General features: G+C 44.0%; 3 protein-coding genes across 4 annotated transcripts; 1 reads left to right on the top strand and 2 right to left on the bottom strand.

Moving 5' to 3' along the window:
- Positions 1–3,336: 3,336 nt before the first annotated feature.
- Positions 3,337–24,625, bottom strand: UBR7 (ubiquitin protein ligase E3 component n-recognin 7). 2 transcript variants are annotated; one of them, XR_007774437.1, is made up of 12 exons: positions 24,319–24,625; positions 21,942–22,075; positions 20,806–20,866; positions 20,546–20,641; positions 15,955–16,008; positions 14,467–14,572; positions 12,038–12,225; positions 11,267–11,398; positions 10,711–10,873; positions 6,864–8,411; positions 6,077–6,138; positions 4,878–4,911 (listed from the first exon to the last, which is right to left on the bottom strand). XR_007774437.1 is itself a non-coding variant. In XM_050953313.1 (11 exons), exons 1-11 carry the CDS (start codon positions 24,481–24,483, stop codon positions 4,819–4,821), a joined length of 1,254 nt encoding a protein of 417 aa, XP_050809270.1. In that variant the 5' UTR covers positions 24,484–24,625; the 3' UTR covers positions 3,337–4,818. The 2 variants fall into 2 exon arrangements, 1 of the variants encoding a protein (XP_050809270.1); XM_050953313.1 differs by lacking the exon at positions 6,864–8,411 and having other exon boundaries at positions 3,337–4,911.
- A 122-nt stretch (positions 24,626–24,747) lies between these two features.
- Positions 24,748–29,191, top strand: GON7 (GON7 subunit of KEOPS complex). Its single transcript, XM_050953364.1, has 2 exons — positions 24,748–25,119; positions 26,602–29,191. The coding sequence occupies exons 1-2, from the start codon at positions 24,909–24,911 to the stop codon at positions 26,712–26,714; spliced, it is 324 nt and encodes a 107-aa protein (XP_050809321.1). The 5' UTR covers positions 24,748–24,908; the 3' UTR covers positions 26,715–29,191.
- A 6,425-nt stretch (positions 29,192–35,616) lies between these two features.
- LYSET (lysosomal enzyme trafficking factor) lies at positions 35,617–40,687 on the bottom strand. Its single transcript, XM_050953362.1, has 2 exons — positions 40,495–40,687; positions 35,617–36,416 (listed from the first exon to the last, which is right to left on the bottom strand). The coding sequence occupies exon 2, from the start codon at positions 36,398–36,400 to the stop codon at positions 36,005–36,007; it is 396 nt and encodes a 131-aa protein (XP_050809319.1). The 5' UTR covers positions 36,401–36,416; positions 40,495–40,687; the 3' UTR covers positions 35,617–36,004.
- Positions 40,688–63,021: the final 22,334 nt, after the last annotated feature.

The raw sequence follows: 63,021 nt of genomic DNA, 5'->3' as shown, positions 1-63,021 counted from the left end.
CCCTTTAACAAAGGGTCTTAGAGGAAGAGAGTACTGTAGATTATACTTCCTCTTAGAACAGGACATTCTTCTCAGACATTGCCTTGAATTTTAAGGCTGTGATTCACACTTATGGGAGTATGGGAATTCAAAGGTAGTGATTTTGCTCATTAAACAGTTATGTATTTTTAAAAGGTTTTATTTGGGTAAGTGAACTTTCCTGTATAGGGCTGAGTTGATCTTGCTTTATTTAGGTGAGGCAAACAAATTGTTAGTAAGGCAGCAACGACTTGGCCATTGGCCCAGAAGCCATTTATATCCTAAAGAGAACAACATTCACTGAACACACAGCATTCATTTCATGGACAATCTGCAGTTATCCAAATCAGTTAAGACGTATGAAACGAATTTCTCAAACTTACAGTATTTGATTATTTCAAAGCTTTGTTAGGTTTACATATGTGAGCCAGGCTATGTTGAACAGTTTGATTTTGAACTGCAACTGACTTAAGTTACCTGTTTAGTTTTCTTTTCTGCACGATGCCACAGGTGCATGAAAAAAACAATGTTCTCCCTTTAAGAATAGGGGGGTAACTTCCTACATTGTCAAATAAGTTAATGCCAATTGTAAAATGACTCTTCACAAGTCATGTTCTTCCAGACTGATTCTGCAGGGGAGGGGGGCAGCGTTCCAGCTTTAGGTTCTTTAGGAAAACAACTCAAGTACACTAGATGCAAATAAATTCAGACTACAGAGATAAAATAGCTAGTGCAGTGTATAAGCATCCACTGATTCTTCAATTAAACTGCTTTACTTGATGTGTTTAAAAATGCAATGTAAAAACAGTTGCTTTCAAAGTATACCTCTTCCCATGAAATTCATAAGCAAACTGGAAACTACAGTAACTTCTAACTGCAATTTTTGCATAAAAATCAGTTTCCTTGTGAAGGACTAATCTACTGTGTGTGAAATGGTGATTTCATTCTTTAAGAGCACTGTCACCTCCCTAAAATTCCCTGATAGCACTAAATACTGTTGGATGTGGGCAGAGACATGTTAGCGATCCTGAAAGCTGTCAGATTAGATAGTAACCTAGACTCTGTGCTTTTCCTGGGTACTCCCACTGATTAAAGTAGTTGCCTCTACCCTTCCTGAACTTTTTACTTTGCCTTGTCCCCCATCTCAGGCTGCCATGGCTGGAGGAATGACAGCAATTGAGTTAAATGCCAAAGGATCCAACTCAACTGATGTAATTTCCCACTGTCTTCTGGAGCCAACTTTCCTTCCTTCAAAACACACACTTCAGTTGCTTTCAAACAGCACCATTCTTTCTGCTACTCAGACCTGTAGCTTCTTTCAAACTTCACCCCTTTACTTTCAAGGTGTGTTGCCATTTGAATAGAAAGCCTTTCTTCCATTATAGTACTACACTCATGCCTCCCCACAAATCTTAAAAGTTGCCTGGCAGCAGGGTTCAGCTTCCTGGAAATCAGGAAACAGACCAAAGGTTTAGCTAGTGATAACTAACAATTGTTTCCGAAACAGATTTCAGACTCAGCAGTTATATGCTGGTGTTTGGTGATCACAGTAAGCAGTAGTGGATGACTTGTAAGAATTTCACATGAAGGCTTAAATCACCTCAGAGTAGCTTTATTACTGATTTAAGGAGGACCTTAATTGGTGTCCTGTCTCCATGGTTCACCCCTGTGCCCAGTATTATCTATTAAGCTGGCTGATTTCCTGTTACTTCTGCTAGGATTGCCAAAATTAATGCCTTTGCCCCTCCATAATTTAGTTGTTTCTTCAAGTGCTTGCTCATGTTGATTCCATTCCAGGTGTGTGCGCTCTCACATGTACAGTTGCCAGAGACTTTTGCCTTAGTGATATTGGTAGGGTCTGCTCTGGCGCCCTCTTGAGTGCTGCACTCATGCATTGGTATATTAAGTGCCACCAATCCTACACCATCTCAGTTCCTTCTTACTGCCCCTGATGGTTAGTTGGAGCACCTTGTCTTGCAGATTGCAAGAGCATTAGCACTTCTTACAGACTTTATCTTTGTTGTATAGAGTTTGTAGGTACTCAGCCATTAACTGTTGGGTTAGTTGGTAGCTGAGTCCTGGCTGGGACTTCATTCTGGAGCAGGGCCTGCCCTGCTGTCCTGGCTTCAGACCATGCTCATCATGCAGCAGGCTGATGCCTATCAGTGACTCCCATAGGAGTTTGGGGGAATCCCACAGAAAGGACAAATGTAGAATGTGTAAGAACTTTCACCCTAGAACCCAAAAGGAGTGGGATATTCGCTTGAGGGCCCTCCTCATGGAGGCTGCACTTTGTCCTGTACAGGATCCCTCCCACTTGGAGCTCACACCGAGCACTTTGGCATCAGTGAGGAGCAAGCTGCCTGCATTGGGCTCCACTCAGCACCTTTCTCCCTCGCTGGTGCTTAAGAAGCAGCAAAAGAGAAGTCTCCCAGCACCAGAAGGAAAATGGGCTTTGGGCAATGTCAGGCCATGTGCCAGCCCCAGGGCTTCACGGGCTTACTATGGAAGTCGGATCCCCCTGCCCGACCAGGGATCCACCTCAGGCTCTCATCTCCCAGGGACCTTGGTGGCTGAGGAACAAGTAGGTCGACTAGCTCCGCAGGCACCACACCAGGCAGCAGACTTGCTAAGACTCCTACATCTAAGGGCAAGCTGATTATGGGACTGCCTCATAGGGCAGCGGAGCACTCTTGGTCACCGGACTGCAGGTGCAGATCTCCATCTCCGTGGCCTCAGACCCGGGAACTGTATCCTAGGTCTCTGACTAGAAGGCCCAGGTCCTTGGTGTGCTCTCCACCTACAAGACATTGGACACTGGAGTCAAGGTGATGGTCCCTGTACCATCAGTACTGGCGAGCTTCCTGTCAGAGATTGACAGCCCAGATATCAGTCCCAGCTGGGGCAGGGCCACTCCTTGTCATGGCACGGGTCCTCTTTCTCCTTCTGCCCCCCCCGTCTCCCCTTGGTACTGTTCGGTGAGCAGGCACCATTTCTTGCTCTTGCCTCACCAGTCACCAATCCGAGTCAGTTTGAAGTTGTTATTTAAAAACCAAGTACACTTGATGCTGTTACCTTCTAAGCTTAGTGACTACTTTAATAGGATTGGATGAGGTACCTAGTTACTTTCAAATCAGCTGTTGTCCTTGCCTCTAGTTTCTTTGTACAGTGGAAGTCTCATGATTGTATACAGGAACTTGGCTAAAAACATATACACACCCACAGCCTTATTCCTGAGTTGAAAGATTTACTGTTCGGACTGGATGCACAAAGCTTAAACTGCACAACAGTAATCTAAAAGCAATCATGACATGCAGCTTGTCTGAACAGTAACTTTATTTAAATTTTACAGAATCATTTTTGGAGTAGAATGCATATCTAACTCCAGTAACAATTTCTACAAAAAGAGCATATACAGTACCCAGAAACATAGTTTTAAAAGCAACTTGTCATATCTGCATAAAACAAACCAATTAACTGAGTATCTATTTCTGCTAAAACTAGGTTTTGCTAAGTGAGGCAGTCAAACAAAATTAATGGGAGTAATAGTAAAGGACAAGTTTAAAAACAAAAAGCAATATGGTTGATGTAAAAGCAGACTCTGGGGAAAATACAAGCCCTTCAAATACTATACATATCAACTGGGAGTTTTAAGATTAACTAATGTAAAAATGTTCTCAAGCCTCTCAATTGTGGGTTTTAAACTAACATGTAAGTTCTGGTATTAAGTCAAGTTTTGTTTTAAGGACTTCAGCTGTAGATCTGAGTCTTATGTCCAGTAACTACCCCAGTAGTTCCAAAAAGGTCACAAGTGTATAGGGCAGCAAACAGGTTTTAAAATGTTACATTAACATATTCCTTTCTGAAACATTTAAAAACTAGAGCAGCTTGAGAGGTCAGTCTTTAAAACCCCCAAAAGCTTAGGTTGTAACCTACTAGTATCATTCCATTTACATTAATAGAATGGCTCAGTTTTAGCCTCTCACTAGAATGTAAGATGTTACTGTCCAATGAAACAAGAACCAAGTTTTTCTAAAAGTAGTAATGAAAATATGCCACAGGCTGTTGCTTGAAGACCAGTCCATGATTCCTTAATCTCTTCATACTCAGAAAATACACTTCCACAGCAACAACGGAGTTAGTCTGTGCAAGTACAATGCAATTTAAGTTCACATAATGACCCTACTTTTAAGCTGTGATTCTCCTCTAAGGGTTTAAACATACCTTAACATTTAGAGAATTACACCCATCAGTCTGATTAAACATTCCAGGTGAACAAGAACCCTCTACCTTTGTATTGTAAACTTATGATAGTACCACTACACTAGAAGAGTTAGTATGGAAGTATTCAGACCACCAAAGCCACACTATACCATACTACAATGTAGATTTATTCAATACAGAAGGTTGTCTGCCCCCATCTTTAATATGGTATATAGCTACAGGTACTAAAGTGAAACAGGTCAAAGGCTAAAAAAGACACAGTGGCATAAGTTGTTTTAACAAGGACCAGTTCACTCCCTCTGAAACAAAACCAACTTCTGACAACTTAAGTATACTGACACTGTCTGAAATCTGCATGATAAGTTGCTATGCAATGCACCTGTAACGAAGTTGGACATATGTATAAGCTACAAAAGTAAGAAGTATTTTATGGAACAGAGTGAATGAGCAGAGTTGGAGGAGGCCTCTGGGAAAGCAAGATTTAGGGAAAGAGGTCAATATTAGCAAAGGTGCTGCTTCTATTTACTGAAGGATGGATTTTCCATTTGTCCTTATGAAAGTCAAAGCCTTTTCAGTCTAACTGCAGTAGTACTGCATCCTGTTTGTCCGTCTTCTCTTGCGTGACTGAAATTCTTCAAAGAATTGCTGAATGTCCTCTCTTTTAACAACCTGATAATAAAATGAAACCCAGGTTGTGACAAACTAGTACAATAAAATACATATCTAGAAAAAGGACCACCTCACAGACAAGAACTACATGAGAGAAGTTTCTCAGGACAGTATTTGTAACACACACATCACCACCAGCAGTATCAAGGAATCCAACTTGTTAAGAACAATGGTCCTGACCTACCCAGTGTGAAAGCATAAATTCCACAATAAAAGCATGTGAACTCCCCCCCGCATAGCAAAAAGAGCAGCCCCAAGGGAAAGGAAGGAAAATATTAGAAAAGTAAAATGCTTGTCCAGCTCTTATGAACTATCAGGAACTCTAATTACCAAGTGAAATAAGATGAGTGAGGTGATCTTTTATTGGAACAACCTCTGTTAGTGAAACAGACAAGCTTTCACGTTTACACAGTAAGCTCAAAAGTTTCTCTTTCGCTAACAGAAGTAGGTACAATAAAAGAGATTACCTCACTCACTTTTACTCTCAAATATCCTGGGACTAACATTGTTACAGCAACACTACAAACAAAAATGAAAGCTGTCAGTAGGACTGCAGGGGGTTGAAGACTGCATAATTGCATACGCAGTGCCTCTATTTCAGCCAAGTTAGGAACAGAACCGAAAATGGTACCAAAATGTCTCCGCTGAGGTAGTGGGGGTAGAGGAGGGGGCACAACTTTGAAGGTACAAAGTTCAAGGTGCTGACTGACAATGGGATGTGAATGCCTTGAATAAAGTATGGTTGAATAGATCACGTGTGGTAGTAACCTATTCTTGCTCTTAAGAAATGTTACAGAGGCTGATAAAGGACAAAAAGATGTTTATGCAAAAAAATCAGATTATAAACAAAATAAATTAGTTGAATTTTTAACTGCACTCATCAATACTTTAATAACGGGTTGTTACAGAAAAGCCTAAAGATAAACAGACATTATGTGCACAATTACAAAGAGCCAAGCAGTCTCTCAACAAACCTTTCCTTTACTTATGGCACATGCATTTTCTCAACTTAGTCAAAAATGAAGGTGACATTTCTTCTTCTTTCCTCTGTTTTCCCCCTCCCCACTCCACTCCCTCCAAAAAACTATGGAAATTTTAACCTGTCATAAGTTTTTTAAAAGAACTTGAGTTTTTTTCTAGAAAACACTGTTTAGTTATAGCTTACTGTTCCTTCATCTGCAAATCGCCTGAGATAATCAGTCAGTTCTGTCTTTAGGTCGTTGTATTCTGGAAGAAAACAAAATGGAAAAAACCCTCAACTGTATGCTTCAATGATTGCTTGCTATCTCCTCTTGATAACTAGTAACTGACTAGACTTGCTTCAGTAAATGGATTTCAAGTTTGGATTATAAATTAATGAAGAGCTGTGGGAAGGCTTTATTCTGAGGTAGTTCTTAAATCTGCGTGTCCTCCTACTCAATAACTTCACTTTGAGCAGAAGTTGCTAACTGTTAGAGCTATGAGCGATGATGGCTTGTGACTTTGACAGGAGAAGCACAAATCACCATAGTTGTATCCACCCCCAACCACTGAATAATAATGGCTGTAAGAAGATTAAATACACCGAAAAGATCACTCAGTTAATCAGAGAGAAAAAGAAGAGTAGGGACGTTTTCATATTATTTTACACATTGGCTTCTTATTAAAGTCCTAAATATAGCTTGACATTGTTCAGCTAATCTCATCTCTCTGAGCATTTCCATGCATTCAAAGAGCCTGCAGTCACTATAATATAATCCCATCAACTAAAAAAAAAAGGCAACATTAGCACTTCAAACAACACAACTTAGACAACAGCTTTAAAAAAAGGTTTTTAATCAACTGGCAAATCAGAACCTGACAATCACATATTATTTAGTGGACTATTTGCTATAAAAATACAGTATCAAAGTCATTCAAAAAATGTCATGTCATAGCAAGAAACCAACATCCATTAAGTGACATAAGCTTACCTTATTCATATGGTGAAGATCAATCAATCAATCTTTCTTTTTTTGAAGCAAAGCATGCAATATCATCATCGTACCAGGCTGGTTGCTTCTCCAGGGAAGACAACAGTTCTTTTTCAATTAATATTGTGGCCAGTGCAGTGAGACAACCCTGATCCATTGTGCTCAAGTATGTCTCGATGTGTTTAAGGCAAGAAAAGCCGCTCTTCACACACACTGTTATTGCTGGTAAAGTGGCAACTAAGCAAAAAAAGTGGTACACTTCCTTAAGCACTTCAGAGCCCAGTTTCATTGATTAAGCGCAGCACATTGCTAACAGAACAATTCTGAAACTGCTCATCTTTGAAAATGACACCAAACTCATTCTTGAGACGATCCAAATCAAAGTAACTGCCATAAGAACTGGAGAGTGAGGTAAAAGCATCTGTAGGGAAGTGTTTCCTGAAAGCTGGAAATCTTGATGAGTCCAATAGCTCAATGAAGTGGAGGGCCTTTATGTTTACAAACCTGAGAGCCAGCTGCAGAATGATGTTATCAGTGATTTCATTGTATAGTTGCAAATACAGTTTCTGACCATCTTCAGAGAATCCATCTTCCAAATCCAGCCTACACTTCTTTGGAGGTGAAGGTAAGTCAGTGAGGGTAGTGGCTGCAGAATTAAACACTTCTTTGAACACTTCTTCTTTATGCAGATCACCAACCCTTGTGATTGTTAATTGAACTTGCAAATTGCAGTAATCTACATCAACAGCCTTTTTGTGAAGAACATCACGAGAATGGCAGTGATGCTGAAGATGTTACAGTAGGCGTATGGCAAGAAAAGAAACTGGAAGTGGTTTAGTTTTGTAAGGTATCCTATGGCTTGTCACAGAGATTCTCCATCCCAACCACTGGCACTGACAATCTCCTGAAATACTTTGCGAAGTTTCTCTCTTTCCCAGACAATAGTATGTAGGACTCTGCTGTTTGGATGTCCATCAAACTGCACAGTGGGAAGGTATCCTTTGGCCCACAATTCAATCCAGCAGTTCACTGTGTTTGCCTGAGCATGTAAAAAATGTGGAGAAGCCTTCCAAGGTTGCAAAAAAGCCACGGGTTTCTTTAATACACTGCGCCCCTTGCTGGAGAACTAAATCTAATTTGTGGGCAAAACCATGCACAAACAGAGCTTGTGGAGCCTCTTTTTTAATTAGGGCTTGCAGACCTCCCAGCTCACTAGTAAACAGTACAGCGCCATCATATGAATGAGACAAGTTTTCTTTTGTAGTTGTATTTTAACAGCACTGAATTCAGAACCTGCTTCAAAGCAACTACGGTTCGATTTGCACTGACATTTTTAAAACCCATGAACCGTTCCTTTGTTTGCCCCTTCTTGTCCACGTAGCATAACACAAGTGGAAGCTGGCTTAATTGAGAAATGTCAGTTGTTTCATCTACTTCACAAGCAAAAAAGCTGCACTCTTCAGTCTCACGGTCAATTTAGGATATTATTTCTTCAGCCACAATTTGATCAATTTGTTTTGACAGGTCAGAAAAAATGGATGCATTTTTCTGCCAATAACCATTCAATCTCTTGTCATGACAAAAAATATAAAGTTCCCTGTAATTACCCTGATTGAGAGATTGTTCCATCTCACAATAATGGAATGCATGTTATTGACAAGATAAAACAACTGAAATATCAATTAGTTGCTTCAAAATCTTTTTTGTTCCTGACTTTCTTGTTGTGCTCTAAGATAGCAAGGCACCTTTGCTCACTAAGCAACACAGCTATAGGAGTGCTTGCCTGCTCTAAGCATTTTAAGGAAACTTCATTTTTTGTGTGCTCGTGTGATGAGCTGTGTATAGATGTGCTGCGTGACACATTTTTTCCAGTCCCCGTAACCTTCATTAGCCCACATGGTTTTTTTTAGTTGAAAGAAGCAAACAGGGCCAACAATATAATGTTACTCATAGCGCTACCTGTTAGCCATTTACGAACTTTGTACCAAGATGTCTGAAATTGCTGCGTTCTTTTCCCGTCTTTCTTCAAGACCTCCACTGCTGGTGTTGTTCTGCCTTCCTTAATGACTGAACCTCTCTCTTCTTGGGATCTTAATGAAAATCCTCTTTTTCTCAGGTCAAACACAATGTCATTTTCTAGAGCAGCCATTACTGAAAATTTTAAAATCTCAAATTCCAAACATACGTCGCCAAGTTCAGAACTGTCCTGAACAGCTACAATCCTGCCATGGCCTCACCGTGGTTACCAAAGCAACACGTTTATAAACTGACTTATTGGTGTGGTAAACTGCCATGGTAACAAGGCAGCTTCTTGAAGCACTATTGGCTTTACTAAGATTCGAGCCTCATGCAGCACTACATTCTTCTAACTTTTTGGCATTGCATTCCACTACTGGACAGTGAGTTGTGACAGATTTAAATCAAATCAGAACCACTTCCTGTGGGATTATATTAACTTTTTAATATAGATGCTTAACTGTCTGTAAATCTATATTTATCAATTCGATAACCACTATGGAAAATATATTTTTCAGCTTTTAGGAATTCTTGGTTAGGCTGTGCCTCACTTGCCTGGGCTGACAAGCTAGCTGAACATGGGATACAGATTCCAGTTCTAGCACTTGACAAGTCTTCAGCTCAGTCCACTGTTTCCTTACCAGATTCACAATACACCTCCCCACAGCAAGTTACATAAAGCAAGCTGTACCTTTCTGAATGAGAATTAACTGAGCAACAATCAAGCAGTTCATTCTGTAAAATTAAAATTTTAAAACTAACACACTGATTTTTAGGAACAACCAACCATGGACACATACTCTGACAACACTCCTGCGCCTGACATCACTGACAGATGCTTCCTACATATGGGAATTCCCCTGTGCCTTGACCAACCAGCTTAAATGGGTATTTTAAGGACAAAATAAACCTGAGAATCAAGCCCTATAAATAAATTAATACGTCAGTACTAGCTGCTGTTTATATGTGAACACTTGTTTAAACCCTCAAGGGTTTATTAGCTTAAATTCACTGAAGCAAGACAGATTCTGCTCTGAGGTACAATACAGTCACACTGGCACATTGTGTTCTTTGAAAAGGGGCAAGAGCATGAGTTAATACAATTGACAAAGTCTTCCGTGTAGGAGCCCTGACTGAATACTCTGGCTTGTTGACCCAGAAATGCTCAAACATGTCAAATATAGTGCAGCCTTTTGCTGAGGGACTGCTGCACCATTTTTCAAGTACCTCCATCTTCATGTCTATAGACACTGGACCAGAATTTGGGTATACTCCACAGATAAGGGACAGAACACTGTCAGGAAATTCCATCTGCCCTGAAGCTGACAATCCCCCGCCCCACAAATAATGCATATAAGAAGCAAACTAAACTAAAATTAAGTGAGTGCTTGACTTCCTCATTCAGTCCCATACTTTTCACTGTTACCCCTCCCTACCTATTACCTACTTATAATGACAGCTGTGCAGGGCAGGGAAATTGTATTTGCACTGTTGATGCTATATACATAATGTATGAACTCAGAAAACTAAGCTAGCTAATACTAACATGTCAACTTTTGAGAAGGAATTATCACTGCCGATCTGAATTAGAAAACAAGCAGAAGTTTCTACAAAATCTGCTTCCTTAATATAAATAGTAACAATTAATAACAGGGTGAAGACAAAAACATTAAAGGTTTCCTACAGAAATTTTTCTGGAGGTTAGTTATCTTATAAGCTGCCTTTTAAAGAAACTGTTGCTATTTAAGTAGGAGGTCTATTGAATCGCTCCCTTAGATAAGCTATATATTTCACATGCTATGCTGAATTCCCAAAATAAAGTTATATTTACCACAGATGAGTTCTACTTGCTGGACTCTGTTCATGCTATTAAGCGTGTCCATTAAAGGATCTCTTCTGTCTGTTTCCTGGTCACTTGTACCTTTATTCTCATAGGCCAAGACAGTGTCACATTCATCAATCAGGAATTGGATATCCAGTTCTGAATACATTTTCTGAAGAGTAAAAGTAAGTTATTATTTTCCAGCTTACAAACTTTACAGACCATTTGCCAACCTTTTAAGACCTCTCCCAAAGAAATTAGATTTATCACATTATTTTATATCAGCAAGTATCTCAGCCACTTCTTGTGAATGCTTCCAGAACTGTGTTTACTTTAGACAGTAGGTAAATACAAAATGGTCACAGGCTATTATACTATTAATACTGAAGATGAGTCATCAGATAAGATCCACACTTGTTTCCTTAGATTAGTGGAATGTTTTCCAGTAGATATTCACAGTCAGAACAAGGAAGTTTTACAAATTGTATTATGTATTGACTTCTCTCAGCAGAGTCTTCAAGGAGCTAATGTAAACATTAGCCCAGAAAACAAAATGTATACATACTAAACAGTCTTTGCATGTGCACAATTTACTCCGCCAGTTAGATGGCCAAAAGGTGGCGGTATCCTTCTTTAGAGACTGCTTGGTCTGGAGTTCTCGCAGCTTACAGACCGGTTCATCACTTTTTGTAACTGTCTGAATTAAAATGAAACAAGTCAGTATTTTTCACTCTATTCTATTTCAAAGGGGTTTCATTTAGGTTTTTTCCCAGTTTGTCCGTTTCTTAGCTACAATACTGTCCCCTGCTTTGATCCCTGTTGTTTTTAAAAAGCTCCCTAATGTGTGTTCAGAGTAAAGTCTGAATTATAAGGACACTGCTACATACCCAGGAGAATTAGCTAAAACTGTTAAAGGCATCCATACTCTAAATTAATTGATTATCTTTCTTACAAATCAACATCAGATTCAATGCAAAAGCAATAAAGGGCTCAGAAATTAGATCTGAGCTAGCTTCATGGCACAGTTGCAGTGGGTGGTACTTCCATATTTAGATCTCAGGCTGATCAAGCACCAAAAGGGGTGACATAAGAGGAGGAATGGAAGATCTTTGCTGAGCATACTGTATTCCTGTATGCCCTGGTCTACTGGCTGATCAATTGACGCATTAATCTTTCACGTCAGTAGTTACTGGCATGTCTACTGCAGTGGAGGCTGTGCTGGGATAAATACTACTCAAAGTGGACTATATGTTTCCCATTCACAGAATCAGAAGAGGAGCTTTGCCCACACTAAGCAGAGAGGGATCAGAAGCAATAAGGAAAATGTGTAGTTTACCTCTGGACACTTAGAGCCAGAACTAGTAGATGGCTCATTATACTGCTCTACTTGCTCTTCCTCCTTGATCTTCCCTTGGTGATCTCCTCCACTTTCCTTTTTGATTTCTCTGTTCTGTTCTTCAGTTTCCTTGACATTCAGCCCAATCCTTTCATCTTCAAGTGAGGTCACTTTGGTCAGAGTAGGAACTAGAAAATGTATATTCATAATTAACACAAGCTTGCCAGTCAAAGAAAGCAGTTTCAGAATTTCTTTTGACACTGCAATGTCATACAAGTGCTCAAACGACACTGTACACGTCAATAAAAACAAGGTTATATTCTAGAGCTGTCTGGGGATCCCATGATCTCATTAAACAATAATACAACTGCTTAATCTTTTATCATAGCTTCCTCCTACCCCCCATGCCTCCTCCCGCAAAAATAGTGTTACAGAACAAGTCACACTGAGTTTATTTTTTATTAACTGAAAGACTGATTTAAACTGCTTAACTGCTTTGTGCCTTCCCACTTCCAAAACAGAAAAGAAAACCCTCATTGTTCTTTCATCCTGAAAGTCTAGAGTTTACTGGAAAACAGCAGCAAAAACGGGGGGAAATACCATGACCTCACAGGGTGCTGAACACCCCTAGGATGCTTGTCTTCCTTTGCGTATTTCAAATTCAATGGTATTTGTAAAAGTTGGATGGTAGCCAGGTACTTTCTCTAATTTTATTTTAGTATATTTTATTCCCAATATACCCTTGAAATTAATTTTTTCAGACAAACAGATGGAAGAAACCAAGAACAATATGTTTAATTTATTACAAAATACACTTTTAGAATGTTTACAGAGGTCTTAAAGACAAACAAAAGGAACAATATTCTGCGTGGAGGATGCAACAGTCTCCCAATTTTAGAGGCTTCTCAAAAAACAGACTGGTTTAAATAATAATTTCTCCATATATATATCTATAAAGTGTAATTACAAATCAGTTACAAATAAAATTAAGCAAACAAACATAAGCATGTCACTCTCAAGCCCTGGAACTCTCTGTAGCAGATGCTCTCAAAGTCATGAATTCATGAAACACGTGACTGCTGCTCCTTAAGAGCACTGCTTCTCCCTCACTCAGTTCGCTTGTCTCCAGGACAGCTGACATTGTCAACATAACTTTCTAGAGCGAGTGAATATTAACCAAAGCGATCAAACATTTCACTGAGAGCATGTGCTACAGAGTTTGCTCCTTATTTCTTAGTTATTTTACCAGGGAAAAACCTCGGTCACCTCTTTTCAAAGCAATCCTGGTGGATATAAAAATGGATAGACCTCCACCAGCTTCCTTCATGATTTAGTGAAGCAATCTCAGCACCACAGTGCAAGAGCATATTATGTAACCATGCTATGTGGCTCCCTGTATATAACAGGTTTACCTCTTTGACGTGTAATCAAGCGTATGCTCCATGCCATACCTATTCTAAGAAAAAGCACTGTCATGTATTTATACTACAAGACGATTCCATGTATGAAATCCTTTTACATCAACCCCTTAGACACATCCTGAGGAGCCAACTTTTTATGACCTAACAGGTCATAATCAGCAATTGATATAATCAACCATTTGGAAACAAGCACCTTCAGCCAGCCACCTGCTGTGCAGCAAAGCAATCTAACGTAAGAACGGCCATACTGGGTTAGACCAAAGGTCCATGTAGCTCAGTATCCTGTCTTCCAACAATGGCCAATGCTGGATGCCCCAGAGGAAATGAACAGAACAGGTAATCTTCAAGTGATCCATACCCTGTCATGCCCGAAGGGATGATTCCCTTTTTTCCTAGCTCCTACATTTTTTCTAATCCTGAAGAGAAGAATGTGCAGCAAAGAACACTAGGACTACTGTATTTATTTTGATTAGACAACTGGAGAGTTGTTTTCCCTAAGAGAGACCACGTTGCAAAGAGAGCAAAGGGGAACTCTCCATATCCATTTGATGCAGACTCACCCTTCAGGGTCCAGTCACTGTTACTCCAACATCTCTCCCTCAACCTCTGTTTCCCTATACCTCCCTGCAGTGTTGTAATGTCTTTTCAGTAGTTTTGATTTAGCGTAGAATGTAAACTCCTGGGGGCAAGTATCAAGTCTTTATGCAATACTTGCCATAAATACCTACGCTGAGAAAATACACTTAACTACTTTCAAAACTAAAATAACAAAACACCAAGATTTCATAAAATTTAACAATTAGGCCTTCTTTTTTTTTATAAAGCACAAAACCTAAAGTTGCCACATAAGCTACTTTATTGCCTGAGGATTTTGTCTAAGTAGTAACACAATTTCTTCAGCCCTGTCAGTAAATATCTTTTTCACTTGGATAGGCTTACGTAAGTTAAATCAGCTATGTTTGGGAGGTTTATAGAATAGAAATATTAGTACAGCTCTCCTAATTTTACCTGCTAACTGTGAAGTATACGCCCAAAGGAAAGAACAGCAATTCATGCAGGCCTGGCACACCATCTCATGGAAGTCCCCACTCTCAGGGGGAACTGCCCCAAGGTGCTGTCAAGAAGAAATAGGAACATATGACAGAGACATATTAGTTGCAAATTAATGGATTCTGCAGAGTGTTTTTGCTCTATGTTTAGTGGCAGAAAAACAAGCATCATGTCCACTTCTTCCCTCATGTTTTCAGTATTCCCATTAGCAGTGTATTATCCCCCCTTTGTCCTCCATACCCTGCATCCATACTGCTAGAGGATGAGAGAGGACCAATCAAATTTAAGGAATGTATCCAGATTATTAGCCTCTCCAAGTCTGGACTCTATCAGCCAAGAGAGCAGGAATACTTATGGATACTTCCAAACCTTGTCTATCCTAATAGGACAGCTACTACACACTGCAGTTTTAAGTAGCCCTCTTGTTCAGCAAGGAGAGAATCTCAGATTACTAAATAAGTTTTATAAACATTGTATCCTTCTTCAGCTTCAGTATGGGATCAATGTGAGAAGAGTTAGATACAAAATCTAAACTGTCTTCAAACAAACTGGCAAGAAACATCAAGATGATTAAAATAAATTGCCTTCATTTTCTTTTGACAACTTTGACCAATTTTTATAGTTAAAACTACAATATTCATCAAAAATACTTTATATCTAATACAAACATTTAGGAAAAAGTAATCCTATAATTTATCTGAATCAGAAAGTCTATAATTAATGCAAGGTATACTATACCAACGACATTCCTATTTCATGTCATTGTTCCAGGACTTCAACCATTCTACTTGCTTCTGTCTGGATGGAATTTCACAATCTACCCTTAGTGACATGATGAGCTGAACCCCTAAACCCTGCATAAAGCAGGTGATTTTCCTAGGCAACAATGTGACCTAGGCATCCAACTCCCATTTACTTTCAATGGTAATTGGGTGCCCTGCCCAATTGCCTTGAAAAATCTTCCCAGGGCACTGACTGTGCAGTTTGTTCCCTCCTACCCAAAATAAATATGGCTCTAAGTTAATGTCCCATCAAATGAGCTGCCATTCACCACAGATCATGATCACAGTTGATAATGGTGTGCTCAATAACTTTCCTCTCCAATTCCAATGGGAAACTCTATCATTCAGAACAGTCTTCTATAAAACATTAAAGTTTTAGATGTCTATAGTCACTTATTAGGACTAGTGTATACATTAAGAGCAACCTTGAATAAAGAAGAGGTCCTCTCCAATTTGGGTACTAGTTCATTATGACGACTGCCAGCAGGAAAGAATACAGATTATGGGTCTTTCGTACAGCCTGAAAAGAGCTAATCTGAAAACTCTTGCCCTGGTTCTCAAAAAATTCCTACCTACTTTTCCAAGTAAGATTTTCCCTAAGGAATACACTAATTTTAGCTTATTTCCAGGCAAGATGACAATTTTCTTAAATACAAATCCTTACCCTTCCATGGAACCAGTCTTCACAAACTATGCACTGGATCATTTCATCTGGGATCTACAAGAATCGTTATATAATTAGCAATAATACCAAGCTTCAAAGTTTCTCACAGGCCTTTAAGTGCTGTGTATTCTAAAGAATATACAAGTGAATTACTTTCCACAGTGAGACACTTAGGCCATGGCTACACTGGCACTTTACAGTGCTGCAACTTTCGTGCTCAGGGGTGTGAAAAAACACCCTCCTGAGCACTGCAAGATACAGCGCTGTAAAGCCTCAGTGTAATCAGCGCTGCAAGCTACACCCGTAAGGGATGTAGTTTATGTGCAGCGCTGGGAGAGCTCTCCCAGCGCTGGCGCTCCAACTACATTCACACTTCAAAGCGCTGCCACGGCAGCGCTTTGAAATTTCAAGTGTAGCCATAGCCTTAAATTGCCCGGCCATTATAAATACTTACCGCCTCACCAGCCAAAGTTTTGAAGCACTTCTGATTTGTTATAGTCTGGCTAGAGATTCCCAATTGTCTAACAAGGTTATTGTTCCATTATCACCAGAGATGTTCTCTGTGACATTCTGCACCCCAAATTTACCATTGTGATGTAATTATATGTTTTGTACAAAGTATACCTTGTGAGGTATCATTCTAAAAGTCTTGATCTGCTAAACATTAATATCTCATTGGATTGTATGTGCTATCATTGTACATGAAGTTAAGAAGTTTTGCTATTTATGTGTTACTGAAAGATGGGAAGTTAGAAACATCCACAACTAGCCTTTCAGGTACAACAATGAAGAAGCTAGACAGTGCTAATGGCTCATCAACAAAGACAATGGAAGATCTTATCCTCACCTGTGGACTCTTCAGTCAGCTATGGGCAATGGCTGCCATGACTCATCAGGATCAAGCAAGGGCTTATGACCAAATCACATGATACTGAACTCCATTTTGGTACCAGTACTTATCTATGAACTGGGTTGGGAACTTGACTTGGAACAAGAGTTTCCCGCTATAAGGAAAAGCTATATAAGAGGGAAGTGACCTCATGACTAGGGCCATGGCTACACTGGAGAGTTGCAGCGCTGGTGGTGGGTTTACAGCGCTGCAACTTAGTAACTGTCCACACCTGCAAGGCACATCCAGCACTGCAGCTCCCTGGCTGCAGCGCTGGCTGTACACCTGGTCTGCTTGGGGTATGATGATTGCAGCGCTGCTCCGCAGGTGTGGCCATCAAAAGCGCTGTAATTGGCCTCCAGGGTATTAGGAGGTATCCCAGAATGCCTGCTCACAACAAACCGGAAGACCGGGCTCCCCGAAGCTGCTTATCTAAAACACAAACACAGCTCCTGTTTGCTTGAGCAGAGGCAGGGGAATTGCTTTGGAACGTTCACAGCTGTTTGTTTGAGTAGAGAAGCTACAGGGCGGAGGGGGAGGGTGAAGTCCGTGTTGGAGCTCGGAGTGCATAATTTGCATTTAGTGAATAAGAGAGGGGTGGGGGAAGGGCTCGAAACTTTTAAAATGATTGCACGTTGGTGATGTGTATGTTCCAGTCCTTAGAACTTGCAAGGCAGGGAGCTGACAGCTCCAAAAATCCACACTCTCTCTCTCTCCCCCATGCTCTCCCTCTTTTGAAAAGCACGTTGCAGCCACTTGAACGCTGGGATAGCTGCCCACAATGCACCACTCCCAACAGCGCTGCAAATATGGCCATACTGCAGCGCTGGTAGCTGTCAGTGTGGCCACACTGCAGCGCTGTCCCTACACAGCTGTACGCAGATAGCTGTAACTCCCAGCGCTGCACACCTCCAAGTGCAGCCATACCCCAAGAATCATTCCCCTACAAGACAACACCTGGAAACACCAGAGGAACAAAGACTGAACTGAGGAAGGGGGTCCCAAGTGGGAAAGAAAGAAAACCTGCCTGTGTAAGGAAGCTAAAATCTGCTTGTATCACCAGTCAGGGTGAGATATTGCTGATTCAAATCCTATCTAGCTTTGTATGAGACTGAGATTGCAATTTTGTTTAATTTCCTAGGTAACCTGCTTTGATCTGTTTGCTATCACTTATAATAATTTAAAATCTATCCTTCTGTAATTACTAAATTTGTTTTTTGTTTTATCTTAACCAGTGTGTTTTTAAGTGAAGTGTCAGAATCTTGGCTCTGTTAGCACGGGCTGTTGCATATCTTCCCCCTATCGAGGGGGAAGCAGACTAATTTAATTATCTTGCACTATCCAGAACTCTCTGCAGTGCAAGATGGTATAATTCTGGGTTTACACTCCAGTAGGGGTGCAAGGCTGAAGAGCTGGGAAATTGGCTGGTGCCTTCACTGTCAGTCCATGAGTGGCTTAGGTAAAGCACTCAGGTGAGACAGTCAGGTGTGGCGCACTACCTGCTGTCTTGTTGGGTGATAACAGGGCCTGAAGGGACTGGCTGGATATCACCAGCAGAGGAGTGTGGGAGGCTAACCCAGCTGAAAGGTATGAGGGCACAGCAGTTCTAATGGCTTCCAGGCTTCACCCTGGGGATGACAACCAGTCACACACACCAAAAAAGACAGACAAAAATTAAATCTTCACTGCATGCACTTATGACCCGTTTCTCATAACTGGAAGTGTATAAATAATGGACACATCAATAGAAGCAGGAAGAGGTATTTATGTTAGGAGTCTCATTGGGTTTGCGGTAGGAGAGCTAGACCTGCTAATTCAACTTTAGAATTCTGTCAAACATAATACAAGACAATTTGGTTTATTATTAAAACATTATTTTTAAATAATCCATTTGCCCATTATTATAAAGTGCTAAATGCCCTAAAACTTGGCAGAGTTGATGGTGTACTGTGCTTCAAAATTATGGTGTTTGTCTTATTAATTTATACATTCAAATGGGTCTAACAAGAAACCAGATGTTTGTTTTTCTGCATTTGCTATTTTGGAATTGCCTATTCCCAAGATGCCCTCTGTGACAAGAATTCACTATTTCTTATAAATTATAGTGTAGTAATATTTCATATTATTAAAAAATTCAGAATATTTAGCAAAATATTATAAACACATTCTAACTTTCCTTATCCACTGAAGAGATGAGAGACAGACTAGTTATAATCCAATATTTTGAAGAGAAAAAAACCCTGAAATGTTATGTGCCAGTCGAGTAAAGCGGTGAATTTTAATTCAGATATGACTGCTTCATAATGTACAATACCAGTGCTGGGAACTTTGATATGGGATATGTTTTTTATCATTCACTTCTTAGAGACTGTGCTTTGTTATTTAATAATTGGAGGAGTATTTTACTATTATTTTGAATTTTCACGTAAACAAATAGAGTTGGGACATTATGATAAGAAAATAATTGGAAATCCAAGATTTCCACAAGCTGACTCACTTTATTGAGGGAACTGCCCAGCATTAATTTATCAGGATATGGGGGTAAAACGAAACATGATTTTATCTGCTGATGGGGGGCTGGCCCTTCATTTTAAGTTTTTGAATAGGGAAACAGCATTAATTTATTGCCCGTCTTCCTTGTCTATTTTCAAGGCAAAACACATTGTACTCTTAAAACACTATCTAAATGCAGACTACTATAAAAAATCATTAACAAAAGTAACACAGCAGGTAAGATATCTCTATTAAGATGGAGTCCATTCTATGGAAGAATTTGAGGATCACAGTTCTACATAAGAACAGCCATACTGGGTCAGACCAAAGATCTATCTAGCCCAGTATCCTGTCTTCTGACAGTGGCCAATGCCAGGTGCCCCAGAGGGAATGAACAGAACAGGTAATCATCAAGTGATCCATTCCCTGTCACTCATTCCCAGCTTCTGGCAAACAGAGGCTAGGGACACCCATCCCTGCCCATGCTGGCTAATAGCTATTGATGGACCTATCCTCCAGGAATTTATCTAGTTCTTTTTTGAACCCTGTTATAGTCTTGACCTTCACAACATCCTCTGGTAAAGAGTTCCACTGGTTGACTGTGTGTTGTGTGAAGAAATATTTCTTTTTGTTTGTTTTAAACCTTCTGCGTATTAATTTCATTTGGTGACCCCTAGTTCTCATGTTATGAGTAAATAACACTACCTTATTTACTTTCTTCACACCAGTCATGATTTTATAGACCTCAATAATATCCCCCTAGTCGTCTTTTCCAAGCTGAAAAGTCCCAGTCTTATTAATCGCCCCTCATATGGAAGCCGCTCCATATCCCAATCATTTTTGTTTACCTTTTTTGTACCTTTTCCAATTCCAATATATCTTTTTTGAGATGAGGCAACCGCATCTGCATGCAGTATTCAAGATGTGGGCATACCATGGATTCATACAGAGGCAATATGATATTTTCTGTCTTATCTATCCCTTTCTCAAATTCCCAACATTCTGTTCGCTTTTTTGAGTGGATGTTTTCAGAGGTATCTATAGTGACTCTTTCTTGAGTGATAATAGCTAATTTAGACCCCATAATTTTTATGTATAGTTGGGATTATGTTTTCCAATGTGCGTTACTTTGCATGTATCAACATTCTATGTAGAAAAAAGGTCTGTGCACTTTATCCACAGTATTATTACTGATTGTGCATTCCTTACCTCATCTTCAGGATCAGGATACGGTCTTTTACAAACACAGTATAATCCATAGAAGTTGTGATTATACTTATTGCCTGAATTCACTTTTCCCTTTTCCTAGAAGGGAAATAGGATATATGTGTTAATGTACAACCTGGTGAAAAACCATGAACATTATTGAGAGATTGTATAACCTGAAGACAATTCTCATCCTATTCAAACCTCCTAAGAAATGAACCACATGGTATCTTGACAATATAAAGATTAGTGCCTAAACTTACTGGAAATAGCTTGCACTGCAAATTTTTGAATTTGCTGTTTCCACAGTCACAGCGGAAGTTTCTGGAAAGAGAGAGACATATTAGTTCAGATTGTTTATGCTGTCTTAAAATAGTCTTATTCTTATAAGTGCTCCTTATTTAGAACCGTGAAATGCTCTCACAAGCTATTTAAACAAAAACATATGTGAAAATTGGCTAGACTGTCCTGAAGCCTTACCATCTCATGCTGTGGTCCTGTCAGATCTCAGCTCAGCAGTGTTGAGTTACATCAGTATTTGGTTGGGAAACCTCAATGGAAGATCTAATTGTTGTGGCTGTAACTACTCACACGCATAAAAGCAAGCACATGTTTTAGTGTTTGCAAGACTGGGACCTAAGTTAGTTGGATGTCTGTGCTACTGGAGATACTGTCTTTTGGATAAGATATGCAACTGAACTCCTTCCCACTTGCGATCATTCAATATCATACTGAAATGTTTGTATTAACAGGGGTATTAGTTGGGGTGCTCTGGGAAAATTCTCCTTTGGGCAATTCATCTGCCTACTAAAGATTCAGTTTCAATATATTCTGATGATAATCTTCACTTAATATATTCAAATATTTTTCTTCATTTAACCTATATGGTTGGGTAGTAGTGCTGTGCTTTGTTGAACAGCCATTACATTCTACACCAGAGGTGGCTGCATGCCAATGATTAGCACTGTGCACACTACGTATTTTACTTGATTCAGATGGATATGGTGGGCCTTAATATTTAGAAAGTTCTTTAAAATGAATAAAAATGCTTATAAAACATGTGAGCAAGAACACTTTATAATTAAACAGAGGAGCACAATCTGTACTTTGGAAATAAGTTTTTTGAGATCAATGTTTTTTTCTGAAATTCACTCCCTCCAAACCCATGTAGTAATTGCTTTAATGAAAGAACCCAAATGTACTGTGTACTTCTTCAGTGCCTCTGCAATCAGCAATCGTTTTCCACATCACAGATTAACATCTCTTTAAGAAGATGGGCACTTAGCATAAAGGCACAGACTACTTTTTGATGTGATGCTTTATTTCTTCACAATATGACAAAGAAAAAGAAGCATCTCAGAAATTACTCCGATATCTCCCTTCTCCAAAAAAGACTTACCTTTTTGTATATAGTTCAAATAACTTGTGCGTGCCATGACATTCATAACTGCAGGCTAAACAGATTCCTGCTGGTTCTTCTCCTGGTGGGGTGCAAGTACTGCAGGCATACAAGGCTTGTCTTTTTACAGCACCCTACAAAGACAAGATAAATGACTACAGAAATGCAGAGAGATGCAAAAATAATCGAAGGAAGATAATTTGCTGTTGAAGTGAAGTAGTAAATGCAGTGTGTGTCAGAAGAACTGGATTTAGGACATGGGTGGGAAAACCTTTTGGCCTGAGGGCCACATCGGGGTGGGGAAATTGTATGCAGGACCATGAATGTAGGGCTGGGGTGCGGGAGGCAGTGTAGGGCTTGGAAGGGGGTGCGATGTGCAGGAAGAGGCTCAGGGCAAGGGGCTGGGGTAGAGGAAGGGTGCATGAGAGGGCTCAGGAAAGGGGGTTGGGGAGCAGGAGGGGGTGCACAGTGTGGGAAGGGGTTAAGGGCAGTGGTGCAGGGAAGGGTGTGGAGTGCGGCAGGGGGTTCTGGGCACGGGTTTGAGGTGCAGGGAGTGACAGGGGCTCTGGGCAGGGGGTTGGGGTGCAGGAGGGGTGCAGAGTGTGGCAGGGGCTCTGTGCAGGGGGTCGGGGTGCAGGAGGGGAGCAGGGTGTGGCAGGGGGCTCAGGACAGGGAGTTGGGGTTTAGAAGGAGTGCGGCGGGGGCTCTGGGCAGTGGTTGGGATGCTGGAGAGGTGCGGCAGGGGGTTCAGAGCAGGGGACTGGAGTGCAGCAGAGAGCTTAGGGCTGGGGTGTGGTCGCGGGCCCGGCGCCGCTTACCTGGAGCGGCTCCGGGATGGCAGCGGCACACAGCGGTGCCAGGGCAGGCTCCCTGCCTGCCCTGGCCCCGCACCACTCCGGGAAACGGCTGGCACCATGTCCCTTGGCTCCCGGTTGGGGGGGGGGGGGGGAAGAGGGCTCAGCACACTGCCCTCGCCTGTGGGTACCTCCCCTGAAGCTCCCCCTGGCCACAATTCCCCAGTCCCGGCCAATGAGAGGTGTGGAGGGTAGTACCAGCAGGTGAGGGCAGCAGGTGAGGGCAGCACGTGGAGCCATCTGCCCCCACTCTCCCAGGGGCCTCTGTGACGTGGTGCTGGCCGATTTCAGGAGCAGTGTGCGGCCCATAGCCCCACAGGGATGGCAATCCTATGGGCTGGATCCAAAGCCCTGAGGGGCTGTATCCAGCCCACAGGCCATATCCAAAGCCTTAAGGGGCCGGATCCGGCCCAGGGGTCGTACTTTGCCCACACCTGATTTAGGAGCAAGTTGGTGTTTGGGGGGCAAGCTGGCACTGGGTGCAAAAACAACAAGGCATTTAGTGAGTGCATTCACAAAGTTGCCAAGGGCCTTTTTGTAGTACAAAATGCTGACCTACGAACAGCTCTTTAAAAGGGGATAGACTAGGATAAATGCAGTGAGGATGTGAATATGTTTCCTGGTCCTGGAAATGCAATTTTTTTTTTCCAAGACAAGGCTCTTGTAGCACGTAAGAGGCACCCTGAGCCACACCAGGATTTGCTTCTCATGAACCAAGCCCTGTACTGGAATAAATAGGAAGTGGGATAATTTGTTGAAAGAACGAGTACTTGTGGCACCTTAGAGACTAACAACTGTATTTGGGCATAAGCTTTCGTGGGCTAAAACCCACTTCATCAGATGCATGCAGGTATGGAGAGAAAACTATGGGTTAAGCATTTTCAGAGCTAGGCAGAGTGCTGTGGACACCAAGCCCTCTATTTACCCACTGAGCAGGCAGAGGTCCCAACTTTGTCTCTCACCAATGCCCATCACATAACAGTTGCCAACAACTACATTTTGTCTGATGAGGTAAACTCTTGAATTGGGATGTTGTGGGGCCTCACTATCAGCCTGCAAACCATGAGTGGGAGAGAGAAAGAGCACAGAAGGGCACCCTATCAAAGACAGGGTTTCCCAAAGTACAAGGATGTCGGACCTCTCCCTCTGCCCCAGAGGGACCATCCCCGCAGTCCAGCCTTGCCCCTGAGCTTGCCACAAAGGGGGCACCGAGTGCATGGCAGAGGGGGAGGCCAAGCACCCCTGCCCCCGAGTGGCACTCGTTGGGCTCTGGCTCAGTAAGGATCCCACCTAGGAACTCCTGAGGAGAATCAAAGACTAAACCTCTCCCCAACCCTGCCCCGCGACAGCCTCACCACATACACCCCGCTTGCTCCCTCGCCCCCTCCCACTTGCCTTGCCCCGCCCGGGGGAGCCGCTCCCAGTGCACCTGCCTTGGCTCCGAGCCCGTCCCCGCCGTTTCTACTCCGCCTGCAGGAGGCTCCCACCCCTCCGTTACCTCCCGGCCCGGCCCGGCCCCTCACCTGGGAGTAGCTGCAGCGCTCGTGATCGCTCCCACCAAGCACCGCCCGCGCCTCCTTCTCGAGCTCCTCGTTCTCCGCCAGCACGTCAGCCAGGGAGACCACGGGCTCCTCCGGGGCCGCCGCGCATCCGCCCGCGGGCTCAGCGCCCCCGGCCGCAGCCTCCATCGCGGGATCCGACAGAGGCAGACACGGCGCAAGGCGGGAAACGAGACCCAACGCTGGGGGGCGCCGCCACAACGGAAGCGGAACTGCCAACACGTCACGTGACGCGGGAGACCGCAAAACAAGGGTTCAGCGCGTGACACGGACAGACCCGGCACATAGCAACAAGTCACAAAGGGTGGGGCGGGGCTGGTCGGGACCACGTGACGGAGGAGTGGGGGGTCACATGATGGGGCAGCTGGCGGTCAGACAGTTCACACGTAGTGGCCCCGCGAGAGTTGCTGCGCGCGCGCGCGGTTCGGGTCGGCGTGCGTTTGGCGGGGCCGTTGTCCCGTGGGCGCCGAGCGCTTCCGGGTTAGGGCGCGTAGGACGGATTCCGATTGGGCAGCTGTGCTGCCGCTCTGTGCCTCTCAGGCCGGGCTGCGGGGATGGAGCTGCAGGCGCAGCTGACGGGGCGCGACGGGCAGAAGCGGCCGCTTCGCGTGCGCTGCCAGCCCGAGGCCGGCGCCGGCGGGGAGCTCCGGGGGCTGCTGCGCGGGCTGTCCCAGCTGCAGGAGCAGGTCTCGGCGCTGCTCGCGCCCCTAGTGGAGCAAGAGAGCGGGGGCCGAGCGGGGGCGGGGACCGCAGCGGGGCCGCGGGGTGAGTGAGGCGCGGGGGTCTGGGGGCGGGGCGGAGCGGAGTGGCTCTGGGCCAGGGGTGGCGAACCCATGTGGGTATGGAAATTGTGTGGCGGGCTGTGATTGCCCATGAAATTAACAGTTCGTGTTCAAACAGGGACAACACACATTGGTTTCAAAATCAGCACTATTATGATAATTCTTTTAGAAAATTACATTACTGGGCTGTTTGTGGCGCTTACCGCACAATTTTGTTCCTGTCTGAACACAAATTGAATGTTAGCCTGGATTTGTCGGACACCAGCTTTCAGTCATGGAGCTCGTTGATATTCAGCAGCCCCCTGCTCTTAATAATCTCCTCCCATGTAGCACCCAACAGCCCACAATCCAGTCACCTCTGAGTGCTAGGAAAGTCGCCTAAGCGAACAAGCAGCGGGCACCTGGGCTCGCACGTTCCAGGCTCTAATAGCTTTTGAGGTGAATTTGGGTTGTGCAGCTGGAGTACCATGCGGGTCCTTCTGCCTGGAATGCAGGAGTGCCAGGCAGCTGGAGTGGGGCAAGCCCCTGACCCTGCTCCCAGGTGAGCAGTGCGGGGCCAGCCCCTGACCCCACTCCCCGGCTGGAGTGCCGGGCAGGGGAGAGGGGGCAATTGAGCTCGAAGGGCAGATTAAAAGGTCTGACGGGCCATAGTTTACCCGTGCCCTCCCCACTCTGGGCAGTAGCTTGGCAGGGCATTGGTGCGGAGGGAAGGGGCTGCATGACACAAAGTACAAGCCCTGGTGCGGTGCGAACTGGGTGCCAGGGGCTCGTGTGTCATCCGGATCAATTGGCCATGAGCCCGCTGGAGTTGCCCAGATGAGCCCTGCCTCATAGCTCCACCATCGCCCCGAGTGTGTGCAGGGCGCACAGCAACCCCCATTTGGCTCCCTGAGGGTAGAGAAGTGGATGGGAGGCAGGTGTGTGTAACTGCACGGCATCCTTTGACTCAGACCTCAGGGACTCAGCCCACACGTTCAGGGGTTGCTACATAGGTAGGCACCTGATGTGGTGATGAGGGTGTTGATCTAGAAAGGGTGGAGAATCACTCATGTAGCTCATTCAGTTCCAATAGAAAACCCAGTAAACGTGTTGAACATTTTGCACAGGAGTCATTTCTAGAGGGTCAGAGCTGTCACAATCCCTCCGCCTTAGGGGATAGAAACATAACATTGAGACTTGTGGTGCCCTTTCCCAGTAACAAAAGCAGGTCTTGTGGGCTTTTGTCTGTACCCTACACATAGTGTCAGTGCAGAATCACACAACAAAATGGTAGGGAACAACTTCGAATGACATGGTTTCATAGGAGGTGGAAACAGCATGTTTCAGCCACAACTTTTGTTCCAGGTAGGCACCTGGAAAAAGAGAGTTTCTCTGTTCTCTAATCCATCCAGTTTTTTCCCTCAGGAAATGGATTTGTGAGTATTTTTTGTATATGTCGTATTAATTTGTATTATAATTTTAAAAGGTGATGTTGGGGAGGAAGAGGAGGAGGAGGAAGATGATGAAGAAAACAACACTGATGTCAAAACATGTGTGGATGGACCACCTTTAAAACGGACAAAAAGTCAGCACTCCTGACTATTGTTTTAAAGCTATTTAATTTTTTTTAAAAAAGACTTTTCTGCTGTTGCAAATGTTAGTGTCTATATTGCATTGTTATACCTCTGGAAGAAATTATTTTTGGAAACTAGACAACTGCATTTGTGTTCTTTTTGGTTAAGTTTTAGAAGGAAAATGCCTTTTTTTTCTGGTATTTAACATTACTGATAAAAAAAACTGACAAAAAGAGAGAGGTTATATAGTAGATTCTCTTACATGGAAAGAAATTAATTCTTAAATGTTTAGGTGGAAGAAATTATGGATTGCCAGTGTCAAGAGAAGCCTTTGTTTGCAGATGTCTCTCTACTAATCTGGCCACTAAAGTTTGTGGTTTTGAATCTTTTAAAAGTCAATATTATTTTGTACTGCTTCTGGGCTCCCTGTATGTTTCCGGCCACTCTTAAAATGGAATGTTACATTAAAAGAAAAAGCAAGTTACTCTGCTGAAATATTAAACTACAAGAAGCAAACTAGTAATTTTATATAAGGGTGTTATTGATAGGGGACTGTATAAAACAACTGGAGTATTCCAGACCTGCCTAAATACATTAGCAAGGAAGTAGTTATTTAAAAAAAAATGTTGATCAGCTTTACAAGAAGCCTAAAAGATCTGTTTATGGTGTTGGGTAGATACATTTGTGTTTAACACGTAACATTACAAAGACATACGCATAGGTATTTGGAATCAGAATAATGTGGCTTTGGGTGCCACCATAATTCAAATAACAAATAAATACAAAATGTGCCAAAATTTGAACTGGACACTAAAATACGGTGTTAAACCAATAGATACAAGAAATTGTCAGGAGAGTGGTGTCAATTATGTAACACCAACAGTGTCTTGTCTATCTTTAAAAAAAAAACCTACCTCACAACAATGTTGTAAGGATGAATTGGGTTATAAAACACCCTGGAAGTGCTAAATATTGTATAAAAATTTGTCTTAATTTGGATATGGGCATTAAGTATGGTAAGCGTTGTCAGTTCTGCGGTTCACTCGGTTGACAATGTGTCTGATCTGTTAATTAGTTTTGTGTGGTTTAGCCAGTACATCAGATATGAATATGACACAGAAATAAACTGCTTTTATAGGACCCTTATTGTGAACCATTCATTACTTCACTGTAGCCAGCACCGAAAGCTTGCATGTTCATTAGTGACAAATCTTATCTGTCTTAAGGTGTTTTAAGTGCCTTCCAGAAAAAAACAATTTGGGAGTACCAAAGTCCCTGGTGGACTTGATGTCTCTGTCTCACTTCCCTTTTTATAAAGTTATAGAGACACTGCATGAGTAGGGTTTTCTTCGCTTATTATTTTTGCTTTTTTGGTTGTTGCTGGTGTATTGTTCTGGTTATGATGGAAAAGCTTCAATCTGTTAGTATCTATAAATACTTCCATGCAATAATTAATAGTGTTTACTGTGACTACTGCTCTTAATTGGCTTATTACACATATGAAGTGTGCATGCAGTGTGTGCTAAAACAACCTGTCATTACCCCATCTTGATGTCCCACTCCCCTCCACCAGCTTGTTTTTCACTCACCTGCTAAATCTTGTGCAGTGACCTCTGTGCAGGTGGAGCTCTGCCCATGAAGTTCCTTACTCAAGTGAAAGGGGGGGCTTTGTAGGCCTAGTGGTCTCCTGCACAGAGCAGCTTTGGGTTAAGCAGTGGCCTGCTAAACCCAAGGTTGTCTGTTCAATTCTTGAGGGGGCCATTTAGTAAACTGGGGTAAAAATCTTTCTGAGCAGGCAGTTGGACTAGATGATCTCTTGAGATCCCTTCCAAACCCTGATATTCTATGACCTGGGCCTTTAGACTATAAATCCTTTTGGAACAGGGCCTAACACAATGGAGTTCTGACCTGTTGATTGTATCACCATCTAATATACATAAAATACACAACTGCAATAATCAGGTTGTAACATTAATCTTACAGAAATTAAGTTTACAATTGCATCTGCAACTCTACTTTCATATGGTGTTATTAGACATCTGCTGTAGCCTGTTCAGTTTGAATTGCACTGAGCAAGTAATGAAAGACACTTGCATTGCATGCACAAAAGAACAATGTATTTACTCCGTAAACTTGAAATTTTACTAGCACACAACTGAAAAACAATTCATCTTTTTGCATATAAATTTGTTTGGCACTCTGTTTCTGATTTTAAAAGAGAGGGGTTCATAAGTGCTGCGAGAGTGACAGAACATAATGTTCACATTCTACACATTGGATATCCTCCATGTAACAACAAGTGTCCTGCTACATGGTGTTTGACAAGGAGAATATGGTTGCAAGGTAGTGACTTTATTCAGTGAAATGCCTGGGACAAGAGATAACAAATGCAACAATGAACTCTGGTCTCATGTTATGCTGCAGCTGATTAGCACTGGGCAAGACATCAAAATATATGTATATTTAAACTGATTCTAAATAAAGTTTTAGAATAATAAGGCATTCAAGACAGTGACTATTCAAACAGTGGGGGCTTCATAGACTGTAATAGCTTACATGCTGCTTTGGGTGTTCTAATGAAAGGTGGATGATGCTAGTGTAATGAGGGATGAATGTGACATCTGGCAAGTTGGTTGATTATGCTTTGCTCTTATTCTGCATGTAATGTATGACCAGTGCCCGTCTATTCTGTAGCTGTAGAATCTGGTACCAGTATCTCAGCTTTCATTTAAAAAATTTTCTAGCCCTCATAATTGCAAGGATAACCTTGAAAAGATGAACAGAATACAAATGGATGCTTACCTGAGTTGTACGGGCCTGAACCAATAGCCCTAAGAGGTGTGAACTGCCCTGTTAATCTCACCTAGTTTGCAATAAATGCTACAATTCTGTGAACATAGAATGCGGCATTTTTCAAAGAGGCTGTGAAATTGGCCAGTTTACTGTAGCCAGGTACCTAGAAGTTTTTTTTCCCTCCATACCCAGCTACTGTGTGCCTGCAACTGAATCCTGGCTTTCTCCACAAATGATGGGTGACTGGATTAGGATATGTTTTCTGTAGTATCTCATGTACCAGATAGTAGGGAATCAGGCACCAGAGTGAGTCTAGCTGCTAGTCAGTATGTGGAGGTAGTGAGAGAGAGGCTAATTAACTGTGCTGTCTGGAAAACAACTCAGCAACCAATGATGAACTGATAAAGCTGGCTACAAGTATCCCATCCTTCTGGTGCATAAAAACAAAGTTATGAATGAGGCTGCCTGGGTAATATAAGAGCTCAGGTCTGTGAAGTCAGCCTATATGGAGAACATGAGGGAATAGCACCAGCAGCAAGATACTACACATAGCTAAAAATAGCTGTTTACATAGGGCAGGCACTGCTTGAATGTAGAGATCTGCGGTCACAGGACGGTGTGTCTTTACTTGCCTAAGAAGTTCTTTAGTGTCAAAACTGCTACTTTTACTTGTGCTAGAGGTGAGTGTAGTGTATGTACTCTATGTGCTGCTGTAAGGAGTATGCAGTGGAGGTGAACTCACTGTGTACAGTATCAGAGGGGTAGCCGTGTTAGTCTGGATCTGTAAAAGCAGCAAAGAATCCTGTGGCACCTTATAGACTAACAGACGTTTTGGAGCATGAGCTTTCGTGGGTGAATACCCACTTCCTCAGATGCATGTCACTGTGCATGTCACTGTGTACAGGACATCCTGTTGGATTACCTGATTTCTGGGGATGTTGGTTTAAAAAAAAAAAAAAAAAGCTTTAAAGTATTTTTTACTCTTTGAACCTAAATCCTCTCTCTAGGTGACAGCCACTGCTTCAGTTCAGCTCAGCCAAGGGAGCAGAAGACTGCCACATAAGCACAAGCAAAACTGGCCTTGCCCCAAACTCACTGCTCCTGATGTCTTTGTGGGCTTGTTCTCTCAGCTCAGTGTCTGCTGCTAGTGCTCTGCCATTCTGCCAATTACCTCTCCTGCATCACCACTGCTCTGGGCCTCTTTTCTGGAACCACGGGGCAATTCTGATGTAGTCTTTTCTGTCACTTGTGCAGGCTTCCTCAGTTTCTCTTTACTCAGCTGGGTCACTTTTCCTCAGCCCCTATGTAATTGCATGGCTGAACAGCTGTCTTATCACTCTCCCAACTCCCTGCCCGACATCTGTCCACTATGGCTGCTCTTGCTAGTGTTTACTCCGTTAGGACTGCTGCTGCCTTAATAGGCCTTGCTTCTTATCTGGAGCGAATAATGGAAAAGGGAAGTGTTGGTCCATAATGAAAAGTATTCCACTGTAATGTCATGAATCCACTCAAGAGGAAGTGCTGAGTAGTCTACATTTGAGGAATAGTGGAGTCTTAAGACCAAAATTAAAAAGTGAGCATCAGCAAAATAGGTAACATTGAACCATAGAATGGAGAATAGACTTATTTAGGTTAGTGTTAAATGCATCTTTTGTCCTCTGAGCGCTAACCCACTTCTTGAAAGGCAAGTACAAGATCATATGGGGGATAAGAACTCATGCACGAACTCGCTCTGTTGAGAATTTCAAACTTCTCAGTGAGAATTACAGTCTATTTGTTCCCCCAGCCAACAAAAATCCAAACCAGAAAAATTTTAAAGGTTTTATTGTTTAAAAAAGTTATTCATTCACAATGCATTTAGTCTCAAAAGACACAAAAGTTCAAGAAATGCATTCTTAAAAAATAGTAGCAATTGTAAGATGCTCAAGTTGCTAGTTTACACAATAACTCAGTCACTTGCAAGAGCTGAGCTTGCATTCTAGGGCTTAAGTAGAACCATAGCTGATGCAAACTTTTTAAAATGAAACACATGATGTAATTAATCTTTTCATGCATTAGTTTACACCATGCATGTGTGGTGAGGTCTGACTAGAGTTGGTAGTTAATATACATTCTTAAGGCTAAGAGAACACCAAACTCCACTTTTGTAAAGTTGTCAAACCAGAAATGATCAACAAGGATATAATGTTGGACAAAAGACTCAAGAACCAGCTACAACAATACATATGCCAGAAATAGCCATGGAAAAAGCCTGGCAGTGAAAGGGTTTGGTTTTGTTTTTAAAGAAGACATTTTTTTGAAACTTCAAAGTATTACGGTAGAACCTCACTGTTACAAACATCTCTTGCGTGGAGGTTGTCTGTAACTCTGAAAGGTTTGTAACTCTGAACAAAACATTGATTGTTCTTTCTAAAGTTTACAACTGAAAATTGACTTAATATAGCTTTGAAACTTTACTATGCAGAACAAAAATGATTTCCCATTATTTTTTAGTAGTTTAACACAGTACTTTATTTGCATTTTTCCCCCATCTTTGCAGCTGCCTGATGGTGTTCTTCTGGGTCCAAGTGAGGTGTGAGGTTGACTGGTCAGTTTCTAACTCTTGAGGTTACTGTACTGTACCCATTACTAAAGGTAAGATATTGGACTTCACAGATCTCTCGTGCTCTTTTACAGCAGTTCATATTTTCTAGTGCAAGTTGAAGAACTGTAGTCTTATTCCCATGATCTTATTGTATTCTTCATAGGATTTGTTCTCTGATGAACAGTGTGACCAAAAAGAAGCTTTTGCACCATAATTATGAACTTGGAAACTTAACAATAATTCATTTATTTTCCACCTCTTAGAAAATTTTCAGGATTTAAAGCCCAATGATAAAATTCCGATACAAACTAAGATTTTTTTAAAAGTCTAAAGTTATGCAATTTATAGAGGAAAGAAGCTGTGATTCTACATGAATGTGAGAATCTCACTAGCGAATATCTAAAAAGCCTTTAGGATAGTTAAACTACTTTTTAAAGATGATTCTATAATTAAATTAGTTGTTTAGACAATTTGATATTCATTTTGGTTTCTTAAGGAAATCTCCCAGTGACACAGCTCCCTTGGTGCTAGAAATGGTGATGACTGACTTCCTGCATTTCTTCCACCCTCTTCTCTAATCCTGTGCAAAGCAGGTCTAGACAGTAGAGTGGTAAAAATATTGGTGAGCAGTCTCTGCACTAGCCCTCTTAGTATCAAATCTTTCATAAGTAGCCCCAATTATGTTACAGCTCATGCATTTCTCTGCATAGCTATTTCCACAGCAAATGCTCTCAATCTCCTAGTATAAACAAAGTGATTCTACCTTCTTCCATGAACATCAACTGCTGAAATCATTACTGTATGCTGTCCCCATCCAAAAAGGCTCAGCCTGTTACATAGAAGAGCTGACTAATCTGTGAAAGGCCACTCAATTGCTTGACATTGAATCAGACTGCCTTTTTTGTTACTCCTTGAAACTTCCTCCCTCATAGGCCATTCTTCTGCAAAGGCGCCTACCACAGAGGCACAGATCTAGTTTCTTCTTTGTATCTGGCAACTTTAAATTCATATTCTAGATGTACTTTTTAAAAAAAATTACACCATTGCAGCCAGACCTATCTGCACAGTAAGGTAGAGAGTTTAAGATTAAAGGATTCAGACTTACTGAACCAGTTTGAATTTTCTTAGTTGAAGGCAGAGGTGGCATGAGCCATGTACCCTGCTTGACATTGTTAGCTTATGTTGCCCAGAAGTGTAGACAAAGGGATGTTCTAGGAAACATAGCCTGACAAAGCTGGCTATTGAGATTGCTACCAGCCAATGCTTAGAAAAAGCTCCACTGATAAGCTAACTAGGAAACAATCAAAAGGAATTTTTCAAGGCAATATTAGAAACATTTCAATGAATGGAACTATTGTCTCAGTAGTATCTGCATGGTCTCTCTGTAATGATAGAAAGTAGGGAAGATACTCTAGTTTTAGAAACATGGAAAATAAGTTTATATAGATTTAAACTGATTGAAAAAAATTAAGGAAACTGTATCACAGTAATAAAACTCTGCCTTCTGAAGGTTGATTCTTCCATTCCTGCTTAACACTTTTGCAGGACTCCTTCTTTAGGAATTATACTTTGCCATTAGAACTTTCTTACACTTGCTTTCTTGTAAAGGGTAGATTGTATGTTCAGGTGTTAGCACCAATGCTGGCATTTAAAACCACAAACAGAATTGCTCTAAATGCAAATGAAAGATTAGGAATGTTTTAGCTGCTGTGTTTAAACACGATAACACTGAAAGCAGAGCTAGAGGGAGAAGTGATTGTAGTCTCCCCAAGATCCAGTCAATCTCAGAACAGGTGGATATTTCGGCTCCAGCCGTACAGTAGAATATTAACATTTATTATCATTATAGTGGAATTCACATAACTGACACAAGAAGGGGTATAAACTATCTTGGCTTGGGCCTACTGCTTCTGCCTCTTGGAAGACTCAGTCCTGCACTGGTTTAACATTCAGAAGGTTATCTCCACAAGGGCTAGAATCTTTATTTAGCCTTTCTGTGTTTGCTGAGCCAAGCAATGACATTCTCAGGGGCCAAGTGGAACTCTCAGAGCCTGCTGCTGAATTTGGTTAGCGGATGCTCCTTGACAATGTGTAGCAACAATAGAAACTTAACGAGTTCCACTAAAATCAAAGGGATAACCAAGTAAACGCCTATAAGCCATACTAAAACAGGATAGTTCAATCTGATGAGGAATCATCATCGTTCAGGCATTGGTTCTTGCTCTATGGTATTTAACATCACTGACCTGGAAGAAAATACAATCATCACTGATAAAGTTTGTAGATGACACAAATTGGGGGAGTGGTAAATAATTAAGACAGGTTACTGATTCAGAGCTGATGATGAGCTGATGCTTGACAAACTGGGCACAAGCAACTAATAAGTGTTTTACAATAGCTAAATATATACATCTAGAAACAAAGAATGTAGGCCATACTTAGAAGATAGGGAACTCTATCCTAGGAAGCAATAACTAGAGCACAATCCATTTACCTTACCAAAGAGAAGATTAAGAAGTGATTTGATTAGTCTAAGTACCTGCATGGGGAAAAATATTTAATAATGGGCTCTTCAATCTAGCAGAGAATGCTGTAATATGAGCCAGTGGGTGGAAGCTGAAGCTAGACAAATTCAAAGTGGAAATAAGGTGTACATTTTTAATAGTAAGTAATTAACCTTTGGAACAATTTATCAAGGCTCATGATGGATTCTCCATCACTGTTTTTAAATCAAGATTGGATGTTTTTCTAAAAGATCTTTAAGAATTATTTTTGGGACGTTCTGTGGCCTGTTTTATACAGGTCAGACTAGATGATCACAATAATCCCTTCTAGCCTTAGAATCTATGCTTCTAAATTAATAGCATGGTAACCCAATTGTCAGAATTACGTGCTATGCCAAAAAGGTCACTGAAAATGGAGAGTGAAATTAAGATATACGACAACCACTTGTAATACTTCTACATTTTTTTGGAAAATACGAAATCTGGTACTCATTGTATTAGTGGGATTATTTAGCTCACTTGTTTAGTATTTGGGAGAAAGATTGGATATCCTTGTAGCCTTTTTTTTTGTTTCCATCTCACTGGTTTTCCAGTCAGAGTTGATGGACACATCTTATTATCCCATTTTTATATTTTTATAGTAGTTCCCCAATGCAGAGTTCATTCACCAAAAGCTGTTCTAGTTCCATTCACGCAATGAAGCACTCAGTTACCATTCAGCAAGTGAACTCAGTTACCATTAAGAGAAAAGTAGGGAGAAGAAAAAGAAAAATGAGTTTTGCAGAACCTCTAGTCCACTGCCAGTTACCAGCCTCTCTTTGGCATCAGTGAAAAGTTGTTAAAGGCATCACACCTCCGGGCCTCGACCACTCCCCAACTTCTGCCTAATAAAATATGGTATTGTGTGGCCTGTAACTCAGTGACTGAGAGAAAAGGACTATCCTCACTAAAAAGCTGTTCAGCCATACTTCATTCTCATCTTTTTAAAAGTATAATTCAGAATTGTAAGCGTGCAATAGTATTTAAAAAAGGAGAAAGCAAAGTAATTTGTTAAATGCAGCTTTTATCAGCATGTTCTAATCTTTTACATTTACCACAAAAGTGTCCATTTTCATTGATTCATAGGGAAAGCCTGCATGTAATCTTTTTTGCACAGTGGAGTAAGAAGCATACTTCCCCAAGATACTTCAGAGGGATAGTGGAAATTTTGCATCATAAGGCATCAAGTCTCTCACAGGGCTCTGCTATTCTGGCTAGTATGATGGGTCCATGCTTTAAAAAAAGCTCTCTTTTTTAAATAGAAAGCAACTACTGTTTAGTATTTAGCCGTTTGAAATGAAAGGCTCTTTCCATCCTCCAGTCAGAACTTCAGTCTTGTGATTAGGTCAGACATAGGCGTTGTTCCTGAAGCAGCTATTGAAATAGGAGATTGAATTAAGTGTCAATCAACTGTAATCTACTGATCTGATTAGAGGCCTTCACAAATGTTTGGTGCCGATTGCAAACAACAGCCAGGCAGATCGGAATGATGCAATAGCCCACAGTTTTGGGGTCAGCTCTTGTACAGGAATAAAGGAACAAAAACATTTGTAAATATGGTATTAAAAATATAATAGTCCAGAGCCAAAAAGGCAGGGACAGCAGTCGTGCTTTTAAGGAGTGTGTCCATGTGGTTCCTTCTTGTGGCTCCTCAGGATGCTGTTGAATGTGCTCCAGTGCTAGTTTGTTGTAAGTCTCATTGATTTCAAAGACATAGTAAAAAGCTGCAGCACTTGCTAACAGATACAACCCCACACCAATCCATCCCATCCTCTGGCGGAAGTTCATCATTCTCCATGCTCTGCACCTTTAACAAAAACAAGACAAGCATTCAGCACAGATATAATCCAGTGTTTGGTTCATGAATTACTTGTTATGACAGTATAACTACTAGAAACTACTGCACAGGTACATCCTGTTTGGGACTTTGGGTTTTTTCCCCCTTCTTTACCTACACTAATAAGGTGTCATGCATGACCGCAACAGCACGCTAATGACAATCACTATAAAGGAGTTATGTAATTGACTCTGCTGGTAAAGTGAAATGGATAGCCCAGTGTCTACTGGAGACTGGGGCTTGGACAAAGAGCTAGCTGGCTGAGGCTCAATCTTGACAAGACAGAAATAGCATTAATTGTGACAAGGATAAGAAAACTGGCTAGACTTGTAATAGCAAGTCTAACTAAATGGCCATTAGTGACAGTTAGGTTTGCAATTTAAGACCTTATTAGCAATTTAAGACCTTATTAGATTTTGGGGTTCTAGGTAGCAGCCATATCAGAGGACACGTTTTTCTATCTGCATTTGGTAAGGCAAATGCAATCCCATTTTGGATGGGGACCTGCTATACTTATCTCTTCATCACCTCAAGATTAGATTACTGTAGTGTGCCCTACTTGGGGCTACACCTATAAGATGGCTGATGTATTCTGAACTCTCTCTTAATTTGCATTTTTATATGAAGCACCTAGCCCTGGTTCTCCACACTATACTAATTTCCTTTGAGCTTTAAGCACTGGCCTTGACTTTTACAGTTCTAAAAGGTTGACAAGAGTATTTGTGGCACCTTAGAGACTAAGGGTATAGCTACGCGGCAGTGCTTTGAAGTGAGTGTGTGGTCGGAGCGCCAGCCAGCACTGCACGTAATCTACATCCCTTACAGGTGTAGCTTGCAGCGCTGGGAGCCGTGCTCCCAGCGCTGCGGCACTGATTACACTGAGGCTTTACAGCGCTGTATCTTGCAGCGCTCGGGGGGTGTTTTTTCACACCCCTGAGAGCAAAAGTTGCAGCGCTGTAAAGTGCCAGTGTAGCCAAGCCCTAACAAATTTATTTCAGCATAAGCTTTTGTGGGCTACAGCTCACTTCTTCGGATGCACAGAATGGAACACAGACAGGAGATATTTATACATACAGAGAACACGAAAAGGTGGAAAGTATGCATACCAAATGGCAGAGTCCAATCAATTGAGATGAGCTATCATCAGCAGGAGAAAAAAAAACCTTTGAAGTGATAATAGATGACCCATAGAAGGTGTGAGGAGAATTTAACATAGGGAAATCTGAGGTGCTTGAGCTGGAATGCCCTCAATGTAAAGGAGCTGGAACTCTTTATAACACAATCTTTAAGAGGTCCTGTACTTCAGAGTATACTCTCTACCCACCAACCCTTGGTCTACCTGAACCTGACTTTAAGACTTCCAAACCTGCTGGTTTTCTCTTTTTCGGTGACATTTGGAGAGGGGACAGAAAGAGGTTACAAGGTAGCACAGTATTACAGAGATATGAGATGGGTCTGAATGAGTAATTGGTAGTGGTTTTAAGGTATTTAATATAATTGACACTTTACTGAGAGTTAGAAATACTGCAGAGGCTCAGTGCCTAGTAAGAGCACTTCTAATATGTATATTTTCAGACTAGAAATAAACTATAATACATGAGATACTGAAAACAGATTTTAACATGAATAGCCAACAAAGTTATAACAGCTGTTTAGCTCCCAGTGTCCATGCCAAACAGCTACCCTGAGCGGCTGTTTTGGTGACAGATATACAAGTTGTACCTCAGCCTTGAACCAGAGGAACATTGGCAGGGCGGGAAAGATGCCAAGTTGTACTTATTGTGGCTAGAAGATTTATATAACCAAACAAAAAGAGGGTTTTTTCAGATATTCCTATCAAGTTGGTAACACATATTTACATTATTTAAAAGTACAAGTTAAACAAGTGAGCAGAATGCCTCATTCTAATATATTAGATGTGTCTGTCAGATGCTTCTAAATCACCACATTATCCAAAACAGTTTAAAAGAAGTGTTAACTATTGGGTAAGTACTGCATTAAAAATGCCAGAGTATATGTTTACGCAACAGCTTAGTGGCAGTCTAGTTTTTCCAGTAATTAGACATTTTATAGTTGTCTATTGGTAATTTCCTTTTTAAAAGGAGCAAAGGAACTTGAATAAATAAATTCACAGATATAATTAAAACTGCAATACAAAAACTAAGCAATTCAGAGTTAACAAAATTAACTCATATCATTTTGCTTTCTGCCCTCTCTCTTCACACAGCAGGAGTTACAGACTGAACATCAGCCTTAGTTCTGAATTAGTTTAGAAAAGTCAGTAGAGATCATTGCTTGGAAACCCTAAAATTAATGATTTCTTGGTTTACCAGCTTGGAATTGCCCGATTCTCTATGTACAGCTATTACAGGTTTCCAGAATTAGTATTAAAAAAACCCACACATTTATTCCAGTTCCTCCACTCCCACACCAAATACGATTCAGTCAGAAAGCACAAGTTACTGCTGACTAAAACAAAAAAATCCCACACACGTGATCTTAAATACCAGTCACTTCTAAATGACCATGAGACTTCAAACTACATTTTGGTCAGAAAGCACTCCACAGAGCTAAAATATGGTACCCTCCCACTGAGATCAAGCAGCTGGAGATTGTCACCAGCAACTTGCACGATGCCCCAGTTTCAGAGCTCTTGGGCACACAACTTCCTCAATAATTAAGCCATTATTTTTCCTTTACTATATTTATGTAAATGTAAGGGAAGTATAAACTTGTGATTACTTTCAATATGTTGTTACATGGAACAAGTCCAGACTTATAAAGAATTACATTCACACACACACTTCACAAATTTAATTTAAATCTAAATTTCATCTGATTGATGATTTTCGTTTTGTTGCAAATCCCTTCAGGTGCAAGTTCTATACCTATGGCATTTGTTGCCATCTTTAGTTTAGAGACATTTATCTATGTACAAAAACAAGTTTAAAAAAACCCATGGGTTTTTTACCCATGATAGCTTATGCCCAAATAAATCCGCAAAAAGAACAGGAGTACTTGTGGCTCCTTAGAAGTTGGCTGTAGCCCACGAATACTTATGCTCAAATAAATTTTTTAGTCTCTAAGGTGCCACAAGTACCTGTTCTTTTTGCGGATACAGACTAACACAGCTGCTACTCTGATAAATCTGTTAGTCTTTAAGATGCCACCGGACTCCTTGTTGTTTTTGTGGATACAGACTAACATGGCTACCCCTCTGATACCATCTATGTACAGTTTGACACTGAAGAACTAATTTTACATGCTGCTCATATTTGTGTTGTGTTGAAAGATGCTCTAGGATTTTCAGTGAAAGATGCCAACAAAAACCAGTAGTACTTCCATTATATAGGTCTTTAGGAAATTTAGCTAAGGAAACCTTACTGTCAGCACTCCCCTCTTGCTGAGGAACTGAGAGATGAAGTGGCTTACCAAGGTCATATAACAGGCATGTGTCAGAGCTGGGCTTTCAGGAGTTCCTGAGTCAGATCACTAACTCATGCTGCCTCCACAAACGGAGTCAGTTCTAATAAGCTGCATGTATTATAATAGCCAAAAGCTATGTCTTTAAAAGCTCTGCAGGTGCAAGGAGCAAAGCAAGAGATTCAATGTAGCCTGCAGGTTCCTCGGGGCAAGGATCCGCCATCTAGCCATTTTTGAGTGGCACAGACCCAGCACGATGAAATTAAAGCGATGAAGAAAATAAGAACCTTGCCTACCTCACAGCGAGACCCCTAAAAGAGAGGCCACCCAGGCTACGTACCCGCGCCGGGCTGCTCCCGCTCTAATCCGCAGGAACAGGCCCGGTCCCTGGACGTTTCTCCTAGACGTGGGTCCTCGCCTGCCCGCTCCCCATGTCTCCTACGCACCCGCTTCACCCCCCGCTAGACCCCTCCCCGGGTGCGTGCCTGGGGCAGCCCTCTGAGCCTTCTCCCCCGCAGCGTGTGCCTGCCTCGCCCACCTGGTTTTCCTGGGCCGACCCCCGGGCAGCCTCCCGCCCAGCAGCGACGCTCCCTTCCCCGCCCCGCTGAGAAGCGGCTTCTCCTACCTTCCTCGACCGGAAAGGCGGCGGGCGAGCGGCCCGGTCCCATCACCCCGCTCCCCCGCGCCGGGAGGGGGCCGGAGCCGCCGCCCAGCTCAAGCGCTGCCTCCAGCGCCGGGCAGCTGCCATCTCCCTGTGGCCACTGGCCGCCCGGCCGGAACACCTGCGCTTCCGGGAATGGAAGTTTCCACTTCCGGTGTAGTCTGCCCTACTTCCGGGGCACAGGCAGCTGTGACTGAGCCTTGTCCCCCGGCTAAGCACGTGGCGGGGGAGGGGGTAGAGGAAAGATCTCTTACCCACCGCCATCTTGGATTGGGCCTGGAGCCCCAGCGGGGTTGCCAGAGTGCGCCCAGGGTGGCTCTTGGGCTGGGCCTTGTGGCTCTAATAGGCTTCATATGGACCCAGGGCTGTAGCCTGCCTGGATTGTTAGTGCCTCCTGGTTCTCAGCAGGGCTTCAGCTGGCTCCCACTCCCGCTCTCAGTCATCACTGTGAGCTAGGGTTTCCCGCTGTCATCCCTTTTTGGAGGTCGCTGTCCCGGGAAGCTGTGGATAGACGCAGAACCAGTGAAAACGTGCTGGAGATGGTTGGAATCAACAAATGCTAGTCAGAGGTCTTATGAAAAGAGTTGATTTGCAGGGTGTATTTTAAGCGGTTCAGCTGTGATTAAGGGTGCCAGAGACTTTGTAGAAGTGGGGGAGGGGCACTGGTGCCAGAGGGGCCATGTCTCCCACTTACTAACGTGGGTATAGTTTGGGGGCAGGGAGCAGCACTTTCCCTCCCAAACTGCAAGCCTCAAGCCCAGTGGTGGATTACCGCATGGGGCCTATGACCAGGGACCCCAGCCAATTTGGGGGCCCCACAGGAGCACCAGCACTCTCTCCTACCTGCCCTTCAGCTTGCTCTTCCTCTTCCCCCTGAGGCCCCGCCCCTGACTAGGCCAGAAGACGGAGCCTGTGTAGGATGAGTATATTCCCCCTGTCCTCCTTTACAGGAAACTGGCCAAGCCACTTGCCTGAGCCCTGCATGGACTTGGCCAAGCCACCTCTCTCTTCTCCCATGAACTCCCCCATGTAGAGCTGGCCTGTGCTCCCTCTCTCCCCCGCCGCCTCCCACAAGGAGCTAGCCTGAGCCCCCTCTCCCTTCCACTCTCCCTCCACACAGAGCCAGCCCAATTCACTTGCCTAAGCGCCTTCCTCCCCCGCACAGGGATGGTCCAAGTTTGCCTCTTGCCCCCCTTAAACCCTGCTGTTCACCACTCCCCCCAACCCTTTTTTTGGCAAAACTGGGCATGTGTGGTGATCAGTTGGCAAGAGCAAATTGAACAAATGCCCAGTTTTGCCCCCAAAAATTGGGACATCCAGGGCCAAAACTGGACATATGGTTATCCTAGGCCAGGTGTCCCCAAATGTTTTCAGTTGTGCCTCCCTTACCTGGTCTGTGCCCCCCATCCAGGAGTGAGGGCCAGGGTTGCGGGCAGGGGCTGGGAGTGGGGCTGGGGCTGGGGCTGGGAGTGGAGCCTGAGGTACTGTTGGGACATGGTCAGGAGCAGAGCCATGGCTGGGGCTGGGGGCAGGGCTGGGTTGGGCCCAGAGCAGAGCTGGGGGCAGAGCAGGGCTGGGTGGTGCTCCCTCCACAGCCCCCACCACACCCCCCAAAGGATCCTCTGTGCCCCCTATGGTGGGGTGCCCCACAGTTTGGGGACAACTGTCCTCAGCTGGTAAGAGCCACCCAGGGAGCCCAGGCAGCTGTGGACAGCCAATGGCCATCCACTTGCCCTGGGTGGGGGGACAGGGGTGCCTGAGAGCAGCCCTTGGCCTGTGTCCCTGTCCCCCACAGTGCACCTCCATGGCCCCGCACAGTGGCCCGGGCTCTCTGGAGCTGTTATAAGCTGAATTAATTTGCCTAATCACCTCCTGTTGTTCTCCTATATGACCTTCCCATGGAAATACATACAATCCATCAATAGCACATAGACCATTGCATTTGTAATACAATGGACTCCAAAGACATTAAACTCAATTCAGTAAGGCTTGTCCATAATGTTACAGGAAATTACCATTCTATCACAGAACCTTTCACTTGCAGGTCATTGGTTCAATTCAGTTAGTTATTCATTCCCACTCATCTGAAATCTATCTATCTGTCTGTCTATCTAATCTCTGTTGCCAACTCTTGTGATTTATCATGCAGCTTATGATACCAGATGTTTTTCTAAAAGCCCTAGATCCTGGAATCATTTGACTACATCAGAATCTTAGCTTTCATTTAAAAAAAACTGTCTTGCCCTTTTGGTTGTGGAGATAGGCTTGAAAATGTGACCCCCTAGCTGGCTTGACAGTCTAAAGACAAAAAAATCCACCTGAAGCCCTCCAGAAGTATTATTTTTTAAAATCTCATGGTTCTTAATTCAGTGTCATGACTTTTGAGGGCTTCATTCATTAATTTTGAACACGTGTGGCTGGTAATACTCCTGTTTATCTCACACTCATCACCATGGCTTCAAAGTGCCTTACAAATATATTAGTAGTAGCTAGTTCATTTGCAAATATTTGAGACCATTCAGTATTACAAAGGGATTTTGACTGTTCTGTATTTTTTTTCTGTCATGGATCTTCCTGTATCTGGACCTCCAACTCTAAGAGAGGCCAGTGATTTGAATCTTGAGTCCATCAGTAGGGAGGAGGGAAATAGAAAGATTCAAAGCCCAATGTAAACTGAAGAAGCATAGGATGAAAAGAGGAAAGTCCATTTGAAATCACTGCATACCTTATTTAGGGGATGTTGTGTGTTCACACTGATAGCTTCCTGCGCAATGGCATGTTCTGGCACTTGCAGCGTTATTTGGAGCAGTGAACTCTAGGCAGCTATCCCACAGAGCACCTCTTTCTCTTTTGCCGCTAAGACTTGTGGGAAGGCGGAAGGGGCATTCTGGGTCCTGTCCCAATGCCCCATGATGCATTGCTTTGCATCCCAGCAATCTCTGTGCTTCCGTCCAAATTTGGCACCATCTTTCAACGGTTTGTGTACTGTGTGCCCTGCCTTGCCTCTTTCTGAGTCCAGGAATGGATCCCGAGCGGTTAACCAGAAGCTGCTCGCACTGACCAACACGTCACAAGTGGCAGTGGAGTTATTCCTTAAACTACAAAGGCAAGAGGAGTGTGACATTGATCTTGCCACACATGCTAGCTACAACATGAGAATACTTGTGGCATTCGTGGAGGTGCTGACCACAGTGGAATGCTGCTTTTGGGCTTGGGAAACAAGCACTGAGTGGTGGGATTACATCGTGATGCACATCTGGGATGACGAGCAGTGGCTGCAGAACTTTCGCATGAGGAAAGCCACTTTCATGGGACTGTGTGATGAGTTTGCCCCAGCCCTGCGGCACAAGAACATGAGAATGAGAGCTGCCCTGTCGCTGGAGAAGTGTGTGGTGGTTGCACTGTGGAAGCTGGCTACTCCAGACTGCTACCAGTCAGTCACTAACCAATTCAAAGTCGGAAAGTCAACCGTTAGAGTCATGTTGATGGAAATGTGTAGGGCCATTAATCGCATCCTGCTCTGAAAGACCGTGACAATGTGCATGACATTGTGGATGGCTTTGCACAAATAGCATTCCCTAACTGTGGAGGGGTGATAGATGGCACGCACATTCCAATTCTGGCACCAAACTACTTATCCACTGAGTACATTAATCACAAGGAGTATTTCTCAATGGTTCTCCATGCGCTTGTGGATCACTGTGGGTGTTTCACAGACATTAACGCAGGCTGGTGCAGAAAGGTGCCTGACGCGCGCATCTTTCGGAACACTGGCCTGCTCACGAAGCTGCATGCAGGGTCTTTCTTCCAAGACTAGAAGATCACTGTAGGGGAAGTCGAAGTGCCCATTGTGATGCTGGGAGACCCTGCTTACCCCTTAATGCTATGGCTTATGAAGCCATACACGGGGCAACTTGACAGCAGCAAGGAGCTGTTCAACAACAGGCTGAGCAAGTGCAGAATGACTGGAATGTGCATTTGGCTGTTTAAAAGCCACTGGCGATGCCTGTGCGGGAAGCTGGACATGGCTAATGACAATATTCTTATGCTTACAGCCGCGTGCTGTACGCTCCATAATATTTGTGAAGGGAAGGGTGAAAGGTTAACTCAGGGCTGGACCGCAGAGGCTCAGCGCCTGGAGGCTGTTTGAACAGCCAGAGACCAGGGCCATTAGAGGGGCGTAGTGCGGGGCCATAAGGATCAGGAATGCTTTGAGGCAGCAATTTGAAGCTGAAAATCACTAATATTTGTTGCTATGCTCAGGATTGCAGTGCTTGTAATGCTAGGAAGTGATTGGTGCACATGATGCAAGAAGGGGCCTCAACATAATTGTATGTTGCTTTGTAGTGCCCTTTTTGCTTTCACTTAGTAGAAAGTTTGCTTTCAAACAAACACAATTCTTTTATTGAAAGACAACAACCAGAGGAGAGAGTCAAACAAAAAATATCATCAGCAGGGAGGGGCAGGGGGAATGGAAAGTCTCAAGAGGAGGAGGGGTCCCGGGATGGCTACAGATTTGTGTATGTCCAGGGATCATACCCAACCTGCTGTATGATGCAGCGGGTGCTGTACTTCAGCAGGGCCAAACTGCAGAGGGATGGGTGTTGAGTGCAGTGGGTTGTGTGATTCCACACTGCTGGACTGTGAGGAGGGAGGAGTGGAATGCTGCGGGTAGAAAATGGAGCCAGGAGGTTGCTAAGAGTGTGTTGGAGGTGTGTGTGTTGGGGGGGGGCACTTGGGAAAGAGTTTTGTGGCTGCAGAGGAGGGTGGGTGTGGGGTTGCTCAGTTTGAAGAGCTAGTATCGCCTGAAGTGTGTCCACTTGGCACTCCATATCTGTTAAGAGCCACTCCATGGCTTCTTTCTGGTGTGCTGCATTTTCCTTTTGTTCCATCTTCTCGCTATCCCACCACCCCTTCAATTCCTTTTTCTTGGTGGCGGAGTGCATCATAACCTCACACATAAAGTGCTCCTTAGTTCTTCCTAATTCTTCGCAACCATTCTGCTGCCGATAACAAAGAGGGAGACTGTGCTCCCAAGGTCATCTCTGTGACGTTTAAATGCAACATTTTACAGAAGCAGTATTGTTTGCAACACAGACAACACTGTTTCAGTGCTTTAAAACACAGCCAGTACTCACACATCTGTCACTAACTGGCTGACCCCAGGCAAGCACACATAAGCCACAAGACCTCCAAAATGGTGAGTAGCCACAGGGGCAGGGGAAATCACTGTTCCTGGACCCTGCTGTATACTGGGCATGTGGCTCTTGGGCACTTGGGGAGAGCCAGCACTGTAGGGTGGGCCTGATAATCATTCCTGTCCCCACACTTCCCACAGGAAGTGATCATTATGGAAGATATCTCACTGCTGAATGTGAGCAGGGAATCAAGGGAGGGTCTTCTCCAAGCCTGCAGCTTCCACCCTGGCCCGTATGCAGCTAGCCTGTGTGCAGCAATAGTTCCCCTCCGTGACTGCACAGTGGCGCAGGAAAGTTATCGTTAATGGAGCAAGAAACAAAGCAGCTCTGCCGCATTGCTCAGTATTTCCCTGAGTTTCCTGGAGATCTCTGAGGGAGATTCCCATGAAGTGAGGGAGTGTATCAACAGCCTCTTCCACCGCTCAAACTAGGCATGAGATGGGAGACAAGCCTGCTTTCTGCAACCCTCCTGCCCCCAACAACTCGCTTCAGCAATTCGCAAAATCAGATCCACTTGCCAGGGGACTCCTCTCCTGTTCGTGCTTCACCAATCTCCGACAGCTGTGACTGGCTAGGCTCCGGGGTAGAAAAGAGCTCCTGACTGCATGCATCTCTGGCCTCCGAGTCATCCTCTGACTCTGGGTTTCCCTCCCCCTCTTCATCCAAGATTGCCTCCTCCTGGCTTGGTCCATTCTCAACTGGCACGCAAGCCAATGAAGTAGCCACAGGGACCTTCATAGAGGAGATGGGGTCATCACCGACTATCGTGTCCAGCTGTTTGTAGAACCAGCCACTTGTGGGGGCAGCACACCTTGTGGTAGGCATTCCGCAGCTCCTTCACATTGACCTTGCATTCCAGTATGTCCCAGTAATGTCCCTTTTCTGTCATGCATCCAGAAATCTGTCCATAGGTATCATAATTCCGACATCTGGAGTGCAGCTGTGACTGCACTGCTTCCTCTCCCCAGATGCCGATGAGGTCCAGCAGCTCGGCCTTACTCCAAGCGGGGGATCGCCTGGTGCGTGGAGCAGGCATGGCCACCGGGAAAGATGCACTGAGACCACAGCACGCATCACTGAGCAAACAGGAAGGGGACTTTCAAATTTGCAAAGGGGTATATGGGGTGGGGCTGACAGTTGGTCACCTGAGGGCAGGGCAGTAGAGTTCAAATCGATGGCCAGAGAGGTGAGAACAGGCATTGTGGGACACCTCCTGGAGGCCAATTGCAGTGCTGTAATCACCACAGTGTCTACCTAGCACTGCAGCACTGTAGCCCTGGCGCAGAAAGCGCTATGCCTCTTGTCGGAGTGGTTTTTGTAGGTGCACAAGGGGGAGGGATAGCTCAGTGGTTTGCACATTGGCCTGCTAAACCCAGGGTTGTTAGTTCCATCCTTGAGGGGGCCACTTAGAGATCTGGGGCAAAATCAATACTTGGTCCTGCTAGTTAAGGCAGGGGGCTGGACTCAATGACCTTTCAGGGTCCCATCTAGTTCTGTGAGCTAGGTATACCTTCTTATATTCTAAGTGACTTGGCAGAGTGTACACCTCAGGAGTTACAGCACTCAAAGCTACTTTACTGTACACAAACTTGCCAGTGCAGACAGGGCTTGAGTTTTTTACCTAGTTATTATGGTGATTAACATTAAGATGTGGCCATGAAAGAGACAGATGCCATCCTAGAATGACATCAGATGAAGTATTTCTAGTAGAGACAGGGAAGTAGTAATACAATTTATAAGTGTAATAACCTTAGTCCCAGATTTGGACCTTAGCGTCCAAAATATGGGGGTTAGCATGAAAACCTCCAAGCTTAGTTACCAACTTGGACCTGGTACCTGCTGCCACCACCCAAAAAATTAGAGTGTTTTGGGGCACTCTGGTCCCTCTGAAAAACCTTCCCTGGGGACCCCAAGACCCAAATCCCTTGAGTCTCACAACAAAGGGAAATAATCCTTTTTCCCTTCCCCCCTCCAGGTGCTCCTGGAGAGATACACAGACACAAGCTCTGTGAATTCAAACAGAGTGAATCTCCCTCTCTGTTCCCAATCCTGGAAACAAAAAGTACTTTCCTATTCCCCCAGAGGGAATGCAAAGTCAGGCTAGCAATCCAACACACAAATCTCCCCGATTCCTTCCTCCCACCAATTCCCTGGTGAGTACAGACTCAATTCCCTGAAGTAAAGAAAAACTCCAACAGGTCTTAAAAGAAAGCTTTATATAAAAAGAAAGAAAAATAAGTACAAATGTTCTCTCTGTATTAGATGATACAACACAGGGTCAATTGCTTAAAAGAATATTGAATAAACAGCCTTATTCCAAAAGAATACAAATCAAAGCACTCCAGCACTTATATTTATGCAAATACCAAAGAAAAGAAACCATAGAACTTACTATCTGATCTCTTTGTCCTTACACTTAGAAACAGAAGACTAGAAAGTAGAACTACTTCTCCAAAGCTCAGAGAAAGCAGGCAGCCAGAAAACAAAGACCTAAGACACTCAATTCCCTCCACCCAAAGTTGAAAAAATCCGGTTTCCTGATTGGTCCTCTGGTCAGGTGCTTCAGGTGAAAGAGACATTAACCCTTAGCTATCTGTTTATGACACGCCCCCCAAATTGCAGACAGTGGGGAAGCTCACTGGCGGCGATTTCCTTCTAGAACTTGAAAATAACAGATTAATACAACACATACACCTTTACATATACTCCTAAGTATATAACTAACAGACTTCTACATTTTAAGAACACTTTTAACTACTGAATTCTGGGAAACTCTCACGGGAGAGTGCATCAGCAACTTTATTAGAAGCTCCTGTGATGTGTTGAATTTTAAAATCAAAATCTTGGAGAGCTAAACTCCAACGAAGAAGTTTCTTGTTGTTCCCCTTGGCAGTATGAAGCCACTTTAGTGCAGCATGGTCAGTTTGTAGTTGGAACCGCCGTCCCCAAACATATGGGCATAGCTTTTCCAGGGCGTACACAATGGCATAGCATTCCTTTTCACTGACTGACCAGTGACTTTCCCTCTCAGACAGTTTTTTGCTGAGAAACACGACAGGATGGAAGTTGTGATCTGTTGCTTTCTGCATGAGCACTGCTCCTATACCACGCTCAGATGCATCTGTGGTTACTAGGAATGGCTTGTCAAAATCCGGGGCCCTGAGCACAGGGTCAGACATGAGCGTTGCCTTAAGTTGGGTAAAGGCCTTTTGACACTCATCAGTCCACTTAACTGCATTTGGCTGGGTCTTTTTGGTGAGGTCGGTCAGTGGGGCAGCGATTTGGCTGTAGTGTGGTACAAATCGCCTGTAGTATCCGGCCAAGCCTAAGAAGGATTGGACCTGCTTCTTTGACTTTGGGACAGGCCACTTTTGGATAGCATCCACCTTGGCCTGTAGGGGGTTTATGGTTCCTCGACCCACCTGGTGCCCCAGGTAAGTCACTCTGTTTTGGCCTATTTGACACTTTTTGGCCTTAACAGTTAGTCCTGCCTGCCTGATGCGCTCAAAGACCTTTTCCAGGTGTAGTAGGTGTTCGGGCCAGGAGTCTGAAAAAATGGCCACATCATCGAGGTAGGCAACTGCAAATTCTCCCAGTCCAGCTAGTAGACCATCTACCAGCCTCTGGAAGGTGGCGGGTGCATTTCGAAGGCCGAAAGGAAGGACATTGAATTCATACACCCCCGCATGGGTGACGAATGCTGACCTCTCCTTGGCAGGTTCATCTAGCGGTACTTGCCAGTACCCCTTGGTTAAGTCTATTGTAGAGATGAACTGGGCACGTCCCAACTTCTCCAATAGCTCATCGGTACGTGGCATTGGATAGTTGTCCGGACGAGTTACAGCATTTAGCTTACGGTAGTCCACGCAAAAGCGTATTTCCCCATCTGGTTTGGGTACCAGAACCACTGGAGATGCCCATGCACTGGTAGATGAGCGGATTATACCCATCTGTAGCATGTTCTGGATCTCCCGTTCTATAGCGGCTTGGGCATGAGGAGACACTCGGTAGGGTGGGGTTCTGATTGGGTGAGCATTACCTGTATCAATGGAGTGGTATGCCCGTTCAGTCCGTCCTGGGGTGGCTGAGAACAGTGGGGCGAAGCTAGTGCACAGCTCCTTGATTTGTTGCCGCTGCAGACGTTCCAGGGTGGTTGAGAGGTTGACCTCTTCCACGCCACCGTCTTTTTTCCCGTCGTAGTAGACACCGTCAGGCCACTCAGCATCATCTCCCTGGACTGTAAACTGACAAACCTGTAAGTCTCTGGAATAGAAAGGCTTGAGAGAATTAACATGGTACACTTTAGGCTTTAGTGAGGAATTGGGAAATGCTATGAGGTAGTTTACAGCTCCCAGGCGCTCTTGGACCGTGAAGGGCCCTTTCCATGATGCTTCCATCTTATGGGCCTGTTGCGCCTTCAAGACCATAACCTGGTCTCCTACCTTGAAGGACCGATCTCTGGCATGTCTGTCATACCAGGCCTTTTGCTCTTCCTGAGCATTCTTTAGATTCTCTCTAGCAAGGGCTAAAGAGTGTCGGAGGGTGCTTTGTAGGTTGCTTACAAAGTCCAGAATGTTAGTTCCTGGAGAAGGCGTAAACCCCTCCCATTGCTGCTTTACCAACTGTAATGGCCCCTTAACCTCATGACCATACACAAGTTCAAATGGTGAAAACCCTAAACTGGGATGTGGTACAGCCCTGTAGGCAAACAGCAACTGCTGCAACACTAGGTCCCAATTATTGGAGAATTCGGTGATGAATTTTCGTATCATGGCCCCCAAAGTTCCATTGAACCTTTCCACCAGGCCATTGGTTTGATGGTGGTACGGGGTGGCAACCAAGTGATTCACCCCATGAGTTTCCCACAGTTTTTCCATGGTCCCTGCCAGGAAATTAGACCCTGAATCTGTAAGGATGTCAGAGGGCCAACCTACCCTGGCAAAGATTTCTGTTAGGGCCAGGCACACAGTGTTAGCCCTGGTGTTGCCTAGAGCTACTGCTTCTGGCCATCGGGTAGCAAAGTCCACTAAAGTCAGTACGTACTGCTTTCCTCTGGGCGTCTTTTTTGGGAAAGGGCCCAGAATATCCACAGCTACTCGCTGAAATGGGACCTCAATTATGGGGAGTGGCTGGAGAGGGGCCTTGACCTGGTCTTGAGGCTTTCCCACTCTTTGGCATACCTCACAAGACCGGACATACTTGGCAACATTCTTGCCCATCCCCTCCCAGTGGAAGGACTTCCCCAACCGGTCCTTGGTTCTGTTCACCCCAGCATGGCCACTGGGATGATCATGGGCTAAGCTTAAGAGCTTCTCCCGGTACTTAGTTGGAACCACCAACTGTTTTTTGCGGCTGCCATTCTTCCCGGTGTCCACCAGAAAGAATTTCCTTGTATAAAAGTCCTTGGTCTATAACAAACCGGGATCGATTAGAAGAGCTGAGAGGCGGTGGGGTGCTCCGTGCCGCCGCCCAAGCTTTCTGAAGGCTGTCATCCGCTTCCTGCTCAGTCTGGAACTGTTCCCTTGAGTCTGGGGTCACCAGTTCTTCCTCAGACTGTGGACTTGGGCTTGGTCCCTCTGGAAGCGATGTAGGTGATGGGGTTGTTTCCGTTGCTGGTGTACCGCTCTCCGCTGGTGCACCTGAGGGTATTTCAGGCTCTGGCTGAGCCTTTTGGGTATGGCTGTCTTGTGCTTCTGCCAGTTCTGGCTCGCTGGCGCCCTCTGGCGTTGAGTTTGAAGATGGGGTTGCACTTGCTGGTGCTGGTTGCTGTTCCAGTTCCGGGCCTGGGACTGGAGATGCTGTGGCTGTTTCAGTGGTAGGCATGGAATCCGGGTCCTCTACCTCTGTCTGGGTCTCTGGTAACACAGACGGGGCCTCTGTGGACGGTTCAGGAACAGGAATGGGTCTGGAAGCTTGCCTGGTTTGGCTACGTGTAACCATCCCACTCTCTTGGCCCGCCTCACCTGGTTGCCAAGTCCTTCCCCCAGTAGCATGGGGATCGGATAATTGTCATAGACTGCAAAAGTCCACATTCCTGACCAGCCTTTGTACTGGACAGGCAGTTGAGCTGTAGGCAGTCTACAGCTTGTGACATGAAGGGGTAAATTGTAACTTTGGCCTTTGGGTTGATGAATTTGGGGTCAACGAAGGATTGGTGGATAGCTGACACTTGTGCCCCCGTGTCTCTCCACGCAGTAACCTTCTTTCCGCCCACTCTCAAATTTTCCCTTCGCTCCAAGGGTATTTGAGAGGCATCCGGGCCAGGGGATCTTTGGTGTGATGGTGGTGTAATGAATTGCACTCGCATGGTGTTCTTGGGACACTTGGCCTTGATATGTCCCAGTTCATTACACTTAAAGCATCTTCCATCTGATGGGTCACTGGGCCGAGGTGAGTTACTGGAGACTGGTGAGGTTGAAGGGTAGGGTATCTGTGGCTTTACTTGGGTGGTATGTGGGGTCTTTGGCTGTCCTCGGTTGTAGGGTTTATGGTCTGTGTGCCCCCTGGGGTAATCGTTCCCCTTGACAGTAGCTTTCTTGCTTTCTGCCAGTTCCATCCATTTGGCTCCAATCTCCCCCGTCTCAGCGATATTCTTGGGGTTTCCATCTTGTATGTACCGTGTGATGTCTTCAGGAACACCATTCAAGAACTGCTCCATTTGTATGAGGAGGTTCAGTTCTTCCAAGGTTTGAATGTTGTTTCCTGTTAGCCAGGCCTCATAGTTTTTTGCAATGTAGTAGGCGTGTTTGGGAAATGACACCTCTGGTTTCCACTTTTGGGTTCTGAAGCGCCGACGGGCATGATCTGGGGTTATCCCCATCCTGTATCTGGCCTTGGTTAGAAAAAAGTTTATAGTCATTCATTTGGTGCTTAGGCATTTCAGCTGCCACCTCTGCTAAAGGTCCACTGAGCTGTGACCTCAATTCTACCATGTACTGGTCTTCGGGAATGCTGTACCCAAGACAGGCTCTTTCAAAATTTTCCAAGAAGGCCTCGGTGTCATCACCTGCCTTGTAGGTGGGAAATTTCCTGTGCTGTGGAGCAATATTTGGCGCCGGGTTGTTAGGGTTGGCTGGCACATGCAGCCCAGCTTTTGCCAACTCCAGTTCATGTTTTCTCTGTTTTTCCTTCTCTTCATTTTCTTTTTGTTGTTTTTCCATTTCTCGGCGGTGGGCCGCCTCTCTTTCTCTTTCTCTTATTTCCATCTCTGTTTGTTTTATTTCCAGTTGTCGCCTGTGTTCAGCTTCTCTGACTTGCTCTTGGGCCTCAATTTTTGCCTTAGAAGTCATGATTCCTGTTTTCTTGTGTTGGGGTGCCCTCCGGTGTTTATCTTCTGAACTGCAGGTTCTCTGTTGCCTCCTGAAGTCTGCCTAGCAACAGTGTTTTTTGTCCTTTTCTCTCTCTAGCTAATGTTCAATGAAGGGAAACCAGAAAAACCACTTTATTTGCATGCCTATAAGTGCTGGTACGACTCTCAATGGGAGTGCTATTGTGTGACAAAAGACTGTTAATAGTCCTTAACGACTTCTGCTTAACATGCAAGCCACAAACTGCCAGAGAGAGCAGAAAAAAAAAATTTCTCTCTGGTTCCCTTTTAAAACCAACTGTTTTTCTCTGCTAAAAAGCCCTTAGCAGAGAAAGAAAAATACAATATTTCTACTGGCTTCTGGATTCTTTCTATATCCCACCGCTGCCACCATGTAATAACCTTAGTCCCAGATTTGGACCTTAGCGTCCAAAATATGGGGGTTAGCATGAAAACCTCCAAGCTTAGTTACCAACTTGGACCTGGTACCTGCTGCCACCACCCAAAAAATTAGAGTGTTTTGGGGCACTCTGGTCCCTCTGAAAAACCTTCCCTGGGGACCCCAAGACCCAAATCCCTTGAGTCTCACAACAAAGGGAAATAATCCTTTTTCCCTTCCCCCCTCCAGGTGCTCCTGGAGAGATACACAGACACAAGCTCTGTGAATTCAAACAGAGTGAATCTCCCTCTCTGTTCCCAATCCTGGAAACAAAAAGTACTTTCCTATTCCCCCAGAGGGAATGCAAAGTCAGGCTAGCAATCCAACACACAAATCTCCCCGATTCCTTCCTCCCACCAATTCCCTGGTGAGTACAGACTCAATTTCCCTGAAGTAAAGAAAAACTCCAACAGGTCTTAAAAGAAAGCTTTATATAAAAAGAAAGAAAAATAAGTACAAATGTTCTCTCTGTATTAGATGATACAACACAGGGTCAATTGCTTAAAAGAATATTGAATAAACAGCCTTATTCCAAAAGAATACAAATCAAAGCACTCCAGCACTTATATTTATGCAAATACCAAAGAAAAGAAACCATAGAACTTACTATCTGATCTCTTTGTCCTTACACTTAGAAACAGAAGACTAGAAAGTAGAACTACTTCTCCAAAGCTCAGAGAAAGCAGGCAGCCAGAAAACAAAGACCTAAGACACTCAATTCCCTCCACCCAAAGTTGAAAAAATCCGGTTTCCTGATTGGTCCTCTGGTCAGGTGCTTCAGGTGAAAGAGACATTAACCCTTAGCTATCTGTTTATGACAATAAGACACTGCCAAAACCTCATCTGGAATACTGTGGACAGTTCTGTTCGCTCATGTTTAAGAAAGATGAATTCAAACTGGAACAGGTGCAGAGAAAAGGTACTAGGATGATCAACGGAATGGAGCCTGTCTTACTAGAGGAGACTAAAAAAGCTTGGCTTGTTTAGCCTAACAAAATGAAGCCTGAGAGGTGGTATGATTGTTCTTTATAAAAGCATCAGGGGGTAAAAACCAAATAGGTGCACGATTTAAGCTAAATAACGATGTTGGCACAAGAACAAATGGTTATATACTGGTTATTAATTAATTTAGGCTGGAAATTAGAAAGTTTCTAACCATCAGAGTGAGGTTCTGGAACAGCTTTCCAATAGGAGCAGTGGGGGCAAACATTCTAACTGGTTTTAAGATTCAATTTGATGAATTTATGAAAGGAGTGTTGCCTGTGATAGTAGGATCTTGGAGATGATGACTCAGGAGACCTCTCCCAATCTTATTAACTATGTTCCTAGTAAGAATATAGTTATTTACGGGTCTTAAATTCTCGGAGATTATTTCCTGAAGCCTCTACCTGCCATTCACGGCTCCAGGCTTCAGCTGCAGGGCACCAAGAGTTGGGGCTTCAGTTCCGTGGGGAGATGGAGGGGTGCCCCAGGGCTCAGGACTTCTGCGCTGCGAGGATGTGGGGGGTTAACCCAGAGCTCAGGGTTTCTGCCCTGTGAAGGGGGGGGGCATTATGCATAAAATATAAACTAGTAATAGTGAAATAGTTAATTAGTTCTCAAATTGAGGTTCAAGAGCAAACCTACCTTTTTTCCAACATGTGCCTTCCAGAAACTCGGGCTGGGAGCTATGGCAGAGTAGCACTACACTCCGTCAGTGAATTGGTTCACCTACTGCAAATGAAGATTTCAAATCATGCAGCCTAGACAATTTCACTCTCAGCTGGTATTGTGAGTAAAGTGATTCACTGTCTGTCAGTGTTCTGTTCTTCTGTACCAGCTGGCCTAATGCCTCACATGAGAAGAAAACAAAGAGAAATGCAGATAAAAAGGAAACAAAAGGAAGGCCTAGAGAAAGGTGGAGACAGAAGGAAGAGAGAGAAACACACACATATAAAGAAGGAGAAAGAGAGAGATATGGAAAAAAGAAGAGAAGAAATACTCAGATGCAGAAACATAGTCACCTAAGGAACTGTTTACTCCAATAACATAGGCGCCAAGCAACTTTAGGTGTCAGCAGACATAGGCTCACCCAGAGGGAAAAACTGGGGAGTGCTGAGCACCCAACAACAGCCAGCTCTCCCCTCCCTCCCAGCGTCTCCTACCCCCTGTTACCCCGCTGATTCAGCACCTCCCCCTCCCTCCCAGTGCCTCCTGCTCACCACAGATCAGCTGTTCCGTTGTGTGCAGGTGGTGCTGTGAGAAGGGGGGAGGGTGGGGCACACTTGGGAGAGCGGAGGCGTGAAGAAACAGGATAGAGTGAGGGCTTGGAGGCAGAGCCAGAGGATTGAGCACCCTCTGGCAGATTAGAAAGTCAGTGCCTCTGCCTACAGGTTGGGTGTTTTGTGGATTGCAGTGGCGCCTAAAAATGGGACTTAGGTGCCTAAGTACTTTTGCGGATCTTACCCTAAGTGCCTGATCCTGCATTGTTAGAGTCATGGGGAGCTTTGATGTTGATTTCAATGGAGCAAGATGGCAGCTTTTGACCACAAAAGGTCAAGCCCATCTTTCCCTATAAATTCATATTGAAATATTGGAGAATATACGCTTCTTACTGGGGCAGATTTGTGACAGCACAGCACCCAGAAATGAACATACATCAGAATCCTTTGATGTGGAGCAATTTCACTTTGAGTCCTATTCTGCAATCTGTATTCAGGCTACAGTCCCACTTGAGTATTTCTTCTAACTCTGCTTGACAGAGTTCCTCTGAAGCCCACCAGATGGTGCCCTACACCACAAAAAGTAGGTGTCATATAAACGTGGCTCCACTTAGGTCAAAGGTAATTTTGCTATTGATTCCAATGTGGTTAGGATGTCGCCCTCTTTCTTTAAATGTGGGTGAGCCACTGGGCCCTCAGTGATATTTAGGCACCTAACTCCCATTGATTTCAATGGAAGTTAGGCACCTAAATACCTTGAGGATCTGATCCTTGGTGCCTGATCCTCCTACCACTGAAGTCAATGGCAAAAGTTTCAGTGAGAGCAGGATTAGGACTACTTTAGAATCATTTCCTTTCCATATTTTATAAAAATCTGTGAAGCCCATCTATGAAAACCTCCTTTAACTACAGATTTATATTTATGAGAATTGGCTTTTTCTGTAAATGATGTCATTTATTTTTTAAATGAATGAAGATCCAGTAGATTTCATTAGCAACTGAAGGTTAACAAACAGATACAGACTCAGAAAATGTAAATGGAACATTGGGAAGACTTGCTAACAGCAAGGAAATTCACAAGCAAAATAATGGAAGCCCTGTTGAACAAAGATTGGACAAAACACAAGAAAAGACACTGCAGAGAACTATATTACACAGGAACTGTACAAATATGTCAATCTCTCATAACTTTCCTATCTTTTACTAGATCCCCTGACAGCTAATTTACCTGTGTGAGCCCAGAACTGATCCCATCCCAATACATTAAAATGGATTTACCATTAATGTTTGAGGGCCAGTTAAATTCCCTGTATTCATGAAATTTAAAAGCATTAAACCTTTGGAGTAAAATACCCTGTTATGTTACTGTATATTGCTGCTTTCTGGACAGCAATGGAATATAAAGCTAGACCATGATCCTGCAATGGCAGCTGCGCAGCACCCCACTGACTTCAGTGGGAGTCTGCGTGGCCTCGGGGGTCCACCTGTATGCAGCTCATTGCAGGTTCAGGGCCTGAAAGTATTTGGCAAATAAAAAAAGACACTAACATTAAAACAATATGCAGAGGTTTCTTAACATCCAAAATACTTCCTACATTTGATTATTAGAGGGCCTTAGGGATCCTTCAGACCTGACACTTAGACCAATAAGCAACTCTTCCAGCAAGGTTATTTACTGGAACTTCCCGTGTAATGATGAACTTGTTTTTAGTATTTAGAATTGTGGTGCCATGAAGAGTCCACAGTGTGGGATTAGGGCCACCTAACTGTACAATCAGATAACTAAAAGCTGGTCTAGGCATAACATGAGACAATAGGTGTATACAACAAATAAATGAGAGAACACAAGGTAAGAGTGCGAAGATCATGATAAGCAGCATTTACAGTATGCCAACTGCCTAACCCTTGTCAAGTTTCTTGTAGTCATCCTGGCAGAGTTGAGTTTTAAGGAGCGATATGAAGGTGGATAATGCGTTGGCTTGCCGCTATTGGTATGGGTTTGTGAGTTTTTTAAATTACCTGTTTGCATACTATTACTGAGGAACTGTTTCTACAGACTTGGATCTGATGAATGATACCTCCATACACCTCACATCTCTAGCACATAACTAACCCTCAAAACTAGTACTTAAGCACACCCTACTCAGATTTTATTTTATTATACTTTTGTAAACTCAATGAGTTTCACGTTCTTGATGTTACTGATTACTAAAAGAATGGAACAGGGTTCTAGTGAAATGGGGATGAGGAAATAACAGCTTGCATGTTACACCGGTCCTCATGTGGAGGGCTGGTGGTAAATTACTTGTACAAACATTTGCTTTAAAATCTTCCAGACTGAACTTGAAAAGCAGTGAAAAGGCACAATCAAGTCCTAAAGGGAAGTGTGGAAGAATGAAAGCTTGACTTGATGGCTCAGCCAAGGTCAAAGTCTTAGTTTCCATAAATACTTTAACTCTGCAATTCATTTTCAGTCTCTGGAGAGAAAGATTTCTTCTTTGGAATGAATGTCAGTACTGGAAGTAAAACTACTGCTGTTAATTTTTTTTTGAGAGAGAGAGAGAGAATGGAAGAGAAAACACAAAGGAAACATGCAAATCACCATTAGCCTAGAAGAAAAATATAGGAGAGAACACTGGATTTGAAGGATGTACAAATAAAAGACTGAAAACGATGGCCAGTTGGGCTTTGGCATATTTTCAGAATAATATACATATTAGGTTACCTTTCGTTTTTCCCAAAGACAGACTGACAGTCTCTCCAAGACAGCAATGTGTTTTCATTGATCAGATACACTATTCAGTCTCCTGCTCAAACATTTAGAAGAAGCTGTGTGCGCTGAATAAGCTGGGCAACATCTGTCAGATACTGATATCACATTAAACTGGTTTGTTTGTATCTGCTAATTTATACAATAAGTCACTCACTATACAGAACATCAGTATATAGGTGAAACAGCAGAATAGAGTCAGACAGCAATTGATTGGTTTTTATGTGCTTTTTTCTTATGCCTATTTATCATTTAATAATACAATTAATTGAAAGGATTGAAACAGAGAAGTGATGGTTTTGGTGATTCAGTAGGTGGGTATTTTTCCTTCTGAGTCAATCATGAATTAGTGACACAGTATGGCACTGGAAGTGCTGACTTTCAGATGATATGGTAGAAGGGGCCGGGACTCCCTTGAGCCTCCCCAGGTCCTACTGTCCTTCATTTACCCTCTCTACTCTCCCAGTGGCTTCACTTGGGGGAGTTCTCTGGGGCAATCGCTCCCTGCCGGAGGACTGGTTCCTCTTCCTCCCTTCCCCTTGCAAGAGAGGAGGGTCTGTCTGGCACAGTGGTCAGCCTCTCAGGCAGCCCCTGGATAGGGCTTTACGGGCTCAGTCTCTCAAAGTCTATTGCCCCTTTGTAGGCTTGACCTCCTACTCTTCTTCCTGGGGCGTGTTGCTTGGCTGTCAGCCGCAGTGGCTCTCGAAGTGGTGTGTTCCGTGGCTGTCTCCTCCTCGACTGGCCTGTTTCTGTTACTAGCAATTTTTGTGTGGAGCAGCCTTCTTCCTGGTAAGCTTCCCCTTATCAGCCCCTCCTTCTCCAGGAGGAGCAAGTTGTGCAGATGGGGCTCGTTAGCGCACCACAGGCCCAGAGGAGCTCATTAGCCTCCTCCTGGCCAGTGGGAGGGCATGTCCCTTCACATACCCCACCCCTCAAGATAGAAGGCTCTTCGGGGTGGGGAGGGGATTTTGCCCGAGAAAAGAAATCAGCATTAGGATGGTCTGTGTCCAATCAGTGCCATACTCAGAAACTGTATGGTTTTTATACAAGGTATTATCTCATTATGTGAGGGTTCGTGTCCCTCATGGTCTGGATCCAGCACAGGGGCACGTGATTGGTGATCAGGGAGACAGGTAATACCTGTGGATGTTTACTGCCCATTTTATCACTAATGTCTCCTTTTTGATAATAAAGTATTACTTTTCCCTAGAGAATAGCTTCCTACTTAAGTATAGGACTGGGTGGTCTTCTCCTTCAAAGTCCTGTGAGAGAAAAGCGCCAAGACTGGCATCTGAAGCATCTGTATGTAGTATGAATTCCCAAGAGAACTCGGGATTAAAGAGCATGGGAGTTGGGCATAGCTGTGTTATCAGTTCCCTGAATGCTTCCTCGCACTTCTCATCCCAATTGATCTTGTTAGAGTTGTTGCCTTTTATGAAGTGTGTGAGGGGCCATGACTGAGGTGAAACTGGGAATAAATCTCCAGTAATATCTGGCCAGGCCAAGAAAACGTCTCACTTGTCTCTTCATCTGGGGCATGGGACATGCACCTTGTTGACCAGCAGCTTCATACTGCCCTATGTGGTACCCCAAATAGATCACTTCACCAACAGCCAACTTACATTTTGCCAGGTTGACTGTAAAGCTGCTGTCTCTGTAGGGTTTTTAGCACTGCCCTTAAATGCTGCAGGTGTTCTTCCCAGGTGGGACTGTAGACAACTATGTTGTCAATGTAGGCTACCATGTATTAATGGTGGAGGTTGAGGATCTGTTTCATTAGCTGTTGGAAGGTAGCAGCAGCCCTGTGGAGGCTGAAAGGCATGGTCTCAATTGGAAATGCCAAAAAGGGTTGGAGAAAGTAGTTTTTTCTTGAAAGGAAGGGGACAAGGGGATCTGCCAATAACCTTTTGTCAGATCAATGATGCTCAGGGGCTTTGCCAGTCCCAGCAATTCTAGTAACTCAGCCACCATTGGAGGTAGGCATAAAATTTTGTGATCATATTAATCTTCCTGAAATCAATGCAGAACCAAACTTTACCATCTAGTTTGGGAACGAGAAATGTGGGGCTTCTCCATTCACTTTTGGATTCTTCCCTAATCACCCCCATCTCCAGCATTGCTTATATTTTTTTTTGGACCGTATCCCACATCCTTTATGACAGTGGTCTAGGGTTCTCCTGGACTACTGGCCAGAGTAATCTCTAGGTGATGCTGGACCAACCGCGTTCTTGCCGGGTGGTTGCAGAACATTGCTACAAAGTCCCCAACTAGTTGGAGGAGTTGCTTCTTTTGTGCAGGTGAGAGACCCTTGCACCCTGATAATGTCACTGGAGCTTTGTCACTTGGCACCCGGGGCCCCAATTCTAGATCACCAGGGATTCCCACACCGTCCAAGTTTTGAAGAGGTTTACATGGTAGACCCGGGTTTCCTTCCTTCTCCCAGGCAGTCTCATCTCGTTTATGGGCCCTACCTGTCTGACCACTTCGACAAGACCCTGCCATTGGGCCATTAATTTAGATTCTGTGAAGGGCAGTAAGAGAAGAACATGGTCACCCAGCCCAGAAGTCCATAATCTTGCCCCTCTATTTTGTTCTTGCAGGTAGTGTGCCTTCCTCAAATTCTCCCTGGCGAACACCTCTACGTTTCTAAATTGCTCTCTTAACTGTAGGATATATTGGGTCGCGCTTAAGCCTCCCCCCGTTTTGCTCTTCCCACCCTTCTTGTAACAAGTCCAAGTTGCCCTGTGGTTGGTGGCCGTACAGCAACTTGAATGGGGAGAACCCCATAGAGGCTTGTGAGACCTCCCATATGGCAAACAGGAGTGGTAGAAGTAACCTGTCTCACCGCTGACAAAGTATTTTAACATTCCCTTCAGGGTCTTATTAAACTGCTCTACTAAACTGTCAGTCTGCAGGTGGTATACTGAGGTTTTCAGAGACTTGACCTTCGGAAGGGAGCGTAATTCCCACATCAGCTGGGGGGGTGAAGTTAGTCCCTTGGTCTGTTAACATTTTGCAGGGAAATCCTACATGCGAGAAGAGCTTCCAGAGGTCACTGTCGCTTTTGGGAAGTGGAGGGGAAGAACAGCCTCCGGGTACCTGGTTGCATAGTCAATAACCACCAATATGTACTGATGCCGTGGTGTAGTTTTTTTTAGGGGGTCCCATGATGTTCACCCCTGTTCTTTCAAAGGGGGTCTCGGTCAAGGGCAGAGGGAAGAAGGGTGCTTTGGGGATCCCTCTGTTGCTAGCTAGCTGAAACTCTGGGCAGGAGGAACAGTATTCTCTCACATCTGGGCATACGCTTAGCCAGTAGAATTAGGCTAATATCCAAGCCAATGTTTTCTCTGTCCCCAGATGACCTGAACAGGGCCTGTCATGCGCCAGCTGCAACACGGCCCATCGGTACTGGTGTGGTATCAGCAGCAGGGCCCTTACCACTCAAGTTTGCTGATCCTTCTCAATTTAGTACAAGCGCTCCTTCCTCAGTGCAAAGTGCAGGTGCTGTTCATCTCCCTGATGCTCTGCTACTTCTCCCCCTATGGTGGCCAGCTGCTCATATGCCTTGCTCAATTTAGGGTTGTTTCTCTGCTCTAGCATGAAATTCCCACCTCGTAAGGGGGCTTCTCAGTCTCGATGGCCTCCCTCTTCCTCCCCTGTGGGGATCTGCAGCTGTATTGCTCAGGACATCCCTTCTCTGGGGTCAATAATTTTCACAAGGCTTATGAAGCTCCCAGGAAGTGAGGTCCTCACTTGATCCCTATTCTCACTTGTTGCCTGGGCTTGGGTATTGACAACTTGCCAAAAAAGAGGCCAGTCCCGACCTATGATCATGAGATAGGCCAACTTTTCTGGTAGAATAGGCCCCCGCTGTCAGTTGTAACCGCTGGATGAGGTAGGTTTTAACATCACAATGGATACATAGAAGGTGGATCATGTTCTTGGGAGTGGTGTCACTCCCCACCATGGAGGCCTGGACCACCATCTGTCTGCCCTCAAGAACAGCATGTTAATGGGCTGTGGTGGGCTGCCTTTTTCCTAGACTGGGGAGAGCCCATCTGTGGGGTGTTAACTGAACCTCCGTCTGTGGGTGCCACTTCAGCCGTCTGAGACTCTTGGCATTCCCCTGTGTGGCGTAGCCTTCGTGCTCAGTGTCTCTGTCCCCTTCGTTCTCCATCACCATGGCCTCAACTACTTGGATCTTTTGCACTCCTCCAAGTGGAGCCACTTCCAACAATGTTCTCTGAGCCATTGTGCTACCATTCGGGGTCTTGCCTCCTTGGGGTATCTCAGGTATGGGGCTAGAATAAGAGCCCATTGTTCTGGGGGCCACTGGACTGCCCATGCCACCCTCTCAGACATGACTAAAAAAGATTTCATGGTCATCCTTCAGTCCCACCTTGGTGAGCTTCACTGGTACTGTTGAAAGGACCACTTCAGTGGAAGCATGGCCCCCTGGTGCCTCCTTCAGGTGTTTGACTGGTACTAGCTGCTGTAGCATTTTCTTTTGGAACGCCTACTGCAGAGTCATCGGTTCCCTCAGCCACAATTGTTGGGTGGCCTGACTTGCCGCTGGG

Source organism: Gopherus flavomarginatus, chromosome 5 (assembly GCF_025201925.1).
Source record: "Gopherus flavomarginatus isolate rGopFla2 chromosome 5, rGopFla2.mat.asm, whole genome shotgun sequence".
Taxonomy (NCBI): Eukaryota; Metazoa; Chordata; order Testudines; family Testudinidae; genus Gopherus; species Gopherus flavomarginatus.
This window is presented reverse-complemented; position numbering and strand designations above follow the sequence as displayed.

Bases quoted from the DNA above. Each gene is read 5' to 3' on its own strand.
- LYSET (XM_050953362.1), bottom strand. From the start codon at position 36,400: ATGATGAACTTCCGCCAGAGGATGGGATGGATTGGTGTGGGGTTGTAT.
- GON7 (XM_050953364.1), top strand. From the start codon at position 24,909: ATGGAGCTGCAGGCGCAGCTGACGGGGCGCGACGGGCAGAAGCGGCCG. The intron at 25,120-26,601 runs GTGAGTGAGGCG...TAATTTTAAAAG, and splicing joins GACCGCAGCGGGGCCGCGGG to GTGATGTTGGGGAGGAAGAG.
- UBR7 (XM_050953313.1), bottom strand. From the start codon at position 24,483: ATGGAGGCTGCGGCCGGGGGCGCTGAGCCCGCGGGCGGATGCGCGGCG. The intron at 20,867-21,941 runs GTAAGTCTTTTT...CTCTCTTTCCAG, and splicing joins TTTGAACTATATACAAAAAG to AAACTTCCGCTGTGACTGTG. The intron at 20,642-20,805 runs GTAAGTTTAGGC...TTTCCCTTCTAG, and splicing joins TGCAGTGCAAGCTATTTCCA to GAAAAGGGAAAAGTGAATTC.